This window comes from Clytia hemisphaerica, unplaced genomic scaffold, assembly GCF_902728285.1.
Source record: "Clytia hemisphaerica strain Z4C2 unplaced genomic scaffold, Clytia hemisphaerica genome assembly, whole genome shotgun sequence".
In the NCBI taxonomy this organism is placed as follows: Eukaryota; Metazoa; Cnidaria; class Hydrozoa; order Leptothecata; family Clytiidae; genus Clytia; species Clytia hemisphaerica.
In genome coordinates this window covers 1-48,657 of record NW_027104613.1, presented here as the reverse complement: position 1 = coordinate 48,657, position 48,657 = coordinate 1, and the positions used below count along the sequence as shown (strand labels likewise).

Below are 48,657 nucleotides of genomic sequence, written 5' to 3'. Positions count from 1 at the left end.
TGGCACTGATTATAGATTCCTCACATTAGGACCAAAGTCAACAAAATTAGATTCGAAGTTTTTAAAACCCTTATTGTGTAATTACAAAGGTCCAAAAGATTCCGGCCGTTTCTGAAAAACTATAAATTGTTAAGTTGTCTTTTTCAGGAGAAAGCTTATGAGTTTCACATCATTTCTGTTATCTTTTTTATAGCATCTCCTTGTATGGCATTGACAGGTCCTGCAGGTCAGAAAAAATGTATGTCTATTACAGGTTACAATGGAATGCAATGGGCTACTTGTTTAACATCGACTTTTGTGGAACGAAAATCTTCAGGTATGGAAAACTTTGTCAATGAAATTGAACCAGCAATTTTATTTTATTTTAAACAATATATTTCGAATACTTGTGATTCATCTTCAGGTTCTAAAATATAAAAATAGTAAAACAGTTAAACTCATTTAATAAAAAATATATATTTTTCATAACTACACGCATACATACCGTGATATCGGGTAATTTGCATCAGTGGAGGCAAACATGCATAGCCCTCAAATGAATGACCTGTCTGGTCATTAAAATGCAACTACGCAGCTCCGCTTGTGGCGAGTTTGTATTTTGGAAAAAATAAATAATTTTTCTTGTCTTTTATACCCCTTTTTTGTTTTTGCTTTTGTTTTGCTGTATTCAAAAATAATTTAAACTCTAAGTCGAAATCAAACCACTTAAAGTTGACTTTGAGACATCGCGAAAAGTTAACTTTGGGATGTCGCAAAAAATGAATTTGAGATGTCGCGAAATGTTGACTTTGGGATATCGAGAAAAAAATGACTTTGAGACTTCGCGAAAAAAATGACTGTCCCCGGGCTAAATTCATTTCAACTTGACAACTTTTACTTTCATTCCTCGCAGGTCGGCACAAATGTAAATATTACTATTACAAATTTTGTTGGTACCAATGTGAGATGGACGTCAACAACCGTGGAAGCGGCGCCATCTCAACACCGTGTCAATGCCAGACATTGAATGAAGTGATGATGCCAGATTTACCAGGTACACGCTTTTTTTATATAATAATGGTGTTCATTTCATCATGAATATTCTTATTATTTTTTTGTGAAAATCATCCTGGGTATTTTCTTAGGTTAGGGTCACAATTCAACCAAAATTTAACAAGAAATACACACCTGAAGCAAAACATGGCATTTTTATGAAAATTTTGAGCCTTACTGGGGGAAACTGGCAATTTACCGTTAAAATTGCTCTTCAAATTGCATTCTTAGATTTTGTTGCCTAATTCCATGATGGTGATATTCTAACGATATTCTCTTTTGTCAATTTTCATCATGGACATTCTTGTAAAGTGTATTCTTATAAAAAAAGCGTGTAGATTTGATTTGTGTTATAACAAAATATGGGCCATTTTCATTGAATTGAAGGATGTGACATGATAAGTAAATATTTGTGATTTTTGTATTTTCGTAATATTTTTGCAACGATGTGGCAGGGATTTTAAAACAAGAGACATTTTCAAAACATATTCCAACACCCCTGTCCGACAGCCCTGGTTGAATCTCTCCTGACTATAGGAAAGAGAATTTTAATTGAGACCCCAATGGTGGATAGAAATTCTACTGTTCTCAGTTAAAAAATCTAGTGGGGATATTTTAGGAGTAATTTTTACCATTAAATTTCAAATGGGTATGAAAACAAGGTCAATTTTCAGTAGTGCTGAAATATGAAGATTAATTTTCCCCTGGGTACGAAATTTTAGCCAAATTGTCTCTTTAGACTTTCTTCCCATCGGGTCTATGATATTTAAACATTTAATTTTAACCAGCCCTTCCACATAGAGAAAGTGTCTACTTTGCATCTATTGTATTTTTTCGAAACAAAGTTAGAACGCATGCGTATATCTTTATTATATAAACTGTTAGTCGTTATTATACGCCAAACACAATAAGAGGTAGGGGTGATCAGTCACGTTCCTCTTATTGTGTTTGGCGTATAATAACGACTAACAGTTTATAAAATAAAAATATACGCGTGTGTTTTAAGTTTGTTTCGAAAATGATTTCCTTTTTGATTATCACTTTCGGTCGGGGTTGTGGATGGTGAAATTTGTCGTTTATTTTAGGTGATTGTTACAGCCCTTCCGGCGATAATTGCAATTGGTATACCACCTGTCTCCTACCATCAACACAATGTTCTAGTGAGCGATTCAAATACACTGTCACTTTTCTACAAGAGTTGTGCAGGATGGCGTCGAACACTTCTTTTTCTTCTGCTGCAAGAAATTGGTTTAAAGAAGCTCAAGGATGTATTCAAATTGAATTGACCTTGCTTTTAAAAGTATGTAAATTGTTTTCTGTAGATGTTGAGTGGGAGGGGGAGGTTAGTTAGGTAAAAAGAGTTGCTGGATTTGTGAGTACGATAGTTAAAAGTATTTCCCATTGAGTTTCAAAGCCGAAGAGGCAAGATAAATTGAAGCTACTTATTTCCCATGCAAAGCACGCATAGAACGCGCCGTAATCATGACGACTGATTGTATCTAGCGGTTCCTTTGTTTTTGAGGACTAAATATTTTGAAATCCAGCGGTAGATTTCAGTTTCAATCCGGCGTTTGTGTAAAATCCACGTGCGATGGATGGGAAATAAGTGGTTTCATTTCCCATCAAGGAGTCTCTCCTCTAGCCCTTCGGGCTTGAAACTCAACGGGATTTCCCCTTCTTGGATCTCTCTAAGGGCTGTTTTCAGAGGTTCATGTGGTTTGTAATGTTCTTTGTGGATAGATGTAGAAACTTTTTGCTGAAAGATCACAGAGGTATATTCCCCGGGGGTTATAAGTTTACGAGGTAGTCTAATATGTCCGAGCCAAAGCTAAAAAAATACCTTCAGTAATGATACGCCAACTTTTCCGCCATCCCGCCACAAACAAGACGCAGTGTTTACAATGGGTAAACAACAAAACTGTTGAACCATCCAGGAGAAATTAAAATTCTACGTTTCAATTTTAGAAGAAATATTTTTGATCAAAACTATTTTCTCCTAACATAATGTCATAATTAACCCGGAATGATATGGCTTTTCGTGAAATTAGAATTTCCCTCAATGTCATATTATTCGGCTATTCCAGAAATAGTCTAAACCCCCGATGTTTAGGAAGTGTGACGTCCAGGGTGGTTTGGAAAATAAAAAGTCCAGGGTGGTCTGGTTTCATGAATGATAAAATCCAGGGTGGTCAGTAAAATCAGGTTGAAAATTAAAGGTGATCAGTATAATGAGGTAGAAAATCCGGGGTGTCCAAAAAAATGGGAGAACAAATTCGAAGGGGGTCCTGAAAAATTGGAAAAAAAAATCCAGGGAGTCACTTAAAAAAAACGATCTCCTCAACATAAGGGGTACAAATTTTCTCTGGAATAGCCCATGGACTATTACTAAAATTTTTACTTTTAGCAATCATCAAGCATTGGTTGTAATCAATTCCAATCAAAATATGAATCTGTCTTCGATTGTTGTCTACTACGAAAATCACAATGTGCATATTACAATAGAAATCCATTCAATTATTGTTTGTTGGATCAAAATGATTTTCCACAGTTTGTTAACTCGATCGGTTCAAAGTTACACAAAAACACGCTAGAGTCTATCAAGGCTATATCACAAATATGGGGTCTTGGTTATAGAGAATGTTCTTGGAATCAGGATATACCGGCACAAAGCCATTATCAGTTTCTGGAAATTACTCTCCAAGAAGTAAATGGAACAGAAAATACTGCTAACAGACTTGTTAACGAGACTCAGAAACTTGACATGGCTTTGAAGATGCGTTGTTTGTTAGATGATCTCGGAAGTATTAAAGACAGTTCTTATCATATCTTCAATCAGAATCTAATTGCAGAGAGACTTGATGAAATAAAGATGTACCTTCTACTTGATATCTCTAGAGTTCAAGACACTGACATCGTGAACTCCTTACTGCAGAAGGCATTGACTGGAGAATTGAGTTCCATTTTTAAGACATCACGTTTGGACACTTTATTCCGAATTGACAAGATTTCACATTGTAGAAATCGCAAATGCTCTATCAAAGAGATAACAGTGCCTCTTCCAAAGTCTTTAGAAGAGGAGCTTAAACAATGTTCTCAGTTAAATAATAAGAACGTTACTTCAGATGCAGCGATGAAGACGAACAATTTTACATTTTTATTTTTTTTGCGCATTTTTGTTTCTAAGTTCTACATTTAACTAATTTTTTGTTGTGCAAAATCAATGTCTAAATTACCCTCGTCAAAAAGAAGTCCTAAACAAAAGAACTGAACTGGTTTCCAAATGCCGTCATCGAAATAAACTTTTATTAGCAAATTGTTGGAGCTAATTTATTAGCTTAGGTTAATTATCGGTCCCGCATCTCCCGCACTAGGCCTTTCAGGGGTCACTCATCCCGCCTCTACAGGATATCTATACCGTCGGCTCTTTGCTGCCATTTTATCTATTTCAGTATCGGCTACCGGCAATTTATCTTCAGCTAGTCCCGCCTGCTAGATCTCCTTAAATTGATCTCACTCCTATTTCCTACCTTTTGTACTGCCTGATCAGATCGAGAATGAATTTATTGACACTCAAAATGATCCTACAAAATATCTTTAAAATTATTATAATCCTTCATTTGGCCACAACTGTGTTGTGTGGACCGAAAAACAAGAAAGCAAAGATCGAGGCACCCTTGATTGATGATGAACAAGAACGTCAATCCCACTCCAATGATGGATCCTCCGACCCAGGCAGTTTTTCTCGAGAGCAATGGAACACTGTTCAGAGAGAGGAACTATCAATGTATGCTCAAAGTCATGGTCTCAACCCAACCTTTTTCTCCGACAACACCCTCAGGTCCGTGCTGTACGACGTGTACCACCCCCGTTCAACTACAACCAACCAAAATGACTTACCTAATTCATCCTCTGTGTCACCAGAACGCACCCAACAAGATAATGGTCCACCAAATACCTCGTCTACAAGCACCTTGCCAGCAGCTACTGCAACAGCCACAGGAGGTCATCAACCAAATATTCCAGCTACCGCAATTGTGAGAGGAAACAACTCCTCGAACTTAACTCAACAAGAAGAACTATTGAACTTAATTGAAGATAGACTTGTATCAACCATGTCTCGGTTCCTTACCAACAACATTCGTTCTTCCCCAGCACTTCCAACTTCAACCAATTTCGCTCAACCCACACAACTTAACCTGCCATCTTTATCTCGGCCAGTCCAAAACAACGTATCGGTACCGGCAAATATTTCACCTTTTCAACAACAACAAGACGTTCAAGATGGCCGCACACAGGATCTTTCGAACCTTCAACTTCCCCCAGTCCCAGCGAACGTTATCAACAGAATCAGACGCGGTGAGTTCGTTAACTTTGATTCTCTACTTCCTCAGAACGTTGGGCGATCCACTAACACCCATATTTCTTTAAACATCGACGGGGATAGTATTTCTTTGGCAAGTAATAACGACTCATCCTCTACCACTAAAGATAATTCAAAATACAAAGCCAAAGTCACCGATTTCCTTACCTGGTCTCTTGCATGGACATTTTTTTTCCAAATCATGGTACAGTTTAACTCCCACTTGACGGAACAACTTTTACAATACCAACTTTATATTACCAACATGGCTAACCAGTACATTTTTTCTGCTTGGTACAATTATGACAAAGCCTTCAGACAATCTCTTGCGAACAACCCACATAAGGTTAACTGGAGCTCCTCAGACGGCTTATATTTTAATCTTTATGTTAGGGATAGAAATTTAAAATCTAAATGTTTTACCTGCGGTTCTAGTAACCACCTCTCCCCCTCTTGCCCTTTCGCGACAGGTAAGGGTCCTGGTTCTAGCAGTGGTAAGTTGCAACCGTTTGGCAGTGTTCAGCAGAGTTTTCCTAGGCTACGGGCCCCTGGGCTCCCACCCACCCCCCACCAGGCTCTTTCGGATCAAATTCCCCCAGCGTCTCTGCTAATTTTCAGGCTCCCTCCCACTATGGTTCCAGACCACCCTTTCCTGCCCCCCAGCGTACCCAGACTGCCAGCCAGAGCGGCCAGGTATGTCGAAGATGGAACCAGGGACAGTGTACCAGATACAATAACTGCAAATTTCTCCATGTCTGTATCTTCTGTGGGGCCAGTAACCACCCAGGATACCAGTGCCACTGATTCTTTCTTACTCGATTCTCTTCCTTTGCAGTTCTCTTTACCTTCTTCAGTTGCTTCACCCATTAGGGTCTCTAATCTTGAGTTTCTTCTTTCGGGATACCCCCCTGAAATTGTTGAGTTTCTGATCCAGGGTTTTTCTCATGGGTTTCGTTTGGGTTTTGGTAATAGTCCTCTATCTCACACTGGGAGGAACAATTCCTCCGCCACGTTGGTTAGCGACAAGGTTTCAGCATCCATTTTGAAAGAACTAGAACGTAGTCACACAGCAGGTCCGTTTTCCAATCCACCTCTTCCCAACCTTCACTGTTCTCCGCTTGGTTCTGCCCTTAAAAATGATGGTTCTTCTCGTATTATTCTTGATTTATCTCAACCTGATGGTAGTTCTGTGAATGATGGGATCCCTATTGACTCGTGCCATGTTAAGTACTCTTCTTTCGATGATGCTGTTGATTTAGTACGTCTTGTGGGTAGGGGTTGTTTCATGGGAAAGATTGACATCAGACACGCTTTTAGACTTTGCCCTGTTCATCCCGACGATTGGCATTTACTTGGTTACTACTGGAGATCTCGCTGGTATGTAGACTTGAGGTTACCTTTCGGACTTAGATCTTCTCCCTTCATCTTCACCACTTTCTCTGATGCACTGCAATGGATTCTGGTTGTTAAGTATCACGTCACTGCCCTTGTACATTACCTTGATGATTTCTTTGTTGTTGGTAGAACTAAGGAAGAATGTCAGTACCGCATGGATCTCATAGTTCAGGTCTTTGAGTTTCTTGGTGTTCCTATTGCAACGGACAAGTTTGAAGGCCCATCTCAGAAGATTGTTTTCCTAGGGATTGAAATTGATTCTGTCGACCTTACTATTCGTTTACCTGATGACAAGAAGAATCGTCTTTCTAGTACTATTGAATCGTGGTTAGTCCGGAAGAAGTGTACAAAACGCGACCTCTTATCTCTTATTGGTTCTCTCTCCTTTGCATGTAAGGTTATCAAGCCTGGTAGGATTTTCCTTCGTCGCCTAATTGATCTTTCTACAACGGTCTCAAAGCCCCACTATCATGTTTTTCCATCCCTAAATCAGTTCGAGACGACCTTAACCTTTAGACACCGCTGTTTTTAAAAACAGCGCGCGCTGCTGCCGCTGTTTTTTTCATGAAAATTGAGGTTTCGCGGAAAATGTCATAAAATCTGAACCGCTAAAGCTTAAGTAAAAAGTAAACCCATTTTGAAAAGCTAAGAATCTATTTTTTCAGATAATACCAAAAAGACGCCTCATCACCCTTTTAAACCTGACTACACAGCCTCAAATCAAAACAGTAAAAATTCCATGTTTACGATTTTTTCACTTTTTTTCTTTTTTTTGACAAATTGAATGAAAAAAGTGGGTACAAAGTAAAGATTGGTCCCAGAAAAATTATTTTGTTTTAGTTTATGTTATAAGCCACCATTGTGTGAAATTTCAGGGCTGAAGAAGAAGCTCATTTCCTCTCAGAATCTAAGTTTCGGTGAAGCACACTTTTCCACCAAAATCGACACTCTGGCCACAACAGGTAAAATAAGTGGTCCCGTTGCTCTAAAATGGCCCTGCACTTACCCTAAGCCTGTAAAATTACTACAATAATCATAACAGACTCTCTATCATGTAAATTCAAGCAATAAAACACCAGAATAGTGGAAAAACTGAGGCAAAACAGCCCTGAGTTGTTGGAGCTAGAGATAGGCATGTATGTCAGGAAATACCCCCTAAAACCCCTTCAAACCACATAGAAACTGCCAATAAAGGTTCTCTATCTCATATAATGATATTTATATGCTGAAACCAAGAAAAAAACCAGACATACACATGACTTTTCAGTCCAAAAATCCATCAAACACCCTCTGTCCACCACTAAAACGATGTTTTGTTGACATTTGAAAAATACACCGACATTGAGTTCCGATATCTCGAGATGTATAAAAGCAGGACCCGTAAAATTTTTAAGAAATGAACCTTCACCCCTATCCTGTCTGCTAAATTTTACAGAATAGAAAAATTCAAACTGGTCTTTATTTTATTAAACTTTGAAAGGACCCCAGTATCAAAACGTACGTGGTACGTCTCTCGGCCTGTATATATGACGTACGTGGTACGTCTCTCGGCGGCTAAAGGTTAATATGTGGTTCACTTTTCTTAAATCTTGGAATGGGAAGTCCTTCATGTTGAGCCCTATAGTTACCTCCCGATCCCTTTCGCTGTCCACAGATGCGTCCTTCTTGGGTTATGGCTCCTTTTTTCAGGGACACTGGTTTTCTCTTCCTTGGCCCTCTTCCACGGCTCAACACAAGGGACAACCCATCCATATCGCTGTCCGTGAGTTATTCGCCATATATGCTGCTCTTACATGCTGGAAACGCTTCTTTTTCAACCAACAAATCTTGATATTCACAGACAATGAGTCCCAGTTTGGGCTTCAGGTACTTCTAAGGATCCCAGGATCATGTGCCTTGTCCGAGCTCTATTCTTTTTATCCGTAGACATTAATGCCTCCTTTACTTTCCAACATGTCGCAGGCAAAGACAACACCTTCTCTGACCTTCTATCTCGTCTTCAGGTAGAGAAGTTCAGATCAATCTGCCCAGCTTCAGATCAACATCCATCAGCCATTCCCACCTCTACAATGGACCTTTGGGACGAGATTTCCTAAGAATGTCTATTGCTCCCTCAACAAAGAATACTTATCGATCAGGAATTCGCTCCTACACCACGTTCTGTTTTTCAAACCAACTTATTCCTTTTCCAGTCACTGAAGCTACATTGTATTTTTATGCTGTTTCCCTAGCCAATCGCAAACTATCATATAAAACTATCAAAGTATATATATTTGGAGTTATTTATCAAAACAATATGCTCGGTCGATTCTCTCGTCTGTCGGATTTCAACATTTTATTCCAAACTCTTCGTGGGATTAGGCGATCTCAAGGCAACTCAGCTTCGCGACCTCCAAGACGCCCAATTACGATTGAACACCTGCATGCTATTTTGGATTAGCTCTCCTGCTCAGGATTTCAACCCACAGACAAGGCTTTGTTCAGAGCTGCTTCTCTTCTCGCCTTCTTTGGATTACTGCGAGTATCAGAGTACACGTGTCCATCCCCAAACAGATTTGATCCGAACTCCCACCTCTTAGCATCCAATGTTTCCTTCAACGCTAATTTTACTATGATGTTTGTCAGAATAAAGGCAAGTAAAACAGACCCATTTCGACAAGGAACTACGATTAGACTATCAGCCCTATCCCACCGATTATGTCCTGTAGCAGCTATGATGAATTACCTACAACTCAGTCCAACACGTTCAGGTCCCCTATTTACTAGATCCGGTGGTCAATTCCTTACAAGACGTCAGGTAGTCGTCCTTTTGAGCTTAGCCCTCCCTAACACCAACAATATCAACACTCACAGTTTTAGAATTGGTGGAGCCTCAGCCGCACTGTCATCGGGCGCTTCAGACTCTATGATTCGTTCACTAGGGCGCTGGACCAGTGACTGCTATTTACGCTACCTTAGATTATCAGACAACGACATACACAATTTTCAATCCCGCATAGCATCATTAAAACTTACTTCTTCCTTTTGGGACCCAGACAAATGGTAACCGTGTCACAACTGTAGTTGTGTTTTGTTTAGATTTATAATCCTACTAATCTGCATTTGTTCCCTAGTTGTGTTATCTTGCTTTGGGTGACTTTGGGGGTGTTGGCTTACCTTCGGTAACCTTAGGGCCTCCTACATTTCTAGTGCCTTGTCCTGGCTGCTCAGCCCGACAGTGGACAGGCTTATCATCTCTTTAGAAGAAGGTACGCAGCACATCCCCAATGTTACCCCAATGCAATTACCTCGCGTTTTATTCTACCTTGATTACATTTACTTGCTTACATTTACTTGATTACATTTACTTGATTACATTTACTTGATTAATAAACATTTCGACTCTATACATACTTTGTCTCTATTATTCTCTGATCCACTTCTTAGGCAAAACAGGATCGACATTTCGGACAAGAGACTAAGTGATTGTAGCCTTGTCTTCAAATTCATTTCTAGGTTAGCTATTTCGGACAACATACACAAAACTCTCTGCTATTGCTTTACATATATCACATACTTCTCCACAGATCAGATAATTAATAAGTCTAAAGATTAACCTTCACGCATATAGAACGTCTGTAGAGAATTTGTATTTGTATATTTTATGACCTTAGGGATTCATTTCAATTAAACATTTTTTTACTATCAATTTTTCAACATCATCATAGCATTTGTTATTTTTCATTTGATAGCTGACGATTCGTAAAAGATGCAACTTTAAGTTCTATAATTTAAATTTTGTTTTTTCTTGTACGCTGTATGTATAAATTAGTCGTCTAACTTGCTAGACTATGTACTTGGTGGACTTCACATAAGGGATTCCGAAGTGTAGTGGTTATCACGTGTGCCTAACACGCACAAGGTCCCCGGTTCGACCGGGCGGGATCATTTGAGGCATGTTTACTCTTGCAGAGAGAAAGCCCATCTACAGGATGTAAAATGTGCCAGGTTCTACCGAGAATTGAACTCGGATCGCTGGATTTAAAGTCCAGAGTGCTAACCATTGCACCATAGAACCTCATCTACGTAGGCGCGACGAAGATGGGATTCGAACCCACGCGGGCAGAGCCCAATGGATTAGCAGTCCATCGCCTTAACCACTCGGCCACCTCGTCACTGTTGCCTTTATCAAAATTAGAAATCAATGTACCTCAAAGTATGGACACTGACGTGTGATTTGTTTTGTTTATTGTACTTGGTGGACATCGCCTCAGCGATTCCGTAGTGTAGTGGTTATCACTTGTGCCTAAGACGCACAAGGTCCCCGGTTCGAGCCCGGGCAGAATCATTCTAGGCATGTTTACTCTTGCAGAGAGCAAGCCCATCTTCAGAATGTAAAATGTGCCAGGTTCTACCGAGATTTGAACTCAAATCGCTGGATTCAAAGTCCAGAGTGCTAACCATTACACGAAAGAACCTCATCTACGTAGGCGCAACGAAGATGGGATTCGGACCCACGCAGGCAGAGCACAATGGATTAGCAGTCCATCGCCTTAACCACTCGGCCACCTCATCGCTGTTGCCTCTATCAAAATTAGAAATGAATGTACTTCAAAGTATGGACACTGACGTGTGAATTGTTTTGTTTATTGTACTTGGTGGACTTCGCATCAGCGATTCCGTAGTGTAGTGGTTATCACGTGTGCCTAATACGCACAAGGTCCCCGGTTCGAGCCCGGGCGGAATCATTTGAGGCATGTTTACTCTTGCAGAGAGCAAGCCCATCTTCAGGATGTAAAATGTGCGAGATTCTACCGAGATTTGAACTCGGATCGCTGGATTCAAAGTCCAGAGTGCTAACCATTACACCATAGAACCTCATCTATGTGGGCGCGACGAAGATGGGATTCGAACCCACGCGGACAGAATCCAATGGATTAGCAGTCCATCGCCTTAACCACTCGGCCACCTCGTCGCTGTTGCCTCTATCAAAATTAGAAATCAATGTACCTCAAAGTATGGAAACTGACGTGTGATTTGTTTTGTTTATTGTACTTGGTGGACAATGCATCAGCGATTCCGTAATGCAGTGGTTATCACGTGTGCCTAACACGCACAAGGTCCCTGGTTCGAGCCCGGGCAGAATCATTTGAGGCCTGTTCACTCTTGCAGAGAGCAAGCCCATTTTCAGGGTGTAAAATGTGCCAGGTTCTACCGAGATTTGAACTGGGATCGCTGGATTCAAAGTCCAGAGTGCTAACCATTACACCATAGAACCTCATCTATGTGGGCGCGACGAAGATGGGATTCGAACCCACGCAGACAGAATCCAATGGATTAGCAGTCATTCGCCTTAACCACTCGGGCACCTCGTCGCTGTTGCCTCTATCAAAATTAAAAATCAATGTACCTCAAAGTATGGACACTGACGTGTGATTTTCTTTGTTTATTGTACTTGGTGGAAATCGCATCAGCGATTCCGTAGTGTAGTGGTTATCACGTGTGCCTAACACGCACAATGTCCCCGGTTCAAGCCCGGGTGGAATCATTTGAGGCATGTTTACTAATGCAGAAAGCAAGCCCATCTTCAGAATGTAAAATGTGCCAGGTTTTACCAAGATTTGAACTCCAGAGTCCAGAGTCCTAACCATTACACCATAGAACCTCATCTACGTGGGCGCGACGAAGATGGGATTCGAACCCACGAGGGCAGAGCCCAATGGATTAGCAGTCCATCGACTTAACCACTCGGCCCCCTCGTCGCTGTGGCCTCCATCAAAATTAAAAATCAATGTACCTCAAAGTATGGACACTGACGTGTGATTTCTTTTGTTTATTGTACTTGGTGGACATCGCATCAGTGATTCCGTAGTGTAGTGGTTATCACGTGTGCATAACACGCACAAGGTCCCCGGTTCAAGCCCGGGTGGAATCATTTGAGGCATGTTTACTAATGCAGAGAGCAAGCCCATCTTCAGAATGTAAAATGTGCCGGGTTTTACCGAGATTTGAACTCGGATCGCTGAATTGAAAGTCCAAAGTCCTAACCATAACACCATAGAACCTCATCTACGTGGGCGCGACGAAGATGGGATTTGAACCCACGCGTGGCAGAGCCCAATAGATTAGCAGTTCATCGCATTAACCACTCGGCCACCTCGTCGCTGTTGCCTCTATCAAAATTAGAAATCAATGTACCTCAAAGTATGGACACTGACGTGTGATTTGTTTTGTTTATTGTACTTGGTGGACATTGCATCATCGATTCCGTAGTGTAGTGGTTATCACGTGTGCTTAACACGCACAAGGTCCCCTGTTCGGCCTGGGCGGAATTAATTGAGGCATGTTTACTCTTGCAGAGAGCAAGTCTAACTTCAGGATGTAAAATGTGCCAGGTTCTACCGAGATTTGAACACGGATCGCTGGATTCAAAGTCCAGAGTGCTAACCATTACACCATAGAACCTCATCTTCGTGGGCGCGACGAAGATGGGATTCGAACCAACGCGGGCAGAGCTAAATGGATTAGCAGTCCATCGACTTAACCACTCGGCCACCTCGTCGCTGTTACCTATATCAAAATTAAAAATCAATGTACGTCAAAGCATGGACACTGACGTGTGATTTGTTTGGTTTATTGTACTTGGTGGACATCGCATCAGCGATTCCGTAGTGTAGTGGTTATCACGTGTGCCTTACACGCACAAGGGCCCCGGTTCGAGCCCGGGTGGAATTATTTGAGGCATGTTTACTCTTGCAGAGAGCAAGCCCATCTTCAGGATGTAAAATGTGCCAGGTTCTACCGAGATTTGAACACGGATCGCTGGATTCAAAGTCCAGAGTGCTAAATATTACACCATAGAACCTCATCTACGTGGGCGCGACGAAGATGGGATTCGAACCCACGCGGGCAGATCCCAATGGATTAGCAGTCCATCGCCTTAACCACTCGGCCACCTCGTCGCTGTTGCCTCTATCAAAATTAAAAATCAATGTACCTCAAAGTATGGACACTGACGTTTGATTTGTTTTGTTTATTGTACTTGGTGGACAACGCATCAGCGATTCCGTAGTGTAGTGGTTATCACGTGTGCTTAACACGCACAAGGTCCCCTGTTCGGCCCCGGGTGGAATTAATTGAGGCATGTTTTCTCTTGCAAAGAGCAAGTCTATCTTCAGGATGTAAAATGTGCCAGGTTCTACCGAGATTCGAACATGGATCCTTGGATTCAAAGTCCAGAGTGCTAACCATTTCACCATAGAACCTCATCTACGTGGGCGCGACGAAGATGGGATTCGAACCCATGCGGGCAGAGCCCAATGGATTAGCAGTCCATCGACTTAACCACTCGGCCACCTCGTCGCTGTTACCTATATAAAAATTAAAAATCAATGTACGTCAAAGCATGGACACTGACGTGTGAATTGTTTTGTTTATTGTACTTGGTGGACTTCGCATCAGCGATTCCGTACAAGGGCCCCGGTTCGAGCCCGGGTGGAATCATTTGAGGCATGTTTACTCTTGCAGAGAGCAAGCCCACCTTCAGGATGTAAAATGTGCCAGGTTCTACCGAGATTTGAACTCGGATCGCTGGATTCAAAGTCCAGAGTGCTAACCATTACACCATAGAACCTCATCTACGTGGGCGCGACGAAGATGGGATTCGAACCCACGCGGGCAGAGCCCAATGGATTAGCAGTCCATCGCCTTAACCACTCGGCCACCTCGTCGCTGTTGCCTCTATCAAAATTAGAAATCAATGTACCTCAAAGTATGGACACTGACGTGTGATTTGTTTTGTTATTGTACTTGGTGGACATCGCATCAGCGATTCCGTAGTGTAGTGGTTATCACGTGTGCTTAACACGCACAAGGTCCCCTGTTCGGCCCGGGCGGAATTAATTGAGGCATGTTTTCTCTTGCAGAGAGCAAGCCCATCTTCAGGATGTAAAATGTGCCAGGTTCTACCGAGATTTGAACTCGGATCGCTGGATTCAAAGTCCAGAGTGCTAACCATTACACCATAGAACCTCATCTACGTGGGCGCGACGAAGATGGGATTCGAACCCATGCGGGCAGAGCCCAATGGATTAGCAGTCCATCGACTTAACCACTCGGCCACCTCGTCGCTGTTACCTATATCAAAATTAAAAATCAATGTACGTCAAAGCATGGACACTGACGTGTGATTTGTTTGGTTTATTGTACTTGGTGGACATCACATCAGCGATTCCTTAGTGTAGTGGTTATCACGTGTGCCTTACACGCACAAGGGCCCCGGTTCGAGCCCGGGCGGAATTATTTGAGGCATGTTTACTCTTGCAGAGAGCAAGCCCATCTTCAGGATGTAAAATGTGCCAGGTTCTACCGAGATTTGAACACGGATCGCTGGATTCAAAGTCCAGAGTGCTAACCATTACACCATAGAACCTCATCTTCGTGGGCGCGACGAAGATGGGATTCGAACCAACGCGGGCAGAGCCCAATGGATTAGCAGTCCATCGCCTTAACCACTCGGCCACCTCGTCGCTGTTGCCTCTATCAAAATTAGAAATGAATGTACTTCAAAGTATGGACACTGACGTGTGAATTGTTTTGTTTATTGTACTTGGTGGACTTCGCATCAGCGATTCCGTAGTGTAGTGGTTATCACGTGTGCCTTACACGCACAAGGGCCCCGGTTCGAGCCCGGGTGGAATCATTTGAGGCATGTTTACTCTTGCAGAGAGCAAGCCCACCTTCAGGATGTAAAATGTGCCAGGTTCTACCGAGATTTGAACACGGATCGCTGGATTCAAAGTCCAGAGTGCTAAATATTACACCATAGAACCTCATCTACGTGGGCGCGACGAAGATGGGATTCGAACCCACGCGGGCAGATCCCAATGGATTAGCAGTCCATCGCCTTAACCACTCGGCCACCTCGTCGCTGTTGCCTCTATCAAAATTAGAAATCAATGTACCTCAAAGTATGGACACTGACGTTTGATTTGTTTTGTTTATTGTACTTGGTGGACAACGCATCAGCGATTCCGTAGTGTAGTGGTTATCACGTGTGCCTAACACGCACAAGGTCCCCGGTTCGAGCCCCGGCGGAATTAATTGAGGCATGTTTACTCTTGCAGAGAGCAAGTCTATCTTCAGGATGTAAAATGTGCCAGGTTCTACCGAGATTCGAACACGGATCTTTGGATTCAAAGTCCAGAGTGCTAACCATTTCACCATAGAACCTCATCTACGTGGGCGCGACGAAGATGGGATTCGAACCCATGCGGGCAGAGCCCAATGGATTAGCAGTCCATCGACTTAACCACTCGGCCACCTCGTCGCTGTTACCTATATAAAAATTAAAAATCAATGTACGTCAAAGCATGGACACTGACGTGTGATTTGTTTTGTTTATTGTACTTGGTGGACATCGCATCAGCGATTCCGTAGTGTAGTGGTTATCACGTGTGCCTTACACGCACAAGGGCCCCAGTTCGAGCCCGGGTGGAATTATTTGAGGCATGTTTACTCTTGCAGAGAGCAAGCCCATCTTCAGGATGTAAAATGTGCCAGGTTCTACCGAGATTTGAACTCGGATCGCTGGATTCAAAGTCCAGAGTGCTAACCATTACACCATAGAACCTCATCTACGTGGGCGCGACGAAGATGGGATTCGAACCCACGCGGGCAGAGCCCAATGGATTAGCAGTCCATCGCCTTAACCACTCGGCCACCTCGTCGCTGTTGCCTCTATCAAAATTAGAAATCAATGTACCTCAAAGTATGGACACTGACGTGTGATTTGTTTTGTTTATTGTACTTGGTGGACATTGCATCAGCGATTCCGTAGTGTAGTGGTTATCACGTGTGCTTAACACGCACAAGGTCCCCTGTTCGGCCCCGGGCGGAATTAATTGAGGCATGTTTTCTCTTGCAAAGAGCAAGTCTATCTTCAGGATGTAAAATGTGCCAGGTTCTACCGAGATTCGAACACGGATCCTTGGATTCAAAGTCCAGAGTGCTAACCATTTCACCATAGAACCTCATCTACGTGGGCGCGACGAAGATGGGATTCGAACCCACGCGGGCAGAGCCCAATGGATTAGCAGTCCATCGCCTTAACCACTCGGCCACCTCGTCGCTGTTGCCTCTTTCAAAATTAGAAATCAATGTACCTCAAAGTATGGACACTGACGTGTGAATTGTTTTGTTAATTGTACTTGGTGGACATCGCATCAGCGATTCCGTAGTGTAGTGGTTATCACGTGTGCCTAACACGCACAAGGTCCCCGGTTCGAGCCCGGGCGGAATCATTTGAGGCATGTTTAATCTTGCAGAGAGCAAGCCCATCTTCAGGATGTAAAATGTGCCAGGTTCTACCGAGATTTGAACTCGGATCGCTGGATTCAAAGTCCAGAGTGCTAACCATTACACCATAGAACCTCATCTACGTGGGCGCGACGAAGATGGGATTCGAACCCACGCGGGCAGAGCCCAATGGATTAGCAGTCCATCGCCTTAACCACTCGGCCACCTCGTCGCTGTTGCCTCTTTCAAAATTAGAAATCAATGTACCTCAAAGTATGGACACTGACGTGTGAATTGTTTTGTTAATTGTACTTGGTGGACATCGCATCAGCGATTCCGTAGTGTAGTGGTTATCACGTGTGCCTAACACGCACAAGGTCCCCGGTTCGAGCCCGGGCGGAATCATTTGAGGCATGTTTAATCTTGCAGAGAGCAAGCCCATCTTCAGGATGTAAAATGTGCCAGGTTCTACCGAGATTTGAACTCGGATCGCTGGATTCAAAGTCCAGAGTGCTAACCATTACACCATAGAACCTCATCTACGTGGGCGCGACGAAGATGGGATTCGAACCCACGCGGGCAGAGCCCAATGGATTAGCAGTCCATCGCCTTAACCACTCGGCCACCTCGTCGCTGTTGCCTCTTTCAAAATTAGAAATCAATGTACCTCAAAGTATGGACACTGACGTGTGAATTGTTTTGTTAATTGTACTTGGTGGACATCGCATCAGCGATTCCGTAGTGTAGTGGTTATCACGTGTGCCTAACACGCACAAGGTCCCCGGTTCGAGCCCGGGCGGAATCATTTGAGGCATGTTTAATCTTGCAGAGAGCAAGCCCATCTTCAGGATGTAAAATGTGCCAGGTTCTACCGAGATTTGAACTCGGATCGCTGGATTCAAAGTCCAGAGTGCTAACCATTACACCATAGAACCTCATCTACGTGGGCGCGACGAAGATGGGATTCGAACCCACGCGGGCAGAGCCCAATGGATTAGCAGTCCATCGCCTTAACCACTCGGCCACCTCGTCGCTGTTGCCTCTATCAAAATTAGAAATCAATGTACCTCAAAGTATGGACACTGACGTGTGAATTGTTTTGTTAATTGTACTTGGTGGACATCATTTGAGCACATGTTTAATCTTGCAGAGAGCAAGCCCATCTTCAGGATGTAAAATGTGCCAGGTTCTACCGAGATTTGAACTCGGATCGCTGGATTCAAAGTCCAGAGTGCTAACCATTACACCATAGAACCTCATCTACGTGGGCGCGACGAAGATGGGATTCGAACCCACGCGGGCAGAGCCCAATGGATTAGCAGTCCATCGCCTTAACCACTCGGCCACCTCGTCGCTGTTGCCTCTTTCAAAATTAGAAATCAATGTACCTCAAAGTATGGACACTGACGTGTGAATTGTTTTGTTAATTGTACTTGGTGGACATCGCATCAGCGATTCCGTAGTGTAGTGGTTATCACGTGTGCCTAACACGCACAAGGTCCCCGGTTCGAGCCCGGGCGGAATCATTTGAGGCATGTTTAATCTTGCAGAGAGCAAGCCCATCTTCAGGATGTAAAATGTGCCAGGTTCTACCGAGATTTGAACTCGGATCGCTGGATTCAAAGTCCAGAGTGCTAACCATTACACCATAGAACCTCATCTACGTGGGCGCGACGAAGATGGGATTCGAACCCACGCGGGCAGAGCCCAATGGATTAGCAGTCCATCGCCTTAACCACTCGGCCACCTCGTCGCTGTTGCCTCTTTCAAAATTAGAAATCAATGTACCTCAAAGTATGGACACTGACGTGTGAATTGTTTTGTTAATTGTACTTGGTGGACATCGCATCAGCGATTCCGTAGTGTAGTGGTTATCACGTGTGCCTAACACGCACAAGGTCCCCGGTTCGAGCCCGGGCGGAATCATTTGAGGCATGTTTAATCTTGCAGAGAGCAAGCCCATCTTCAGGATGTAAAATGTGCCAGGTTCTACCGAGATTTGAACTCGGATCGCTGGATTCAAAGTCCAGAGTGCTAACCATTACACCATAGAACCTCATCTACGTGGGCGCGACGAAGATGGGATTCGAACCCACGCGGGCAGAGCCCAATGGATTAGCAGTCCATCGCCTTAACCACTCGGCCACCTCGTCGCTGTTGCCTCTTTCAAAATTAGAAATCAATGTACCTCAAAGTATGGACACTGACGTGTGAATTGTTTTGTTAATTGTACTTGGTGGACATCGCATCAGCGATTCCGTAGTGTAGTGGTTATCACGTGTGCCTAACACGCACAAGGTCCCCGGTTCGAGCCCGGGCGGAATCATTTGAGGCATGTTTAATCTTGCAGAGAGCAAGCCCATCTTCAGGATGTAAAATGTGCCAGGTTCTACCGAGATTTGAACTCGGATCGCTGGATTCAAAGTCCAGAGTGCTAACCATTACACCATAGAACCTCATCTACGTGGGCGCGACGAAGATGGGATTCGAACCCACGCGGGCAGAGCCCAATGGATTAGCAGTCCATCGCCTTAACCACTCGGCCACCTCGTCGCTGTTGCCTCTTTCAAAATTAGAAATCAATGTACCTCAAAGTATGGACACTGACGTGTGAATTGTTTTGTTAATTGTACTTGGTGGACATCGCATCAGCGATTCCGTAGTGTAGTGGTTATCACGTGTGCCTAACACGCACAAGGTCCCCGGTTCGAGCCCGGGCGGAATCATTTGAGGCATGTTTAATCTTGCAGAGAGCAAGCCCATCTTCAGGATGTAAAATGTGCCAGGTTCTACCGAGATTTGAACTCGGATCGCTGGATTCAAAGTCCAGAGTGCTAACCATTACACCATAGAACCTCATCTACGTGGGCGCGACGAAGATGGGATTCGAACCCACGCGGGCAGAGCCCAATGGATTAGCAGTCCATCGCCTTAACCACTCGGCCACCTCGTCGCTGTTGCCTCTTTCAAAATTAGAAATCAATGTACCTCAAAGTATGGACACTGACGTGTGAATTGTTTTTTGTTAATTGTACTTGGTGGACATCGCATCAGCGATTCCGTAGTGTAGTGGTTATCACGTGTGCCTAACACGCACAAGGTCCCCGGTTCGAGCCCGGGCGGAATCATTTGAGGCATGTTTAATCTTGCAGAGAGCAAGCCCATCTTCAGGATGTAAAATGTGCCAGGTTCTACCGAGATTTGAACTCGGATCGCTGGATTCAAAGTCCAGAGTGCTAACCATTACACCATAGAACCTCATCTACGTGGGCGCGACGAAGATGGGATTCGAACCCACGCGGGCAGAGCCCAATGGATTAGCAGTCCATCGCCTTAACCACTCGGCCACCTCGTCGCTGTTGCCTCTTTCAAAATTAGAAATCAATGTACCTCAAAGTATGGACACTGACGTGTGAATTGTTTTGTTAATTGTACTTGGTGGACATCGCATCAGCGATTCCGTAGTGTAGTGGTTATCACGTGTGCCTAACACGCACAAGGTCCCCGGTTCGAGCCCGGGCGGAATCATTTGAGGCATGTTTAATCTTGCAGAGAGCAAGCCCATCTTCAGGATGTAAAATGTGCCAGGTTCTACCGAGATTTGAACTCGGATCGCTGGATTCAAAGTCCAGAGTGCTAACCATTACACCATAGAACCTCATCTACGTGGGCGCGACGAAGATGGGATTCGAACCCACGCGGGCAGAGCCCAATGGATTAGCAGTCCATCGCCTTAACCACTCGGCCACCTCGTCGCTGTTGCCTCTTTCAAAATTAGAAATCAATGTACCTCAAAGTATGGACACTGACGTGTGAATTGTTTTGTTAATTGTACTTGGTGGACATCGCATCAGCGATTCCGTAGTGTAGTGGTTATCACGTGTGCCTAACACGCACAAGGTCCCCGGTTCGAGCCCGGGCGGAATCATTTGAGGCATGTTTAATCTTGCAGAGAGCAAGCCCATCTTCAGGATGTAAAATGTGCCAGGTTCTACCGAGATTTGAACTCGGATCGCTGGATTCAAAGTCCAGAGTGCTAACCATTACACCATAGAACCTCATCTACGTGGGCGCGACGAAGATGGGATTCGAACCCACGCGGGCAGAGCCCAATGGATTAGCAGTCCATCGCCTTAACCACTCGGCCACCTCGTCGCTGTTGCCTCTATCAAAATTAGAAATCAATGTACCTCAAAGTATGGACACTGACGTGTGAATTGTTTTGTTAATTGTACTTGGTGGACATCGCATCAGCGATTCCGTAGTGTAGTGGTTATCACGTGTGCCTAACACGCACAAGGTCCCCGGTTCGAGCCCGGGCGGAATCATTTGAGGCATGTTTAATCTTGCAGAGAGCAAGCCCATCTTCAGGATGTAAAATGTGCCAGGTTCTACCGAGATTTGAACTCGGATCGCTGGATTCAAAGTCCAGAGTGCTAACCATTACACCATAGAACCTCATCTACGTGGGCGCGACGAAGATGGGATTCGAACCCACGCGGGCAGAGCCCAATGGATTAGCAGTCCATCGCCTTAACCACTCGGCCACCTCGTCGCTGTTGCCTCTTTCAAAATTAGAAATCAATGTACCTCAAAGTATGGACACTGACGTGTGAATTGTTTTGTTAATTGTACTTGGTGGACATCGCATCAGCGATTCCGTAGTGTAGTGGTTATCACGTGTGCCTAACACGCACAAGGTCCCCGGTTCGAGCCCGGGCGGAATCATTTGAGGCATGTTTAATCTTGCAGAGAGCAAGCCCATCTTCAGGATGTAAAATGTGCCAGGTTCTACCGAGATTTGAACTCGGATCGCTGGATTCAAAGTCCAGAGTGCTAACCATTACACCATAGAACCTCATCTACGTGGGCGCGACGAAGATGGGATTCGAACCCACGCGGGCAGAGCCCAATGGATTAGCAGTCCATCGCCTTAACCACTCGGCCACCTCGTCGCTGTTGCCTCTTTCAAAATTAGAAATCAATGTACCTCAAAGTATGGACACTGACGTGTGAATTGTTTTTTTGTTAATTGTACTTGGTGGACATCGCATCAGCGATTCCGTAGTGTAGTGGTTATCACGTGTGCCTAACACGCACAAGGTCCCCGGTTCGAGCCCGGGCGGAATCATTTGAGGCATGTTTAATCTTGCAGAGAGCAAGCCCATCTTCAGGATGTAAAATGTGCCAGGTTCTACCGAGATTTGAACTCGGATCGCTGGATTCAAAGTCCAGAGTGCTAACCATTACACCATAGAACCTCATCTACGTGGGCGCGACGAAGATGGGATTCGAACCCACGCGGGCAGAGCCCAATGGATTAGCAGTCCATCGCCTTAACCACTCGGCCACCTCGTCGCTGTTGCCTCTTTCAAAATTAGAAATCAATGTACCTCAAAGTATGGACACTGACGTGTGAATTGTTTTGTTAATTGTACTTGGTGGACATCGCATCAGCGATTCCGTAGTGTAGTGGTTATCACGTGTGCCTAACACGCACAAGGTCCCCGGTTCGAGCCCGGGCGGAATCATTTGAGGCATGTTTAATCTTGCAGAGAGCAAGCCCATCTTCAGGATGTAAAATGTGCCAGGTTCTACCGAGATTTGAACTCGGATCGCTGGATTCAAAGTCCAGAGTGCTAACCATTACACCATAGAACCTCATCTACGTGGGCGCGACGAAGATGGGATTCGAACCCACGCGGGCAGAGCCCAATGGATTAGCAGTCCATCGCCTTAACCACTCGGCCACCTCGTCGCTGTTGCCTCTATTCAAAATTAGAAATCAATGTACCTCAAAGTATGGACACTGACGTGTGAATTGTTTTGTTAATTGTACTTGGTGGACATCGCATCAGCGATTCCGTAGTGTAGTGGTTATCACGTGTGCCTAACACGCACAAGGTCCCCGGTTCGAGCCCGGGCGGAATCATTTGAGGCATGTTTAATCTTGCAGAGAGCAAGCCCATCTTCAGGATGTAAAATGTGCCAGGTTCTACCGAGATTTGAACTCGGATCGCTGGATTCAAAGTCCAGAGTGCTAACCATTACACCATAGAACCTCATCTACGTGGGCGCGACGAAGATGGGATTCGAACCCACGCGGGCAGAGCCCAATGGATTAGCAGTCCATCGCCTTAACCACTCGGCCACCTCGTCGCTGTTGCCTCTTTCAAAATTAGAAATCAATGTACCTCAAAGTATGGACACTGACGTGTGAATTGTTTTGTTAATTGTACTTGGTGGACATCGCATCAGCGATTCCGTAGTGTAGTGGTTATCACGTGTGCCTAACACGCACAAGGTCCCCGGTTCGAGCCCGGGCGGAATCATTTGAGGCATGTTTAATCTTGCAGAGAGCAAGCCCATCTTCAGGATGTAAAATGTGCCAGGTTCTACCGAGATTTGAACTCGGATCGCTGGATTCAAAGTCCAGAGTGCTAACCATTACACCATAGAACCTCATCTACGTGGGCGCGACGAAGATGGGATTCGAACCCACGCGGGCAGAGCCCAATGGATTAGCAGTCCATCGCCTTAACCACTCGGCCACCTCGTCGCTGTTGCCTCTTTCAAAATTAGAAATCAATGTACCTCAAAGTATGGACACTGACGTGTGAATTGTTTCTGTTAATTGTACTTGGTGGACATCGCATCAGCGATTCCGTAGTGTAGTGGTTATCACGTGTGCCTAACACGCACAAGGTCCCCGGTTCGAGCCCGGGCGGAATCATTTGAGGCATGTTTAATCTTGCAGAGAGCAAGCCCATCTTCAGGATGTAAAATGTGCCAGGTTCTACCGAGATTTGAACTCGGATCGCTGGATTCAAAGTCCAGAGTGCTAACCATTACACCATAGAACCTCATCTACGTGGGCGCGACGAAGATGGGATTCGAACCCACGCGGGCAGAGCCCAATGGATTAGCAGTCCATCGCCTTAACCACTCGGCCACCTCGTCGCTGTTGCCTCTTTCAAAATTAGAAATCAATGTACCTCAAAGTATGGACACTGACGTGTGAATTGTTTTGTTAATTGTACTTGGTGGACATCGCATCAGCGATTCCGTAGTGTAGTGGTTATCACGTGTGCCTAACACGCACAAGGTCCCCGGTTCGAGCCCGGGCGGAATCATTTGAGGCATGTTTAATCTTGCAGAGAGCAAGCCCATCTTCAGGATGTAAAATGTGCCAGGTTCTACCGAGATTTGAACTCGGATCGCTGGATTCAAAGTCCAGAGTGCTAACCATTACACCATAGAACCTCATCTACGTGGGCGCGACGAAGATGGGATTCGAACCCACGCGGGCAGAGCCCAATGGATTAGCAGTCCATCGCCTTAACCACTCGGCCACCTCGTCGCTGTTGCCTCTTTCAAAATTAGAAATCAATGTACCTCAAAGTATGGACACTGACGTGTGAATTGTTTTGTTAATTGTACTTGGTGGACATCGCATCAGCGATTCCGTAGTGTAGTGGTTATCACGTGTGCCTAACACGCACAAGGTCCCCGGTTCGAGCCCGGGCGGAATCATTTGAGGCATGTTTAATCTTGCAGAGAGCAAGCCCATCTTCAGGATGTAAAATGTGCCAGGTTCTACCGAGATTTGAACTCGGATCGCTGGATTCAAAGTCCAGAGTGCTAACCATTACACCATAGAACCTCATCTACGTGGGCGCGACGAAGATGGGATTCGAACCCACGCGGGCAGAGCCCAATGGATTAGCAGTCCATCGCCTTAACCACTCGGCCACCTCGTCGCTGTTGCCTCTTTCAAAATTAGAAATCAATGTACCTCAAAGTATGGACACTGACGTGTGAATTGTTTCTGTTAATTGTACTTGGTGGACATCGCATCAGCGATTCCGTAGTGTAGTGGTTATCACGTGTGCCTAACACGCACAAGGTCCCCGGTTCGAGCCCGGGCGGAATCATTTGAGGCATGTTTAATCTTGCAGAGAGCAAGCCCATCTTCAGGATGTAAAATGTGCCAGGTTCTACCGAGATTTGAACTCGGATCGCTGGATTCAAAGTCCAGAGTGCTAACCATTACACCATAGAACCTCATCTACGTGGGCGCGACGAAGATGGGATTCGAACCCACGCGGGCAGAGCCCAATGGATTAGCAGTCCATCGCCTTAACCACTCGGCCACCTCGTCGCTGTTGCCTCTTTCAAAATTAGAAATCAATGTACCTCAAAGTATGGACACTGACGTGTGAATTGTTTTGTTAATTGTACTTGGTGGACATCGCATCAGCGATTCCGTAGTGTAGTGGTTATCACGTGTGCCTAACACGCACAAGGTCCCCGGTTCGAGCCCGGGCGGAATCATTTGAGGCATGTTTAATCTTGCAGAGAGCAAGCCCATCTTCAGGATGTAAAATGTGCCAGGTTCTACCGAGATTTGAACTCGGATCGCTGGATTCAAAGTCCAGAGTGCTAACCATTACACCATAGAACCTCATCTACGTGGGCGCGACGAAGATGGGATTCGAACCCACGCGGGCAGAGCCCAATGGATTAGCAGTCCATCGCCTTAACCACTCGGCCACCTCGTCGCTGTTGCCTCTATCAAAATTAGAAATCAATGTACCTCAAAGTATGGACACTGACGTGTGAATTGTTTTGTTAATTGTACTTGGTGGACATCGCATCAGCGATTCCGTAGTGTAGTGGTTATCACGTGTGCCTAACACGCACAAGGTCCCCGGTTCGAGCCCGGGCGGAATCATTTGAGGCATGTTTAATCTTGCAGAGAGCAAGCCCATCTTCAGGATGTAAAATGTGCCAGGTTCTACCGAGATTTGAACTCGGATCGCTGGATTCAAAGTCCAGAGTGCTAACCATTACACCATAGAACCTCATCTACGTGGGCGCGACGAAGATGGGATTCGAACCCACGCGGGCAGAGCCCAATGGATTAGCAGTCCATCGCCTTAACCACTCGGCCACCTCGTCGCTGTTGCCTCTTTCAAAATTAGAAATCAATGTACCTCAAAGTATGGACACTGACGTGTGAATTGTTTTGTTAATTGTACTTGGTGGACATCGCATCAGCGATTCCGTAGTGTAGTGGTTATCACGTGTGCCTAACACGCACAAGGTCCCCGGTTCGAGCCCGGGCGGAATCATTTGAGGCATGTTTAATCTTGCAGAGAGCAAGCCCATCTTCAGGATGTAAAATGTGCCAGGTTCTACCGAGATTTGAACTCGGATCGCTGGATTCAAAGTCCAGAGTGCTAACCATTACACCATAGAACCTCATCTACGTGGGCGCGACGAAGATGGGATTCGAACCCACGCGGGCAGAGCCCAATGGATTAGCAGTCCATCGCCTTAACCACTCGGCCACCTCGTCGCTGTTGCTTTTTCAAAATTAGAAATCAATGTACCTCAAAGTATGGACACTGACGTGTGAATTGTTTTGTTAATTGTACTTGGTGGACATCGCATCAGCGATTCCGTAGTGTAGTGGTTATCACGTGTGCCTAACACGCACAAGGTCCCCGGTTCGAGCCCGGGCGGAATCATTTGAGGCATGTTTAATCTTGCAGAGAGCAAGCCCATCTTCAGGATGTAAAATGTGCCAGGTTCTACCGAGATTTGAACTCGGATCGCTGGATTCAAAGTCCAGAGTGCTAACCATTACACCATAGAACCTCATCTACGTGGGCGCGACGAAGATGGGATTCGAACCCACGCGGGCAGAGCCCAATGGATTAGCAGTCCATCGCCTTAACCACTCGGCCACCTCGTCGCTGTTGCCTCTTTCAAAATTAGAAATCAATGTACCTCAAAGTATGGACACTGACGTGTGAATTGTTTCTGTTAATTGTACTTGGTGGACATCGCATCAGCGATTCCGTAGTGTAGTGGTTATCACGTGTGCCTAACACGCACAAGGTCCCCGGTTCGAGCCCGGGCGGAATCATTTGAGGCATGTTTAATCTTGCAGAGAGCAAGCCCATCTTCAGGATGTAAAATGTGCCAGGTTCTACCGAGATTTGAACTCGGATCGCTGGATTCAAAGTCCAGAGTGCTAACCATTACACCATAGAACCTCATCTACGTGGGCGCGACGAAGATGGGATTCGAACCCACGCGGGCAGAGCCCAATGGATTAGCAGTCCATCGCCTTAACCACTCGGCCACCTCGTCGCTGTTGCCTCTATCAAAATTAGAAATCAATGTACCTCAAAGTATGGACACTGACGTGTGAATTGTTTTGTTAATTGTACTTGGTGGACATCGCATCAGCGATTCCGTAGTGTAGTGGTTATCACGTGTGCCTAACACGCACAAGGTCCCCGGTTCGAGCCCGGGCGGAATCATTTGAGGCATGTTTAATCTTGCAGAGAGCAAGCCCATCTTCAGGATGTAAAATGTGCCAGGTTCTACCGAGATTTGAACTCGGATCGCTGGATTCAAAGTCCAGAGTGCTAACCATTACACCATAGAACCTCATCTACGTGGGCGCGACGAAGATGGGATTCGAACCCACGCGGGCAGAGCCCAATGGATTAGCAGTCCATCGCCTTAACCACTCGGCCACCTCGTCGCTGTTGCCTCTATCAAAATTAGAAATCAATGTACCTCAAAGTATGGACACTGACGTGTGAATTGTTTTGTTAATTGTACTTGGTGGACATCGCATCAGCGATTCCGTAGTGTAGTGGTTATCACGTGTGCCTAACACGCACAAGGTCCCCGGTTCGAGCCCGGGCGGAATCATTTGAGGCATGTTTAATCTTGCAGAGAGCAAGCCCATCTTCAGGATGTAAAATGTGCCAGGTTCTACCGAGATTTGAACTCGGATCGCTGGATTCAAAGTCCAGAGTGCTAACCATTACACCATAGAACCTCATCTACGTGGGCGCGACGAAGATGGGATTCGAACCCACGCGGGCAGAGCCCAATGGATTAGCAGTCCATCGCCTTAACCACTCGGCCACCTCGTCGCTGTTGCCTCTATCAAAATTAGAAATCAATGTACCTCAAAGTATGGACACTGACGTGTGAATTGTTTTGTTAATTGTACTTGGTGGACATCGCATCAGCGATTCCGTAGTGTAGTGGTTATCACGTGTGCCTAACACGCACAAGGTCCCCGGTTCGAGCCCGGGCGGAATCATTTGAGGCATGTTTAATCTTGCAGAGAGCAAGCCCATCTTCAGGATGTAAAATGTGCCAGGTTCTACCGAGATTTGAACTCGGATCGCTGGATTCAAAGTCCAGAGTGCTAACCATTACACCATAGAACCTCATCTACGTGGGCGCGACGAAGATGGGATTCGAACCCACGCGGGCAGAGCCCAATGGATTAGCAGTCCATCGCCTTAACCACTCGGCCACCTCGTCGCTGTTGCCTCTATCAAAATTAGAAATCAATGTACCTCAAAGTATGGACACTGACGTGTGAATTGTTTTGTTAATTGTACTTGGTGGACATCGCATCAGCGATTCCGTAGTGTAGTGGTTATCACGTGTGCCTAACACGCACAAGGTCCCCGGTTCGAGCCCGGGCGGAATCATTTGAGGCATGTTTAATCTTGCAGAGAGCAAGCCCATCTTCAGGATGTAAAATGTGCCAGGTTCTACCGAGATTTGAACTCGGATCGCTGGATTCAAAGTCCAGAGTGCTAACCATTACACCATAGAACCTCATCTACGTGGGCGCGACGAAGATGGGATTCGAACCCACGCGGGCAGAGCCCAATGGATTAGCAGTCCATCGCCTTAACCACTCGGCCACCTCGTCGCTGTTGCCTCTATCAAAATTAGAAATCAATGTACCTCAAAGTATGGACACTGACGTGTGAATTGTTTTGTTAATTGTACTTGGTGGACATCGCATCAGCGATTCCGTAGTGTAGTGGTTATCACGTGTGCCTAACACGCACAAGGTCCCCGGTTCGAGCCCGGGCGGAATCATTTGAGGCATGTTTAATCTTGCAGAGAGCAAGCCCATCTTCAGGATGTAAAATGTGCCAGGTTCTACCGAGATTTGAACTCGGATCGCTGGATTCAAAGTCCAGAGTGCTAACCATTACACCATAGAACCTCATCTACGTGGGCGCGACGAAGATGGGATTCGAACCCACGCGGGCAGAGCCCAATGGATTAGCAGTCCATCGCCTTAACCACTCGGCCACCTCGTCGCTGTTGCCTCTATCAAAATTAGAAATCAATCAATGTACCTCAAAGTATGGACACTGACGTGTGAATTGTTTTGTTAATTGTACTTGGTGGACATCGCATCAGCGATTCCGTAGTGTAGTGGTTATCACGTGTGCCTAACACGCACAAGGTCCCCGGTTCGAGCCCGGGCGGAATCATTTGAGGCATGTTTAATCTTGCAGAGAGCAAGCCCATCTTCAGGATGTAAAATGTGCCAGGTTCTACCGAGATTTGAACTCGGATCGCTGGATTCAAAGTCCAGAGTGCTAACCATTACACCATAGAACCTCATCTACGTGGGCGCGACGAAGATGGGATTCGAACCCACGCGGGCAGAGCCCAATGGATTAGCAGTCCATCGCCTTAACCACTCGGCCACCTCGTCGCTGTTGCCTCTATCAAAATTAGAAATCAATGTACCTCAAAGTATGGACACTGACGTGTGAATTGTTTTGTTAATTGTACTTGGTGGACATCGCATCAGCGATTCCGTAGTGTAGTGGTTATCACGTGTGCCTAACACGCACAAGGTCCCCGGTTCGAGCCCGGGCGGAATCATTTGAGGCATGTTTAATCTTGCAGAGAGCAAGCCCATCTTCAGGATGTAAAATGTGCCAGGTTCTACCGAGATTTGAACTCGGATCGCTGGATTCAAAGTCCAGAGTGCTAACCATTACACCATAGAACCTCATCTACGTGGGCGCGACGAAGATGGGATTCGAACCCACGCGGGCAGAGCCCAATGGATTAGCAGTCCATCGCCTTAACCACTCGGCCACCTCGTCGCTGTTGCCTCTATCAAAATTAGAAATCAATGTACCTCAAAGTATGGACACTGACGTGTGAATTGTTTTTGTTAATTGTACTTGGTGGACATCGCATCAGCGATTCCGTAGTGTAGTGGTTATCACGTGTGCCTAACACGCACAAGGTCCCCGGTTCGAGCCCGGGCGGAATCATTTGAGGCATGTTTAATCTTGCAGAGAGCAAGCCCATCTTCAGGATGTAAAATGTGCCAGGTTCTACCGAGATTTGAACTCGGATCGCTGGATTCAAAGTCCAGAGTGCTAACCATTACACCATAGAACCTCATCTACGTGGGCGCGACGAAGATGGGATTCGAACCCACGCGGGCAGAGCCCAATGGATTAGCAGTCCATCGCCTTAACCACTCGGCCACCTCGTCGCTGTTGCCTCTATCAAAATTAGAAATCAATGTACCTCAAAGTATGGACACTGACGTGTGAATTGTTTTGTTAATTGTACTTGGTGGACATCGCATCAGCGATTCCGTAGTGTAGTGGTTATCACGTGTGCCTAACACGCACAAGGTCCCCGGTTCGAGCCCGGGCGGAATCATTTGAGGCATGTTTAATCTTGCAGAGAGCAAGCCCATCTTCAGGATGTAAAATGTGCCAGGTTCTACCGAGATTTGAACTCGGATCGCTGGATTCAAAGTCCAGAGTGCTAACCATTACACCATAGAACCTCATCTACGTGGGCGCGACGAAGATGGGATTCGAACCCACGCGGGCAGAGCCCAATGGATTAGCAGTCCATCGCCTTAACCACTCGGCCACCTCGTCGCTGTTGCCTCTATCAAAATTAGAAATCAATGTACCTCAAAGTATGGACACTGACGTGTGAATTGTTTTTTTAATTGTACTTGGTGGACATCGCATCAGCGATTCCGTAGTGTAGTGGTTATCACGTGTGCCTAACACGCACAAGGTCCCCGGTTCGAGCCCGGGCGGAATCATTTGAGGCATGTTTAATCTTGCAGAGAGCAAGCCCATCTTCAGGATGTAAAATGTGCCAGGTTCTACCGAGATTTGAACTCGGATCGCTGGATTCAAAGTCCAGAGTGCTAACCATTACACCATAGAACCTCATCTACGTGGGCGCGACGAAGATGGGATTCGAACCCACGCGGGCAGAGCCCAATGGATTAGCAGTCCATCGCCTTAACCACTCGGCCACCTCGTCGCTGTTGCCTCTTTATCAAAATTAGAAATCAATGTACCTCAAAGTATGGACACTGACGTGTGAATTGTTTTGTTAATTGTACTTGGTGGACATCGCATCAGCGATTCCGTAGTGTAGTGGTTATCACGTGTGCCTAACACGCACAAGGTCCCCGGTTCGAGCCCGGGCGGAATCATTTGAGGCATGTTTAATCTTGCAGAGAGCAAGCCCATCTTCAGGATGTAAAATGTGCCAGGTTCTACCGAGATTTGAACTCGGATCGCTGGATTCAAAGTCCAGAGTGCTAACCATTACACCATAGAACCTCATCTACGTGGGCGCGACGAAGATGGGATTCGAACCCACGCGGGCAGAGCCCAATGGATTAGCAGTCCATCGCCTTAACCACTCGGCCACCTCGTCGCTGTTGCCTCTTTCAAAATTAGAAATCAATGTACCTCAAAGTATGGACACTGACGTGTGAATTGTTTTGTTAATTGTACTTGGTGGACATCGCATCAGCGATTCCGTAGTGTAGTGGTTATCACGTGTGCCTAACACGCACAAGGTCCCCGGTTCGAGCCCGGGCGGAATCATTTGAGGCATGTTTAATCTTGCAGAGAGCAAGCCCATCTTCAGGATGTAAAATGTGCCAGGTTCTACCGAGATTTGAACTCGGATCGCTGGATTCAAAGTCCAGAGTGCTAACCATTACACCATAGAACCTCATCTACGACGTGGGCGCGACGAAGATGGGATTCGAACCCACGCGGGCAGAGCCCAATGGATTAGCAGTCCATCGCCTTAACCACTCGGCCACCTCGTCGCTGTTGCCTCTATTCAAAATTAGAAATCAATGTACCTCAAAGTATGGACACTGACGTGTGAATTGTTTTGTTAATTGTACTTGGTGGACATCGCATCAGCGATTCCGTAGTGTAGTGGTTATCACGTGTGCCTAACACGCACAAGGTCCCCGGTTCGAGCCCGGGCGGAATCATTTGAGGCATGTTTAATCTTGCAGAGAGCAAGCCCATCTTCAGGATGTAAAATGTGCCAGGTTCTACCGAGATTTGAACTCGGATCGCTGGATTCAAAGTCCAGAGTGCTAACCATTACACCATAGAACCTCATCTACGTGGGCGCGACGAAGATGGGATTCGAACCCACGCGGGCAGAGCCCAATGGATTAGCAGTCCATCGCCTTAACCACTCGGCCACCTCGTCGCTGTTGCCTCTTTCAAAATTAGAAATCAATGTACCTCAAAGTATGGACACTGACGTGTGAATTGTTTTGTTAATTGTACTTGGTGGACATCGCATCAGCGATTCCGTAGTGTAGTGGTTATCACGTGTGCCTAACACGCACAAGGTCCCCGGTTCGAGCCCGGGCGGAATCATTTGAGGCATGTTTAATCTTGCAGAGAGCAAGCCCATCTTCAGGATGTAAAATGTGCCAGGTTCTACCGAGATTTGAACTCGGATCGCTGGATTCAAAGTCCAGAGTGCTAACCATTACACCATAGAACCTCATCTACGTGGGCGCGACGAAGATGGGATTCGAACCCACGCGGGCAGAGCCCAATGGATTAGCAGTCCATCGCCTTAACCACTCGGCCACCTCGTCGCTGTTGCCTCTATTCAAAATTAGAAATCAATGTACCTCAAAGTATGGACACTGACGTGTGAATTGTTTTGTTAATTGTACTTGGTGGACATCGCATCAGCGATTCCGTAGTGTAGTGGTTATCACGTGTGCCTAACACGCACAAGGTCCCCGGTTCGAGCCCGGGCGGAATCATTTGAGGCATGTTTAATCTTGCAGAGAGCAAGCCCATCTTCAGGATGTAAAATGTGCCAGGTTCTACCGAGATTTGAACTCGGATCGCTGGATTCAAAGTCCAGAGTGCTAACCATTACACCATAGAACCTCATCTACGTGGGCGCGACGAAGATGGGATTCGAACCCACGCGGGCAGAGCCCAATGGATTAGCAGTCCATCGCCTTAACCACTCGGCCACCTCGTCGCTGTTGCCTCTATCAAAATTAGAAATCAATGTACCTCAAAGTATGGACACTGACGTGTGAATTGTTTTGTTAATTGTACTTGGTGGACATCGCATCAGCGATTCCGTAGTGTAGTGGTTATCACGTGTGCCTAACACGCACAAGGTCCCCGGTTCGAGCCCGGGCGGAATCATTTGAGGCATGTTTAATCTTGCAGAGAGCAAGCCCATCTTCAGGATGTAAAATGTGCCAGGTTCTACCGAGATTTGAACTCGGATCGCTGGATTCAAAGTCCAGAGTGCTAACCATTACACCATAGAACCTCATCTACGTGGGCGCGACGAAGATGGGATTCGAACCCACGCGGGCAGAGCCCAATGGATTAGCAGTCCATCGCCTTAACCACTCGGCCACCTCGTCGCTGTTGCCTCTATCAAAATTAGAAATCAATGTACCTCAAAGTATGGACACTGACGTGTGAATTGTTTTGTTAATTGTACTTGGTGGACATCGCATCAGCGATTCCGTAGTGTAGTGGTTATCACGTGTGCCTAACACGCACAAGGTCCCCGGTTCGAGCCCGGGCGGAATCATTTGAGGCATGTTTAATCTTGCAGAGAGCAAGCCCATCTTCAGGATGTAAAATGTGCCAGGTTCTACCGAGATTTGAACTCGGATCGCTGGATTCAAAGTCCAGAGTGCTAACCATTACACCATAGAACCTCATCTACGTGGGCGCGACGAAGATGGGATTCGAACCCACGCGGGCAGAGCCCAATGGATTAGCAGTCCATCGCCTTAACCACTCGGCCACCTCGTCGCTGTTGCCTCTATTCAAAATTAGAAATCAATGTACCTCAAAGTATGGACACTGACGTGTGAATTGTTTTGTTAATTGTACTTGGTGGACATCGCATCAGCGATTCCGTAGTGTAGTGGTTATCACGTGTGCCTAACACGCACAAGGTCCCCGGTTCGAGCCCGGGCGGAATCATTTGAGGCATGTTTAATCTTGCAGAGAGCAAGCCCATCTTCAGGATGTAAAATGTGCCAGGTTCTACCGAGATTTGAACTCGGATCGCTGGATTCAAAGTCCAGAGTGCTAACCATTACACCATAGAACCTCATCTACGTGGGCGCGACGAAGATGGGATTCGAACCCACGCGGGCAGAGCCCAATGGATTAGCAGTCCATCGCCTTAACCACTCGGCCACCTCGTCGCTGTTGCCTCTTTCAAAATTAGAAATCAATGTACCTCAAAGTATGGACACTGACGTGTGAATTGTTTCTGTTAATTGTACTTGGTGGACATCGCATCAGCGATTCCGTAGTGTAGTGGTTATCACGTGTGCCTAACACGCACAAGGTCCCCGGTTCGAGCCCGGGCGGAATCATTTGAGGCATGTTTAATCTTGCAGAGAGCAAGCCCATCTTCAGGATGTAAAATGTGCCAGGTTCTACCGAGATTTGAACTCGGATCGCTGGATTCAAAGTCCAGAGTGCTAACCATTACACCATAGAACCTCATCTACGTGGGCGCGACGAAGATGGGATTCGAACCCACGCGGGCAGAGCCCAATGGATTAGCAGTCCATCGCCTTAACCACTCGGCCACCTCGTCGCTGTTGCCTCTTCAAAATTAGAAATCAATGTACCTCAAAGTATGGACACTGACGTGTGAATTGTTTTGTTAATTGTACTTGGTGGACATCGCATCAGCGATTCCGTAGTGTAGTGGTTATCACGTGTGCCTAACACGCACAAGGTCCCCGGTTCGAGCCCGGGCGGAATCATTTGAGGCATGTTTAATCTTGCAGAGAGCAAGCCCATCTTCAGGATGTAAAATGTGCCAGGTTCTACCGAGATTTGAACTCGGATCGCTGGATTCAAAGTCCAGAGTGCTAACCATTACACCATAGAACCTCATCTACGTGGGCGCGACGAAGATGGGATTCGAACCCACGCGGGCAGAGCCCAATGGATTAGCAGTCCATCGCCTTAACCACTCGGCCACCTCGTCGCTGTTGCCTCTATCAAAATTAGAAATCAATGTACCTCAAAGTATGGACACTGACGTGTGAATTGTTTTGTTAATTGTACTTGGTGGACATCGCATCAGCGATTCCGTAGTGTAGTGGTTATCACGTGTGCCTAACACGCACAAGGTCCCCGGTTCGAGCCCGGGCGGAATCATTTGAGGCATGTTTAATCTTGCAGAGAGCAAGCCCATCTTCAGGATGTAAAATGTGCCAGGTTCTACCGAGATTTGAACTCGGATCGCTGGATTCAAAGTCCAGAGTGCTAACCATTACACCATAGAACCTCATCTACGTGGGCGCGACGAAGATGGGATTCGAACCCACGCGGGCAGAGCCCAATGGATTAGCAGTCCATCGCCTTAACCACTCGGCCACCTCGTCGCTGTTGCCTCTATCAAAATTAGAAATCAATGTACCTCAAAGTATGGACACTGACGTGTGAATTGTTTTGTTAATTGTACTTGGTGGACATCGCATCAGCGATTCCGTAGTGTAGTGGTTATCACGTGTGCCTAACACGCACAAGGTCCCCGGTTCGAGCCCGGGCGGAATCATTTGAGGCATGTTTAATCTTGCAGAGAGCAAGCCCATCTTCAGGATGTAAAATGTGCCAGGTTCTACCGAGATTTGAACTCGGATCGCTGGATTCAAAGTCCAGAGTGCTAACCATTACACCATAGAACCTCATCTACGTGGGCGCGACGAAGATGGGATTCGAACCCACGCGGGCAGAGCCCAATGGATTAGCAGTCCATCGCCTTAACCACTCGGCCACCTCGTCGCTGTTGCCTCTTTCAAAATTAGAAATCAATGTACCTCAAAGTATGGACACTGACGTGTGAATTGTTTTGTTAATTGTACTTGGTGGACATCGCATCAGCGATTCCGTAGTGTAGTGGTTATCACGTGTGCCTAACACGCACAAGGTCCCCGGTTCGAGCCCGGGCGGAATCATTTGAGGCATGTTTAATCCTGCAGAGAGCAAGCCCATCTTCAGGATGTAAAATGTGCCAGATTCTACCGAGATTTGAACTCGGATCGCTGGATTCAAAGTCCAGAGTGCTAACCATAGAACCTCATCTACGTGGGCGCGACGAAGATGGGATTCGAACCCACGCGGGCAGAGCCCAATGGATTAGCAGTCCATCGCCTTAACCACTCGGCCACCTCGTCGCTGTTGCCTCTTTCAAAATTAGAAATCAATGTACCTCAAAGTATGGACACTGACGTGTGAATTGTTTTGTTAATTGTACTTGGTGGACATCGCATCAGCGATTCCGTAGTGTAGTGGTTATCACGTGTGCCTAACACGCACAAGGTCCCCGGTTCGAGCCCGGGCGGAATCATTTGAGGCATGTTTAATCCTGCAGAGAGCAAGCCCATCTTCAGGATGTAAAATGTGCCAGATTCTACCGAGATTTGAACTCGGATCGCTGGATTCAAAGTCCAGAGTGCTAACCATAGAACCTCATCTACGTGGGCGCGACGAAGATGGGATTCGAACCCACGCGGGCAGAGCCCAATGGATTAGCAGTCCATCGCCTTAACCACTCGGCCACCTCGTCGCTGTTGCCTCTTTCAAAATTAGAAATCAATGTACCTCAAAGTATGGACACTGACGTGTGAATTGTTTTGTTAATTGTACTTGGTGGACATCGCATCAGCGATTCCGTAGTGTAGTGGTTATCACGTGTGCCTAACACGCACAAGGTCCCCGGTTCGAGCCCGGGCGGAATCATTTGAGGCATGTTTAATCTTGCAGAGAGCAAGCCCATCTTCAGGATGTAAAATGTGCCAGATTCTACCGAGATTTGAACTCGGATCGCTGGATTCAAAGTCCAGAGTGCTAACCATAGAACCTCATCTACGTGGGCGCGACGAAGATGGGATTCGAACCCACGCGGGCAGAGCCCAATGGATTAGCAGTCCATCGCCTTAACCACTCGGCCACCTCGTCGCTGTTGCCTCTTTCAAAATTAGAAATCAATGTACCTCAAAGTATGGACACTGACGTGTGAATTGTTTTGTTAATTGTACTTGGTGGACATCGCATCAGCGATTCCGTAGTGTAGTGGTTATCACGTGTGCCTAACACGCACAAGGTCCCCGGTTCGAGCCCGGGCGGAATCATTTGAGGCATGTTTAATCTTGCAGAGAGCAAGCCCATCTTCAGGATGTAAAATGTGCCAGGTTCTACCGAGATTTGAACTCGGATCGCTGGATTCAAAGTCCAGAGTGCTAACCATTACACCATAGAACCTCATCTACGTGGGCGCGACGAAGATGGGATTCGAACCCACGCGGGCAGAGCCCAATGGATTAGCAGTCCATCGCCTTAACCACTCGGCCACCTCGTCGCTGTTGCCTCTTTCAAAATTAGAAATCAATGTACCTCAAAGTATGGACACTGACGTGTGAATTGTTTTGTTAATTGTACTTGGTGGACATCGCATCAGCGATTCCGTAGTGTAGTGGTTATCAAGTGTGCCTAACACGCACAAGGTCCCCGGTTCGAGCCCGGGCGGAATCATTTGAGGCATGTTTAATCTTGCAGAGAGCAAGTCCATCTTCAGGATGTAAAATGTGCCAGGTTCTACCGAGATTTGAACTCGGATCGCTGGATTCAAAGTCCAGAGTGCTAACCATTACACCATAGAACCTCATCTACGTGCGCGCGACGAAGATGGGATTCGAACCCACGCGGGCAGAGCCCAATGGATTAGCAGTCCATCGCCTTAACCACTCGGCCACCTCGTCGCTGTTGCCTCTTTCAAAATTAGAAATCAATGTACCTCAAAGTATGGACACTGACGTGTGAATTGTTTTGTTAATTGTACTTGGTGGACATCGCATCAGCGATTCCGTAGTGTAGTGGTTATCACGTGTGCCTAACACGCACAAGGTCCCCGGTTCGAGCCCGGGCGGAATCATTTGAGGCATGTTTAATCCTGCAGAGAGCAAGCCCATCTTCAGGATGTAAAATGTGCCAGATTCTACCGAGATTTGAACTCGGATCGCTGGATTCAAAGTCCAGAGTGCTAACCATAGAACCTCATCTACGTGGGCGCGACGAAGATGGGATTCGAACCCACGCGGGCAGAGCCCAATGGATTAGCAGTCCATCGCCTTAACCACTCGGCCACCTCGTCGCTGTTGCCTCTTTCAAAATTAGAAATCAATGTACCTCAAAGTATGGACACTGACGTGTGAATTGTTTTGTTAATTGTACTTGGTGGACATCGCATCAGCGATTCCGTAGTGTAGTGGTTATCACGTGTGCCTAACACGCACAAGGTCCCCGGTTCGAGCCCGGGCGGAATCATTTGAGGCATGTTTAATCCTGCAGAGAGCAAGCCCATCTTCAGGATGCATCTCATCTCATCTCATCTCATCTCATCTCATCTCATCTCATCTCATCTCATCTCATCTCATCTCATCTCATCTCATCTGGTCAAAATTCCATAAAGCTTTGAGTATTGGTTCTTGAGATATTCAACTTTTTAAAATTATGACGTCATAAATAATGACGTCATAATCACGTTTTCTTAAAAAAACTCAAATTCTGCTGAGATAGAATTTAAGTTACACCGAATACGGTATTCTACATCCAAATACGCTTCCAAAAATGTATAATTTGTTATGGTTTAGGGACTGGAACTGGGGCGGAAAAATTAATGCATTTTTGGGACATGCATTAAGTTACCCGAGTCATCTCATCTCATCTCATCTCATCTCATCTCATCTCATCTCATATCTTTGGTGAAAGTTTGAAGACAATTAGATAAACCATTCTTGAGAAATTCAATTTTTAGTTTTGATGACGTCATCGATTATTACGTAATAATCAGTTTTTGCGATTTTTCGCTAAAATCAGCAAAAAAACAATTAGGTTACACATCAGGTTAGAAACTACATGATAGTACCCTCTATGTTCAGTCATTTGTTTGGTCATTTTCTGTCGACTAATGCGATCTAAAAATTATGGTAATTTTAAGACATGCCATAACTTACCCGAGTAAAATGTTCCCTGTGTTTTACTGAAAAGTTCGAATTGCAACATTCAACTAGCCTGACAAGCTGTTGAACTCCAGAAACGAACTGATTTCGAAATGTCACCACGTGAACAAGTTCACGCTAAAACAACATGATTCGAAAGACTGACGTCAATTATTGTTGTCAAAAGAAGCCAGTACATTGTTCTTCGTAAACATTTAAAACGAACTCCTAGTGTTTTAAAATTTTATTTTCAACTGATGATCGTCTCCACGGCGTGAAACTATTAGTATTGAAAAAAAAACACATCAATTTAATTCGACAATTACATATATATATATACACTTTATATGCTTCCAATTCCGGTTGGTCCAGCACTCTTCTGATTAGGAGAGGGACTGTGAGAAAAATTTTTTGATTTTAATTAGTGAACCATGTAAAAAAGCTGCTAAATATCCTAAAAACAGGTAAGAAAGTGAAATTTTTGAAGTTTTATTCAAGTAACATTTTGTTAAATAGTACTGTATTGTTTTTTAGTTATAACTTAATTAGGAATAATAAAGTTTAAACTAATAAATAAGTATTATGTACTATTGTGTTTTGGCCAGTAAAATGCCAAAAAGCATGACAATGCAAATTTTGAAAAAGGAAATGGTAGCTTCAAAACAAAGTAAGGAAAAAGAAGCAGAGAAGAGCATGTTGAGTTTATGCTTTCCAGTTTTGAGTGTAAATTGAATCTTTTTTGTTTATAGATAGTAATACAAAACAGAAAACAAAATTGAGAATGAATGATACAGGATTTAATGAAGTAGAGGTGTTAAAGACAAGAGCAAGGGAGTATAAAACCAAAGCTGAAAAGAACATCAAGAAATAAGAACTATTTTCTTTGCAAAGAACATCACATATTACCTCAGGTGTGGAAAGAGGAGTGCAATAAATGCGAAAATTGTTTGAAAATTGATATTCTTGAGTGTCCTCCTCTGGGTGTTTTGCCAAATGGGCTTGAAGTTTTGGAATATTTGCTTACTGTCAAAATGTCAAACCCTGGCGCAAGAGATAACTTTGAACGTAAAGTTGCAAAAGATGTTGTCCTGCAATGGATTTTCTGCAATGTATACCCCAAAGACGTAAGATCAGTGGAAAAAGATATTATTTTGTTATTTGATGACTTTACAACATTGAAGAAAAGAAACACATCAAGTAAATCGAGCGAATATTGGAAAAGATATGAGCGATTTGTCAATAAACAAAGGCATTTGTTCGACATTATTGGTGGGTTTTTCATCTTTGTTACAATAGCATAACATGTGTATAATCGTTAAATCTTATTATAACTGTTTCTGCACTAACCTTTTTTGGGTGATTAAACTAATTTTTGGTAATTTTTAGGTTCAAGAGAAAGAATAAAGGAGCAAGAAAGCCTATGTGATGTCAGGATTTTTTACAGTAATCAGAACCAAACCCATCCAATTCTATTATCTTGTACAAAACTTTTTGAACGTAAAATATTTCAATTTTAAAAACCTTATAAATCTATAAAGTTCATTTCCAAAACACTCCACTGTCTAGTTTGTGTTATGGAAAAGAGCTTTATAAATGTAAAATAATTTATTCTTTTCACTGTTTATTTTATAAACAGTTTTTAAACTTTAAGTTATAGGCAGAAGAACCATATATTTATTTTATGGAAGCCGATTTTATGATTAAAAAAAATAAAATAAATAAAACCCCGGAAAGTCGTCTGTTCAACTTACACTGATAGAAAGTGGGAAATAAGGTAGGTTTATATCCCAAGGATATCACTTTGTAAAACGAGTCATTTCCAAGAAGGGCTCAAAAGTGTAAAACAACAGGCTTTCATACTTCTTATTCTGAATGAGGTTCTATGATATGAGTCCAATACTTTATTCATTTTAGCCACAACCGGAAACTTGAAAGACTAAATCGATCAACGAACCAATCCTACTCTGAAGAGTTCTTTCAAAACAACTCCCATCAGGAAATATCTGAATCCGAAGGAGGAGGACATCATGGATGATGATTTTCAACCTGAAGAGCCTCTGAAGAAGAGACCAAAATTTCAATATGTACCAGTCTTCAGCAATATCAGCAATGATCCACTCCCATTAGAATACAGGCATATTCGTTCCGGTCTTCAAAGCGTTCGTCCAGAATACTATGTTCTGATTGAAAAATTCATTTCTGTCTACCACATGTAGTATGAGCAAGCAGAAGCTGCTGTGAGAGAAACTGCAAATGACTTATTTGGAAGAAATAAGTTTGGGAAATGGAAGTCATACAGTCGTGATGTAGAAATAGATGACAACACTCTACCAGAGTGAGATGAGAAAAAATTCAAGAGTAAATTCAAAACTATTTGAGGCTATGGCTTTGGGTCTTCTTGTTGAGGACATTTATGGAGGATAAAACAAACAGTACATGTATTGTCTACCCAAATGATGGTTTTGGGATGAATCAAGTTGGAAGCTTTGTTGTGCAGTCACTGTCCATAAATGGAGTCAGAAGATCACTTCCAACTTTTTGGTGTTTTTTCTGAAACAAAAGAGACATCTGCAAATAACAACATTTGATATTCTGTCTGCATCAAGCAATAGGTAGGAAGTTCAGCAACAAAGAAATATTGAAGAAAATTTCCTTTGTGATGTCAGATAGCACTGCACATAACATTGGTGTTATTGAGTCTGTTTTTGACGAACTGGCTATCGATGATTTTCCAAAAACCTTGCTTTGCAATGTCCACCCGCTAATGATGTTTGGTAGGAAGATAAGAGAGCTTTGTCAGGAGATTCACAATCATCTTGGCGGGAAGAAACTGGCAGATTGTTTCTATGTTGATGTTGACTTTCGGAGAGAATCTTTTCCCATAGAGGCAGTGAAATGCCTCTCAAATTTTATTTGCAAAGATTTTTCAGCAAAGCCTTGGAACTACAGCACTCACTTTGGGAAATTTATCCAACCAAAGGAGAATGTCTCACTTTCGTTGAAAGATTCCAGATTCCACAGACTGCCTGCAACAGCAGCCACCAGCTAGGAAGTATGCGATATCTGTTCTTGAGGTCCCTTTCTCCTGGAAAAAACTATGTGTTCTGTATCCTGGGCTCTCCTTGATTATATCATCTGTTCTGGGAAAAAATAGGACTCCTGGAAAATGTATATATGTTCTCTAGAAATATTATGCTCCTGGAAAAATATAACAGCTATTCTCTAAGAAATTAAATGCTCCTAGAAAATGAGACCTTTTAAGAAAATTATGAAGCTCCCTGTAAAAAAAAATCTGGCATCTGGTTGTGTTTTTCACAATTTAGCTTCTGGATTTTTTGAACAGATTGTCCGCTGGAAAATTGTATGTGTTTTTCCTTAAAATGTGCTCCTGGGTGTTTTGAGGAAAGTCTCTCCTAGATTTTTCCATAAAATTTACTCTCCGGGAAAAAAAGAACAGATATTTCAAGAAATCTGCCGGTGGCTGCTCTTGTGCCTGTGTGCTGCATCAGCTTGAGCTGCATCAGCTTGATCTATCTGATTGATGACATTGCTGCCTACCTTGAAAAGTATTCTGGCATCCTAAACAACATTGCCATCATCGATAGAAGTTTTGTACAGATGGAAATCCTAAAACCAATTTTTGCTTTGCTGCCATCTCTTTACTTGGTTAGTACTATTGGTAGTTTTAATCAAGTTTAACCATTGGAAGCTCATTTTATAATGATGTGTTTTAACAATTGTATTTGCCTTACTAGGGCACTGGTTGTTAGTCTTTTAGGCAGTATATCATAACTTTCACTATTCATTTCTAGGTATCCATGTGACAATACCGTATCATGCATTGTTGATAAACACAGGGACAAATTATTCACTGATCTTGAAAAGCTTTTCTCAACTTTACAAAGAGCTGACAGAGATACAAGCTTCCCGCCTCCTCATATTGGACCGAGTCTTTACCTATGTTTCTGAAGACACATTCCAAAATTCCCTTCCAAAGAAGAAATTTCTATTACAATCGCTGCAGGAAAACATCAACAAATATCCCAAAGAGATCGAGAGGATCATTCGCATTGCACTGGAAAAGTTTGCAGAAGGATTTCGTCATCAGAAAGGAGCAATATTTGGGTTTGGTAAGAATGCAGATGACGAAACAAATGTATTCAAAATCTCGACAGCAACCTCTGATGAATTGGAGAAGCTTGTTGATGTGCACAATATAGGAGAAGAAAAAAATGTTGGTAGCTTCAACTATGCTTGCACTGTTAGAGTTGGATCCAGAAATTTAGAGTCAGCATCACGTAAGGCAGTCATAAAGTCTTCAGCAGATGTTTTGACAAAAGTTTCACCAGGAAAATTTAGGAAATACAAGGCACAATCTAAAGCAATTGAGTGCATCAAAGTAAATTGGAATGAGAAGATAAGAAAGCTCCAGGAAAAAGGTTACAAAGAAAAGGATTTACTGAATGCAAAGGATGAAGAGAAAAGGTTGAAAGATTTGCAGTTTTTAAAAAGTCAAGATATTTCTGGACCATTCACATGCAAAGAAGATGTCATCAAATTCATGGAATCGTTTGAAGAATGTAAAGAGAAGGTTGATCGTATGTATAGAGAAGTTAGATATGCCAAGGCTTGTTCAGGATTTGGTGATAACAAGGCAATGTTCAGATTAAAGCAAAATGGAAAGAAGCTCAGCTCAGATGATTATCAGGATGGCTTAGAAAGATACTTTGAAGGAGCGAAGGCAGCAAAAAGCATATCCATGGCTGATATTAAAAACCTTTTGTGTGCCCTAGAAGGTAAGAGGAAGAATATCTATCTATTCTGAAAATCACAATTATCATATCAGTTTCAAAGAAAAAAATAATAAGTAAGAAAGTCAGGAGTGCACTGGACTAAGTTTGTTTACTCTGCCATGGGGAATCAAAATAACTCGTTCATAATTTCCGAGACAGCATTTGGTTCAATACAGATCGATCAACCTGAAGATCAGGCAGTCACTATTGAAGAACAATCTAAAGATACTGAACGTGAGTCCTATTCTGAGAAAAACGAATACACTCCTGGAATGCATGTAACAGCTGCATGGCTACAGGAGGATAGCACAGAATATACATGGTATTTAGGTGAGTTGGGTTGCAATGGAACATTTTTCCATCCTTTTTCCAGTTTAGTTTAGAATCATGCTAACTGTTCTCTTTTCATTCATAGGTGTGATAGATTCAGTTGACAATTGTTCAGTTGACAATTGTTCAGTTGATGATTGCTTGAAAGTTTCATATTTCTCAAGAAAGGACAAAGCTGGCAGCCAATGGACATTCCCAGAGGAAGCAGATATTCAAAATACAAAATTTGTTTTATTATTTTTATTTATTTATTAATTGTCTTTCAGGCTCTTCCATATTTTACAATGGCCAGCGGCGGATCCGAGGGGGTTCAAATGGTTCAGCTGAACCACCCCAACCCTTTTAGTAAATAAAAAATACAAAGACCCTTTCTTCAAGTGAAATCTAGTTTTCTGATCGGAACTGATTTTTCTTCTTGGTCATATCTCGATATTATTTTACCAGGGGCTGTATGCATGTGGCGTGCGTTTCCGTGGTGCGCGCGACAAACTTAGCTTTTTCCGCGCTAAAAAATCTTTAGGTTATGTGTACGGCGTAGCTAGCTTTCCCGCGCTGTAAAAAATCTTTGTTATGATTTATTTTTGCGGGATTACATTTCTAGCTGCTTCTGTGCTAGGAAATCTTTAATTTTGAACCTGGTTCAGAAAATGCATCCAGTGAAATGGCAAATTTGAGGTGGTTCAAGGAAATTTCTCGAAAATACGAGACCGAACCTGACCGACCGTTTTGAGCGTAAAAGATTTTCCTACAAAAATAACATTCAGTCGCATGTCGTCGCCGGCAAAATATTGAAATGATTTGAAGGGTAGCCATTCGTACGGCAAACGACCTCACTTCTTTGCAAGCGTTCAATGCAGTGTTTTAAAGAATTGGAATTGAAGTCCTAAAAAGTGTTAATAATCAGGCAATTACTTATCTTTTTGAGGACATTTTTGGTTCAATTTAATCAGTAAATTTGAGAGAAACACACAACAATATCAATCAATGTATGATGATTTTGACAAAGACTGATGTGGTGAAGAGTAACAAAAGAAAAAGAAAAGACGACTTTCATTCTGAGGAAACATTTTTGTTTTGGTTTATCTTTAGAGGAGAAGCATTCATACCAACAAAAACAAAACTTAAATAAATTTTGCTTGATAAATGAAGTTTGGAATTTTTTATGGGAAAAGGACTTAATAATTGTAAATATTTGGTGGAAGTTTATCGTGTCTTGAATATAATCACGAGATTTACGTTTGGCTCTTCTCCTATCATCGGACATCGGAAATATCACGGGGAAAAAATCTACCTAGCTATATATGGATCACGAAATTTGCGATTGGCTACGTTTCGAGAGATTCTTCTCCCATCATTGGACATTGATGAATTTTACATGGAAAAAAAAGCTAGCTAGCTTTATTTTTGAAAACTATTATAGAAATCAAAACAAAATTTGTTTTATAACCGAGACTGGAAGAAAGGTTCGGTTAGGGAACAACATTTTAGCAATTTGGTTGAAGAATGAAATTTCTGGAAAGGTGAACCTTCATGCATGCTTCAAGATAATGTGATGCGAGGAAATATTTTTGGTTTCGTCATGTCATAAGAAGAGAGAGTTCATACCACTTTATACTTGCAAAACAAAACTAAGATTACTTTTACGTGATCTTATGAAAATATGGTACTTTTATAAAAAAAGAGACATTGGTGACCTCTGAAAAAATTATCCTCTTGTGCTTCATTGTAGGTGGTAGTTTTGCAATTTTTTGGAAAAAATCACCCAATTAGCATTTTGTAATGATCTCCAATATATGTAATTTTCCTGATAAAGTGCCAAAACCTTCATTTTCCTTGTTTTTTTTGGGAAAATCACCCCAAAATTAGTTAATAATGACCCCCCATTTTATGAATTTTCTCTGAGAGTACTGCCCCTGCATCTTCCACCCCCTACAAGTAAGCATAAATGAGTACGATTTAATGCAGAATTTATCAAATGATATATAACAACAATCTCTACCAATAGAATTATAAACAACACTCCATACAATTGAAAAAGTTGAAAAAGTGCTTTCCTACAGATTGTTGATGATTACTGTTAGTACCTTTAATAATTCTTAAAAATATCAAACTTTTTACTTTGTATATAAAAAGTACTTTTTTATGAGATTATTCATCTAATTTCTGAATGAGAGCTAGAATTTATTGAGTCTATTTGCACATAAAACACATTATATCAGTACTCATGGTGTACTCCACTTTTTGGCAATCTTTTATTTTTCCATCTTATTGTATTCCCTTGTATTATATGTTATTATATAAATAATCTACTTTATTTTTTAACTTGATCACTGTTTTCAAAATATTATCCATTTCTAGTTTTATAATGTGAACATACTCAACATGAAAAGTTTTTGCTTGATTGTCAGCCAATTAATTCGCTACAAAGAAATTCCATAGAAAATGGTTATAAGAATAAATTATCGAACCTTTTTACTATGTTTTAAATATTCACGAAATGAAACTGAAGTGTGTAAAGTATTTAATATTATAAATTGTCTTATTTTTTCTTCAAACTTTTCTTCAAAACCATTTATTTGCTCTTTTATCCATGGCTTTCTCAAAAACATTTTCTGCAAGAACCATGAATATATAAAAGAATATACACCAAACAAGCAGTTTTGAGCATGATCTGGGTGTCTGTTTTATCAAAATAAAAGGTCCAACCAAAGAAATATAAGAAATATAATTTTAATTTTTATAATATTTCTTTGCTCAAACTATATCTCCGTTTTATGAACGTTTTGTGGGATAAGATTGAAAAGAAGAAACTAGATGTGCGCAATTGCAGTTAGGGAATTTCCCAATGTATATATGAATATCACCACAAACGATTATTACACGTTCAGCCTCTGGCTGTTCAAGCCGGGTCAAAAAAAAATTAGCCTGTCGCCCTCCTTTCAGCGCATGTTAGCCCCCAGTGGCCTATGTTTGGAGTTCATAGGTAAAGGGAACTGCAGACGTGCAGGCGCTCATTAACTTCCCCCATGTTGAATGGAAAAAAGGTGACACTGCCCAAACAGGGCGGGTGCAAAATTTACGCCCAAAACGTTTGTTCTGGAAAAAAATTTTTGAAAAGAGATTTTTGAACCCCCTCAGAAAAATCCCATATCCGCCTCTGATGGCTATTCGTCCTATGTAAAAATAATCATATTTAAATAAAAAGATAATTGACAGACTACGATCTAATAAATACTTTTTTAAAATATTGCGAAATTTTTTGTGATCAGGTTCTTCCCTGATCGCTTTTGGAATATCATTCAAAAGGCGACTTGCCTTGCCAACAAATAATTTTTCCGATACATTAGTCTCGTATTTAGATTCAACTTCCTCAACATTACGAGTATTACGTCCAGCGACTCTTAATTTAAAACCTTTTAAGGTATGTGTACACCTTTTTTCCGATTTTTTGTCAAAAAGTTTTTTTTCAGTGAAAGTGGAAGAAAAGTTACTGGATTTCATTTTCGTAAAATCGCGATCTTAAAATCTTTTTTTGATCCAGAGTTATAACCATTTAAATTTCAAAACAAAGTTCGTCTTATGATGGATTATTTACTCAAATAATTGTCTCTTTCGGAAACAACAAAGACAAAAGAGAGAATTCAGCTGATGTTTATTCTCACCTCTATTGAATAGTAATATTTTTGACACATTTCACTGATTACTCAAATAAAAAGCAATCATCTCGTTAAAAATTTCAAATTGATGTAGAAAAAAACGAAATTTTACCACACCATACTACTTTTAACGAGGTTAAAGTCACCCATAGCATTTAGATATCGACTTCATTCTTTTTTTATGAGATTCCCAAAAGATCAAACTTAAAAAGTGTCTTAGGATTTTATTTCTAACCGAGTTATTTTTCCTCAATTTACAGATAACTGAAAAAATCACATTTAAATTAATTAAATTAACTTTTTCAACGATATTTTTACAGAATTTAGGATTTAAAGAGTTAAAGTCAATTCCAAAAAAAATTCCAAGATACTTTTTTAGTTCAATCTATTGGGAACATCGTATCGAAATTATTTTTTCTAAATTCAAAAGCTATGGGTGACTTTAACTTCTTTGAAGTAGGTAAGGTTAAAACTCTTAAGATTTTAATTATATCCTGCCTAATTTTTTAAATTCAGCTGAAACTTTTACCATTAGAAAGAGAATATTATTGGCTTTCAGAAAATATATACTTTTGATATATAAAAATTTGTTGTTCTAAAGATATGATAAATTAAAGAGAATGTGTC

At 43.6% G+C, this 48,657-nt stretch overlaps 2 protein-coding genes and 179 non-coding genes across 181 annotated transcripts in view; 66 read left to right on the top strand and 115 right to left on the bottom strand.

Annotated features, from left to right (window-relative positions):
- Positions 1–4,296, top strand: part of LOC136824321 (uncharacterized) — a 5,653-nt gene extending 1,357 nt beyond the window's left edge. Inside the window, exons 2-5 of the mRNA XM_067080478.1 lie at positions 194–316; positions 893–1,033; positions 2,118–2,332; positions 3,437–4,296. Of these exons, the coding sequence (XP_066936579.1) occupies positions 194–316; positions 893–1,033; positions 2,118–2,332; positions 3,437–4,228 (1,271 nt within the window). The 3' untranslated portion in view covers positions 4,229–4,296. The remainder of the gene's footprint in view (positions 1–193; positions 317–892; positions 1,034–2,117; positions 2,333–3,436) is intronic.
- Positions 4,297–5,773: 1,477 nt separating this feature from the next.
- On the top strand, positions 5,774–7,319 carry LOC136824353 (uncharacterized). Its single transcript, XM_067080508.1, has one exon. The coding sequence runs from the start codon at positions 6,024–6,026 to the stop codon at positions 7,317–7,319; it is 1,296 nt and encodes a 431-aa protein (XP_066936609.1). The 5' UTR covers positions 5,774–6,023.
- Positions 7,320–10,859: 3,540 nt separating this feature from the next.
- On the bottom strand, positions 10,860–10,941 carry Trnas-gcu (transfer RNA serine (anticodon GCU)). Its single transcript has one exon. It is a non-coding gene; the product is annotated as a tRNA-Ser (tRNA).
- A 100-nt stretch (positions 10,942–11,041) lies between these two features.
- On the top strand, positions 11,042–11,114 carry Trnal-aag (transfer RNA leucine (anticodon AAG)). Its single transcript has one exon. It is a non-coding gene; the product is annotated as a tRNA-Leu (tRNA).
- A 327-nt stretch (positions 11,115–11,441) lies between these two features.
- Positions 11,442–11,514, top strand: Trnai-aau (transfer RNA isoleucine (anticodon AAU)). Its single transcript has one exon. It is a non-coding gene; the product is annotated as a tRNA-Ile (tRNA).
- A 58-nt stretch (positions 11,515–11,572) lies between these two features.
- Trnaq-uug (transfer RNA glutamine (anticodon UUG)) lies at positions 11,573–11,644 on the bottom strand. The gene has a single exon. It is a non-coding gene; the product is annotated as a tRNA-Gln (tRNA).
- A 197-nt stretch (positions 11,645–11,841) lies between these two features.
- Positions 11,842–11,914, top strand: Trnav-aac (transfer RNA valine (anticodon AAC)). The gene has a single exon. It is a non-coding gene; the product is annotated as a tRNA-Val (tRNA).
- A 58-nt stretch (positions 11,915–11,972) lies between these two features.
- On the bottom strand, positions 11,973–12,044 carry Trnaq-uug (transfer RNA glutamine (anticodon UUG)). The gene has a single exon. It is a non-coding gene; the product is annotated as a tRNA-Gln (tRNA).
- A 197-nt stretch (positions 12,045–12,241) lies between these two features.
- Positions 12,242–12,314, top strand: Trnav-aac (transfer RNA valine (anticodon AAC)). The gene has a single exon. It is a non-coding gene; the product is annotated as a tRNA-Val (tRNA).
- Positions 12,315–12,628: 314 nt separating this feature from the next.
- Positions 12,629–12,701, top strand: Trnav-aac (transfer RNA valine (anticodon AAC)). The gene has a single exon. It is a non-coding gene; the product is annotated as a tRNA-Val (tRNA).
- Positions 12,702–13,159: 458 nt separating this feature from the next.
- Trnaq-uug (transfer RNA glutamine (anticodon UUG)) lies at positions 13,160–13,231 on the bottom strand. The gene has a single exon. It is a non-coding gene; the product is annotated as a tRNA-Gln (tRNA).
- Positions 13,232–13,428: 197 nt separating this feature from the next.
- Positions 13,429–13,501, top strand: Trnav-uac (transfer RNA valine (anticodon UAC)). The gene has a single exon. It is a non-coding gene; the product is annotated as a tRNA-Val (tRNA).
- Positions 13,502–14,327: 826 nt separating this feature from the next.
- Positions 14,328–14,399, bottom strand: Trnaq-uug (transfer RNA glutamine (anticodon UUG)). Its single transcript has one exon. It is a non-coding gene; the product is annotated as a tRNA-Gln (tRNA).
- A 15-nt stretch (positions 14,400–14,414) lies between these two features.
- Trnas-gcu (transfer RNA serine (anticodon GCU)) lies at positions 14,415–14,496 on the bottom strand. Its single transcript has one exon. It is a non-coding gene; the product is annotated as a tRNA-Ser (tRNA).
- A 229-nt stretch (positions 14,497–14,725) lies between these two features.
- On the bottom strand, positions 14,726–14,797 carry Trnaq-uug (transfer RNA glutamine (anticodon UUG)). Its single transcript has one exon. It is a non-coding gene; the product is annotated as a tRNA-Gln (tRNA).
- A 197-nt stretch (positions 14,798–14,994) lies between these two features.
- On the top strand, positions 14,995–15,067 carry Trnav-uac (transfer RNA valine (anticodon UAC)). Its single transcript has one exon. It is a non-coding gene; the product is annotated as a tRNA-Val (tRNA).
- Positions 15,068–15,125: 58 nt separating this feature from the next.
- Positions 15,126–15,197, bottom strand: Trnaq-uug (transfer RNA glutamine (anticodon UUG)). The gene has a single exon. It is a non-coding gene; the product is annotated as a tRNA-Gln (tRNA).
- A 197-nt stretch (positions 15,198–15,394) lies between these two features.
- Trnav-uac (transfer RNA valine (anticodon UAC)) lies at positions 15,395–15,467 on the top strand. The gene has a single exon. It is a non-coding gene; the product is annotated as a tRNA-Val (tRNA).
- Positions 15,468–15,794: 327 nt separating this feature from the next.
- Positions 15,795–15,867, top strand: Trnav-aac (transfer RNA valine (anticodon AAC)). Its single transcript has one exon. It is a non-coding gene; the product is annotated as a tRNA-Val (tRNA).
- Positions 15,868–16,194: 327 nt separating this feature from the next.
- On the top strand, positions 16,195–16,267 carry Trnav-uac (transfer RNA valine (anticodon UAC)). The gene has a single exon. It is a non-coding gene; the product is annotated as a tRNA-Val (tRNA).
- Positions 16,268–16,325: 58 nt separating this feature from the next.
- Positions 16,326–16,397, bottom strand: Trnaq-uug (transfer RNA glutamine (anticodon UUG)). Its single transcript has one exon. It is a non-coding gene; the product is annotated as a tRNA-Gln (tRNA).
- Positions 16,398–16,412: 15 nt separating this feature from the next.
- On the bottom strand, positions 16,413–16,494 carry Trnas-gcu (transfer RNA serine (anticodon GCU)). Its single transcript has one exon. It is a non-coding gene; the product is annotated as a tRNA-Ser (tRNA).
- A 318-nt stretch (positions 16,495–16,812) lies between these two features.
- Positions 16,813–16,894, bottom strand: Trnas-gcu (transfer RNA serine (anticodon GCU)). The gene has a single exon. It is a non-coding gene; the product is annotated as a tRNA-Ser (tRNA).
- Positions 16,895–16,994: 100 nt separating this feature from the next.
- Positions 16,995–17,067, top strand: Trnav-aac (transfer RNA valine (anticodon AAC)). Its single transcript has one exon. It is a non-coding gene; the product is annotated as a tRNA-Val (tRNA).
- Positions 17,068–17,125: 58 nt separating this feature from the next.
- On the bottom strand, positions 17,126–17,197 carry Trnaq-uug (transfer RNA glutamine (anticodon UUG)). Its single transcript has one exon. It is a non-coding gene; the product is annotated as a tRNA-Gln (tRNA).
- Positions 17,198–17,212: 15 nt separating this feature from the next.
- On the bottom strand, positions 17,213–17,294 carry Trnas-gcu (transfer RNA serine (anticodon GCU)). Its single transcript has one exon. It is a non-coding gene; the product is annotated as a tRNA-Ser (tRNA).
- Positions 17,295–17,394: 100 nt separating this feature from the next.
- On the top strand, positions 17,395–17,467 carry Trnav-aac (transfer RNA valine (anticodon AAC)). The gene has a single exon. It is a non-coding gene; the product is annotated as a tRNA-Val (tRNA).
- Positions 17,468–17,525: 58 nt separating this feature from the next.
- Trnaq-uug (transfer RNA glutamine (anticodon UUG)) lies at positions 17,526–17,597 on the bottom strand. The gene has a single exon. It is a non-coding gene; the product is annotated as a tRNA-Gln (tRNA).
- A 15-nt stretch (positions 17,598–17,612) lies between these two features.
- Positions 17,613–17,694, bottom strand: Trnas-gcu (transfer RNA serine (anticodon GCU)). Its single transcript has one exon. It is a non-coding gene; the product is annotated as a tRNA-Ser (tRNA).
- A 100-nt stretch (positions 17,695–17,794) lies between these two features.
- On the top strand, positions 17,795–17,867 carry Trnav-aac (transfer RNA valine (anticodon AAC)). The gene has a single exon. It is a non-coding gene; the product is annotated as a tRNA-Val (tRNA).
- Positions 17,868–17,925: 58 nt separating this feature from the next.
- Trnaq-uug (transfer RNA glutamine (anticodon UUG)) lies at positions 17,926–17,997 on the bottom strand. The gene has a single exon. It is a non-coding gene; the product is annotated as a tRNA-Gln (tRNA).
- A 15-nt stretch (positions 17,998–18,012) lies between these two features.
- On the bottom strand, positions 18,013–18,094 carry Trnas-gcu (transfer RNA serine (anticodon GCU)). The gene has a single exon. It is a non-coding gene; the product is annotated as a tRNA-Ser (tRNA).
- Positions 18,095–18,246: 152 nt separating this feature from the next.
- Positions 18,247–18,318, bottom strand: Trnaq-uug (transfer RNA glutamine (anticodon UUG)). The gene has a single exon. It is a non-coding gene; the product is annotated as a tRNA-Gln (tRNA).
- Positions 18,319–18,333: 15 nt separating this feature from the next.
- Positions 18,334–18,415, bottom strand: Trnas-gcu (transfer RNA serine (anticodon GCU)). Its single transcript has one exon. It is a non-coding gene; the product is annotated as a tRNA-Ser (tRNA).
- A 100-nt stretch (positions 18,416–18,515) lies between these two features.
- Positions 18,516–18,588, top strand: Trnav-aac (transfer RNA valine (anticodon AAC)). The gene has a single exon. It is a non-coding gene; the product is annotated as a tRNA-Val (tRNA).
- Positions 18,589–18,646: 58 nt separating this feature from the next.
- On the bottom strand, positions 18,647–18,718 carry Trnaq-uug (transfer RNA glutamine (anticodon UUG)). The gene has a single exon. It is a non-coding gene; the product is annotated as a tRNA-Gln (tRNA).
- A 15-nt stretch (positions 18,719–18,733) lies between these two features.
- Positions 18,734–18,815, bottom strand: Trnas-gcu (transfer RNA serine (anticodon GCU)). The gene has a single exon. It is a non-coding gene; the product is annotated as a tRNA-Ser (tRNA).
- Positions 18,816–18,915: 100 nt separating this feature from the next.
- Positions 18,916–18,988, top strand: Trnav-aac (transfer RNA valine (anticodon AAC)). Its single transcript has one exon. It is a non-coding gene; the product is annotated as a tRNA-Val (tRNA).
- Positions 18,989–19,046: 58 nt separating this feature from the next.
- Positions 19,047–19,118, bottom strand: Trnaq-uug (transfer RNA glutamine (anticodon UUG)). The gene has a single exon. It is a non-coding gene; the product is annotated as a tRNA-Gln (tRNA).
- A 15-nt stretch (positions 19,119–19,133) lies between these two features.
- Trnas-gcu (transfer RNA serine (anticodon GCU)) lies at positions 19,134–19,215 on the bottom strand. Its single transcript has one exon. It is a non-coding gene; the product is annotated as a tRNA-Ser (tRNA).
- Positions 19,216–19,315: 100 nt separating this feature from the next.
- Positions 19,316–19,388, top strand: Trnav-aac (transfer RNA valine (anticodon AAC)). Its single transcript has one exon. It is a non-coding gene; the product is annotated as a tRNA-Val (tRNA).
- Positions 19,389–19,446: 58 nt separating this feature from the next.
- Positions 19,447–19,518, bottom strand: Trnaq-uug (transfer RNA glutamine (anticodon UUG)). The gene has a single exon. It is a non-coding gene; the product is annotated as a tRNA-Gln (tRNA).
- A 15-nt stretch (positions 19,519–19,533) lies between these two features.
- Trnas-gcu (transfer RNA serine (anticodon GCU)) lies at positions 19,534–19,615 on the bottom strand. The gene has a single exon. It is a non-coding gene; the product is annotated as a tRNA-Ser (tRNA).
- Positions 19,616–19,715: 100 nt separating this feature from the next.
- Trnav-aac (transfer RNA valine (anticodon AAC)) lies at positions 19,716–19,788 on the top strand. Its single transcript has one exon. It is a non-coding gene; the product is annotated as a tRNA-Val (tRNA).
- Positions 19,789–19,846: 58 nt separating this feature from the next.
- Positions 19,847–19,918, bottom strand: Trnaq-uug (transfer RNA glutamine (anticodon UUG)). Its single transcript has one exon. It is a non-coding gene; the product is annotated as a tRNA-Gln (tRNA).
- A 15-nt stretch (positions 19,919–19,933) lies between these two features.
- Trnas-gcu (transfer RNA serine (anticodon GCU)) lies at positions 19,934–20,015 on the bottom strand. Its single transcript has one exon. It is a non-coding gene; the product is annotated as a tRNA-Ser (tRNA).
- Positions 20,016–20,117: 102 nt separating this feature from the next.
- Positions 20,118–20,190, top strand: Trnav-aac (transfer RNA valine (anticodon AAC)). Its single transcript has one exon. It is a non-coding gene; the product is annotated as a tRNA-Val (tRNA).
- A 58-nt stretch (positions 20,191–20,248) lies between these two features.
- On the bottom strand, positions 20,249–20,320 carry Trnaq-uug (transfer RNA glutamine (anticodon UUG)). The gene has a single exon. It is a non-coding gene; the product is annotated as a tRNA-Gln (tRNA).
- A 15-nt stretch (positions 20,321–20,335) lies between these two features.
- Trnas-gcu (transfer RNA serine (anticodon GCU)) lies at positions 20,336–20,417 on the bottom strand. The gene has a single exon. It is a non-coding gene; the product is annotated as a tRNA-Ser (tRNA).
- A 100-nt stretch (positions 20,418–20,517) lies between these two features.
- On the top strand, positions 20,518–20,590 carry Trnav-aac (transfer RNA valine (anticodon AAC)). Its single transcript has one exon. It is a non-coding gene; the product is annotated as a tRNA-Val (tRNA).
- A 58-nt stretch (positions 20,591–20,648) lies between these two features.
- On the bottom strand, positions 20,649–20,720 carry Trnaq-uug (transfer RNA glutamine (anticodon UUG)). The gene has a single exon. It is a non-coding gene; the product is annotated as a tRNA-Gln (tRNA).
- Positions 20,721–20,735: 15 nt separating this feature from the next.
- Trnas-gcu (transfer RNA serine (anticodon GCU)) lies at positions 20,736–20,817 on the bottom strand. The gene has a single exon. It is a non-coding gene; the product is annotated as a tRNA-Ser (tRNA).
- Positions 20,818–20,917: 100 nt separating this feature from the next.
- Trnav-aac (transfer RNA valine (anticodon AAC)) lies at positions 20,918–20,990 on the top strand. Its single transcript has one exon. It is a non-coding gene; the product is annotated as a tRNA-Val (tRNA).
- A 58-nt stretch (positions 20,991–21,048) lies between these two features.
- Trnaq-uug (transfer RNA glutamine (anticodon UUG)) lies at positions 21,049–21,120 on the bottom strand. Its single transcript has one exon. It is a non-coding gene; the product is annotated as a tRNA-Gln (tRNA).
- A 15-nt stretch (positions 21,121–21,135) lies between these two features.
- Positions 21,136–21,217, bottom strand: Trnas-gcu (transfer RNA serine (anticodon GCU)). Its single transcript has one exon. It is a non-coding gene; the product is annotated as a tRNA-Ser (tRNA).
- Positions 21,218–21,317: 100 nt separating this feature from the next.
- Trnav-aac (transfer RNA valine (anticodon AAC)) lies at positions 21,318–21,390 on the top strand. Its single transcript has one exon. It is a non-coding gene; the product is annotated as a tRNA-Val (tRNA).
- A 58-nt stretch (positions 21,391–21,448) lies between these two features.
- On the bottom strand, positions 21,449–21,520 carry Trnaq-uug (transfer RNA glutamine (anticodon UUG)). Its single transcript has one exon. It is a non-coding gene; the product is annotated as a tRNA-Gln (tRNA).
- A 15-nt stretch (positions 21,521–21,535) lies between these two features.
- Positions 21,536–21,617, bottom strand: Trnas-gcu (transfer RNA serine (anticodon GCU)). The gene has a single exon. It is a non-coding gene; the product is annotated as a tRNA-Ser (tRNA).
- A 100-nt stretch (positions 21,618–21,717) lies between these two features.
- Positions 21,718–21,790, top strand: Trnav-aac (transfer RNA valine (anticodon AAC)). The gene has a single exon. It is a non-coding gene; the product is annotated as a tRNA-Val (tRNA).
- Positions 21,791–21,848: 58 nt separating this feature from the next.
- Positions 21,849–21,920, bottom strand: Trnaq-uug (transfer RNA glutamine (anticodon UUG)). Its single transcript has one exon. It is a non-coding gene; the product is annotated as a tRNA-Gln (tRNA).
- A 15-nt stretch (positions 21,921–21,935) lies between these two features.
- Trnas-gcu (transfer RNA serine (anticodon GCU)) lies at positions 21,936–22,017 on the bottom strand. Its single transcript has one exon. It is a non-coding gene; the product is annotated as a tRNA-Ser (tRNA).
- Positions 22,018–22,120: 103 nt separating this feature from the next.
- Positions 22,121–22,193, top strand: Trnav-aac (transfer RNA valine (anticodon AAC)). The gene has a single exon. It is a non-coding gene; the product is annotated as a tRNA-Val (tRNA).
- A 58-nt stretch (positions 22,194–22,251) lies between these two features.
- Positions 22,252–22,323, bottom strand: Trnaq-uug (transfer RNA glutamine (anticodon UUG)). Its single transcript has one exon. It is a non-coding gene; the product is annotated as a tRNA-Gln (tRNA).
- A 15-nt stretch (positions 22,324–22,338) lies between these two features.
- Trnas-gcu (transfer RNA serine (anticodon GCU)) lies at positions 22,339–22,420 on the bottom strand. Its single transcript has one exon. It is a non-coding gene; the product is annotated as a tRNA-Ser (tRNA).
- Positions 22,421–22,520: 100 nt separating this feature from the next.
- Trnav-aac (transfer RNA valine (anticodon AAC)) lies at positions 22,521–22,593 on the top strand. Its single transcript has one exon. It is a non-coding gene; the product is annotated as a tRNA-Val (tRNA).
- A 58-nt stretch (positions 22,594–22,651) lies between these two features.
- On the bottom strand, positions 22,652–22,723 carry Trnaq-uug (transfer RNA glutamine (anticodon UUG)). Its single transcript has one exon. It is a non-coding gene; the product is annotated as a tRNA-Gln (tRNA).
- Positions 22,724–22,738: 15 nt separating this feature from the next.
- Trnas-gcu (transfer RNA serine (anticodon GCU)) lies at positions 22,739–22,820 on the bottom strand. Its single transcript has one exon. It is a non-coding gene; the product is annotated as a tRNA-Ser (tRNA).
- A 101-nt stretch (positions 22,821–22,921) lies between these two features.
- Positions 22,922–22,994, top strand: Trnav-aac (transfer RNA valine (anticodon AAC)). Its single transcript has one exon. It is a non-coding gene; the product is annotated as a tRNA-Val (tRNA).
- A 58-nt stretch (positions 22,995–23,052) lies between these two features.
- Positions 23,053–23,124, bottom strand: Trnaq-uug (transfer RNA glutamine (anticodon UUG)). The gene has a single exon. It is a non-coding gene; the product is annotated as a tRNA-Gln (tRNA).
- A 15-nt stretch (positions 23,125–23,139) lies between these two features.
- Trnas-gcu (transfer RNA serine (anticodon GCU)) lies at positions 23,140–23,221 on the bottom strand. The gene has a single exon. It is a non-coding gene; the product is annotated as a tRNA-Ser (tRNA).
- A 100-nt stretch (positions 23,222–23,321) lies between these two features.
- Trnav-aac (transfer RNA valine (anticodon AAC)) lies at positions 23,322–23,394 on the top strand. Its single transcript has one exon. It is a non-coding gene; the product is annotated as a tRNA-Val (tRNA).
- Positions 23,395–23,452: 58 nt separating this feature from the next.
- On the bottom strand, positions 23,453–23,524 carry Trnaq-uug (transfer RNA glutamine (anticodon UUG)). The gene has a single exon. It is a non-coding gene; the product is annotated as a tRNA-Gln (tRNA).
- A 15-nt stretch (positions 23,525–23,539) lies between these two features.
- On the bottom strand, positions 23,540–23,621 carry Trnas-gcu (transfer RNA serine (anticodon GCU)). Its single transcript has one exon. It is a non-coding gene; the product is annotated as a tRNA-Ser (tRNA).
- Positions 23,622–23,722: 101 nt separating this feature from the next.
- On the top strand, positions 23,723–23,795 carry Trnav-aac (transfer RNA valine (anticodon AAC)). Its single transcript has one exon. It is a non-coding gene; the product is annotated as a tRNA-Val (tRNA).
- Positions 23,796–23,853: 58 nt separating this feature from the next.
- Trnaq-uug (transfer RNA glutamine (anticodon UUG)) lies at positions 23,854–23,925 on the bottom strand. Its single transcript has one exon. It is a non-coding gene; the product is annotated as a tRNA-Gln (tRNA).
- A 15-nt stretch (positions 23,926–23,940) lies between these two features.
- On the bottom strand, positions 23,941–24,022 carry Trnas-gcu (transfer RNA serine (anticodon GCU)). The gene has a single exon. It is a non-coding gene; the product is annotated as a tRNA-Ser (tRNA).
- A 100-nt stretch (positions 24,023–24,122) lies between these two features.
- Positions 24,123–24,195, top strand: Trnav-aac (transfer RNA valine (anticodon AAC)). Its single transcript has one exon. It is a non-coding gene; the product is annotated as a tRNA-Val (tRNA).
- Positions 24,196–24,253: 58 nt separating this feature from the next.
- On the bottom strand, positions 24,254–24,325 carry Trnaq-uug (transfer RNA glutamine (anticodon UUG)). The gene has a single exon. It is a non-coding gene; the product is annotated as a tRNA-Gln (tRNA).
- Positions 24,326–24,340: 15 nt separating this feature from the next.
- On the bottom strand, positions 24,341–24,422 carry Trnas-gcu (transfer RNA serine (anticodon GCU)). The gene has a single exon. It is a non-coding gene; the product is annotated as a tRNA-Ser (tRNA).
- Positions 24,423–24,522: 100 nt separating this feature from the next.
- Positions 24,523–24,595, top strand: Trnav-aac (transfer RNA valine (anticodon AAC)). Its single transcript has one exon. It is a non-coding gene; the product is annotated as a tRNA-Val (tRNA).
- Positions 24,596–24,653: 58 nt separating this feature from the next.
- Positions 24,654–24,725, bottom strand: Trnaq-uug (transfer RNA glutamine (anticodon UUG)). The gene has a single exon. It is a non-coding gene; the product is annotated as a tRNA-Gln (tRNA).
- A 15-nt stretch (positions 24,726–24,740) lies between these two features.
- Positions 24,741–24,822, bottom strand: Trnas-gcu (transfer RNA serine (anticodon GCU)). The gene has a single exon. It is a non-coding gene; the product is annotated as a tRNA-Ser (tRNA).
- Positions 24,823–24,923: 101 nt separating this feature from the next.
- Trnav-aac (transfer RNA valine (anticodon AAC)) lies at positions 24,924–24,996 on the top strand. Its single transcript has one exon. It is a non-coding gene; the product is annotated as a tRNA-Val (tRNA).
- A 58-nt stretch (positions 24,997–25,054) lies between these two features.
- Positions 25,055–25,126, bottom strand: Trnaq-uug (transfer RNA glutamine (anticodon UUG)). The gene has a single exon. It is a non-coding gene; the product is annotated as a tRNA-Gln (tRNA).
- Positions 25,127–25,141: 15 nt separating this feature from the next.
- Trnas-gcu (transfer RNA serine (anticodon GCU)) lies at positions 25,142–25,223 on the bottom strand. Its single transcript has one exon. It is a non-coding gene; the product is annotated as a tRNA-Ser (tRNA).
- A 100-nt stretch (positions 25,224–25,323) lies between these two features.
- Trnav-aac (transfer RNA valine (anticodon AAC)) lies at positions 25,324–25,396 on the top strand. Its single transcript has one exon. It is a non-coding gene; the product is annotated as a tRNA-Val (tRNA).
- A 58-nt stretch (positions 25,397–25,454) lies between these two features.
- Trnaq-uug (transfer RNA glutamine (anticodon UUG)) lies at positions 25,455–25,526 on the bottom strand. The gene has a single exon. It is a non-coding gene; the product is annotated as a tRNA-Gln (tRNA).
- A 15-nt stretch (positions 25,527–25,541) lies between these two features.
- Trnas-gcu (transfer RNA serine (anticodon GCU)) lies at positions 25,542–25,623 on the bottom strand. The gene has a single exon. It is a non-coding gene; the product is annotated as a tRNA-Ser (tRNA).
- A 100-nt stretch (positions 25,624–25,723) lies between these two features.
- Trnav-aac (transfer RNA valine (anticodon AAC)) lies at positions 25,724–25,796 on the top strand. Its single transcript has one exon. It is a non-coding gene; the product is annotated as a tRNA-Val (tRNA).
- Positions 25,797–25,854: 58 nt separating this feature from the next.
- On the bottom strand, positions 25,855–25,926 carry Trnaq-uug (transfer RNA glutamine (anticodon UUG)). The gene has a single exon. It is a non-coding gene; the product is annotated as a tRNA-Gln (tRNA).
- A 15-nt stretch (positions 25,927–25,941) lies between these two features.
- On the bottom strand, positions 25,942–26,023 carry Trnas-gcu (transfer RNA serine (anticodon GCU)). Its single transcript has one exon. It is a non-coding gene; the product is annotated as a tRNA-Ser (tRNA).
- A 100-nt stretch (positions 26,024–26,123) lies between these two features.
- Positions 26,124–26,196, top strand: Trnav-aac (transfer RNA valine (anticodon AAC)). The gene has a single exon. It is a non-coding gene; the product is annotated as a tRNA-Val (tRNA).
- A 58-nt stretch (positions 26,197–26,254) lies between these two features.
- On the bottom strand, positions 26,255–26,326 carry Trnaq-uug (transfer RNA glutamine (anticodon UUG)). The gene has a single exon. It is a non-coding gene; the product is annotated as a tRNA-Gln (tRNA).
- Positions 26,327–26,341: 15 nt separating this feature from the next.
- On the bottom strand, positions 26,342–26,423 carry Trnas-gcu (transfer RNA serine (anticodon GCU)). Its single transcript has one exon. It is a non-coding gene; the product is annotated as a tRNA-Ser (tRNA).
- A 99-nt stretch (positions 26,424–26,522) lies between these two features.
- Trnav-aac (transfer RNA valine (anticodon AAC)) lies at positions 26,523–26,595 on the top strand. Its single transcript has one exon. It is a non-coding gene; the product is annotated as a tRNA-Val (tRNA).
- A 58-nt stretch (positions 26,596–26,653) lies between these two features.
- On the bottom strand, positions 26,654–26,725 carry Trnaq-uug (transfer RNA glutamine (anticodon UUG)). Its single transcript has one exon. It is a non-coding gene; the product is annotated as a tRNA-Gln (tRNA).
- A 15-nt stretch (positions 26,726–26,740) lies between these two features.
- On the bottom strand, positions 26,741–26,822 carry Trnas-gcu (transfer RNA serine (anticodon GCU)). Its single transcript has one exon. It is a non-coding gene; the product is annotated as a tRNA-Ser (tRNA).
- A 101-nt stretch (positions 26,823–26,923) lies between these two features.
- Trnav-aac (transfer RNA valine (anticodon AAC)) lies at positions 26,924–26,996 on the top strand. Its single transcript has one exon. It is a non-coding gene; the product is annotated as a tRNA-Val (tRNA).
- Positions 26,997–27,054: 58 nt separating this feature from the next.
- Positions 27,055–27,126, bottom strand: Trnaq-uug (transfer RNA glutamine (anticodon UUG)). The gene has a single exon. It is a non-coding gene; the product is annotated as a tRNA-Gln (tRNA).
- A 15-nt stretch (positions 27,127–27,141) lies between these two features.
- On the bottom strand, positions 27,142–27,223 carry Trnas-gcu (transfer RNA serine (anticodon GCU)). Its single transcript has one exon. It is a non-coding gene; the product is annotated as a tRNA-Ser (tRNA).
- Positions 27,224–27,323: 100 nt separating this feature from the next.
- Positions 27,324–27,396, top strand: Trnav-aac (transfer RNA valine (anticodon AAC)). Its single transcript has one exon. It is a non-coding gene; the product is annotated as a tRNA-Val (tRNA).
- Positions 27,397–27,454: 58 nt separating this feature from the next.
- On the bottom strand, positions 27,455–27,526 carry Trnaq-uug (transfer RNA glutamine (anticodon UUG)). Its single transcript has one exon. It is a non-coding gene; the product is annotated as a tRNA-Gln (tRNA).
- A 15-nt stretch (positions 27,527–27,541) lies between these two features.
- Positions 27,542–27,623, bottom strand: Trnas-gcu (transfer RNA serine (anticodon GCU)). Its single transcript has one exon. It is a non-coding gene; the product is annotated as a tRNA-Ser (tRNA).
- A 100-nt stretch (positions 27,624–27,723) lies between these two features.
- On the top strand, positions 27,724–27,796 carry Trnav-aac (transfer RNA valine (anticodon AAC)). Its single transcript has one exon. It is a non-coding gene; the product is annotated as a tRNA-Val (tRNA).
- Positions 27,797–27,854: 58 nt separating this feature from the next.
- Trnaq-uug (transfer RNA glutamine (anticodon UUG)) lies at positions 27,855–27,926 on the bottom strand. The gene has a single exon. It is a non-coding gene; the product is annotated as a tRNA-Gln (tRNA).
- A 15-nt stretch (positions 27,927–27,941) lies between these two features.
- Positions 27,942–28,023, bottom strand: Trnas-gcu (transfer RNA serine (anticodon GCU)). Its single transcript has one exon. It is a non-coding gene; the product is annotated as a tRNA-Ser (tRNA).
- Positions 28,024–28,123: 100 nt separating this feature from the next.
- On the top strand, positions 28,124–28,196 carry Trnav-aac (transfer RNA valine (anticodon AAC)). The gene has a single exon. It is a non-coding gene; the product is annotated as a tRNA-Val (tRNA).
- A 58-nt stretch (positions 28,197–28,254) lies between these two features.
- Trnaq-uug (transfer RNA glutamine (anticodon UUG)) lies at positions 28,255–28,326 on the bottom strand. Its single transcript has one exon. It is a non-coding gene; the product is annotated as a tRNA-Gln (tRNA).
- Positions 28,327–28,341: 15 nt separating this feature from the next.
- Positions 28,342–28,423, bottom strand: Trnas-gcu (transfer RNA serine (anticodon GCU)). The gene has a single exon. It is a non-coding gene; the product is annotated as a tRNA-Ser (tRNA).
- A 100-nt stretch (positions 28,424–28,523) lies between these two features.
- Positions 28,524–28,596, top strand: Trnav-aac (transfer RNA valine (anticodon AAC)). Its single transcript has one exon. It is a non-coding gene; the product is annotated as a tRNA-Val (tRNA).
- Positions 28,597–28,654: 58 nt separating this feature from the next.
- On the bottom strand, positions 28,655–28,726 carry Trnaq-uug (transfer RNA glutamine (anticodon UUG)). The gene has a single exon. It is a non-coding gene; the product is annotated as a tRNA-Gln (tRNA).
- A 15-nt stretch (positions 28,727–28,741) lies between these two features.
- Trnas-gcu (transfer RNA serine (anticodon GCU)) lies at positions 28,742–28,823 on the bottom strand. The gene has a single exon. It is a non-coding gene; the product is annotated as a tRNA-Ser (tRNA).
- A 100-nt stretch (positions 28,824–28,923) lies between these two features.
- Positions 28,924–28,996, top strand: Trnav-aac (transfer RNA valine (anticodon AAC)). The gene has a single exon. It is a non-coding gene; the product is annotated as a tRNA-Val (tRNA).
- Positions 28,997–29,054: 58 nt separating this feature from the next.
- On the bottom strand, positions 29,055–29,126 carry Trnaq-uug (transfer RNA glutamine (anticodon UUG)). Its single transcript has one exon. It is a non-coding gene; the product is annotated as a tRNA-Gln (tRNA).
- A 15-nt stretch (positions 29,127–29,141) lies between these two features.
- On the bottom strand, positions 29,142–29,223 carry Trnas-gcu (transfer RNA serine (anticodon GCU)). Its single transcript has one exon. It is a non-coding gene; the product is annotated as a tRNA-Ser (tRNA).
- Positions 29,224–29,327: 104 nt separating this feature from the next.
- Trnav-aac (transfer RNA valine (anticodon AAC)) lies at positions 29,328–29,400 on the top strand. Its single transcript has one exon. It is a non-coding gene; the product is annotated as a tRNA-Val (tRNA).
- Positions 29,401–29,458: 58 nt separating this feature from the next.
- Positions 29,459–29,530, bottom strand: Trnaq-uug (transfer RNA glutamine (anticodon UUG)). Its single transcript has one exon. It is a non-coding gene; the product is annotated as a tRNA-Gln (tRNA).
- Positions 29,531–29,545: 15 nt separating this feature from the next.
- Trnas-gcu (transfer RNA serine (anticodon GCU)) lies at positions 29,546–29,627 on the bottom strand. The gene has a single exon. It is a non-coding gene; the product is annotated as a tRNA-Ser (tRNA).
- Positions 29,628–29,727: 100 nt separating this feature from the next.
- Positions 29,728–29,800, top strand: Trnav-aac (transfer RNA valine (anticodon AAC)). Its single transcript has one exon. It is a non-coding gene; the product is annotated as a tRNA-Val (tRNA).
- Positions 29,801–29,858: 58 nt separating this feature from the next.
- On the bottom strand, positions 29,859–29,930 carry Trnaq-uug (transfer RNA glutamine (anticodon UUG)). Its single transcript has one exon. It is a non-coding gene; the product is annotated as a tRNA-Gln (tRNA).
- A 15-nt stretch (positions 29,931–29,945) lies between these two features.
- Trnas-gcu (transfer RNA serine (anticodon GCU)) lies at positions 29,946–30,027 on the bottom strand. Its single transcript has one exon. It is a non-coding gene; the product is annotated as a tRNA-Ser (tRNA).
- Positions 30,028–30,128: 101 nt separating this feature from the next.
- On the top strand, positions 30,129–30,201 carry Trnav-aac (transfer RNA valine (anticodon AAC)). The gene has a single exon. It is a non-coding gene; the product is annotated as a tRNA-Val (tRNA).
- A 58-nt stretch (positions 30,202–30,259) lies between these two features.
- Positions 30,260–30,331, bottom strand: Trnaq-uug (transfer RNA glutamine (anticodon UUG)). Its single transcript has one exon. It is a non-coding gene; the product is annotated as a tRNA-Gln (tRNA).
- Positions 30,332–30,346: 15 nt separating this feature from the next.
- On the bottom strand, positions 30,347–30,428 carry Trnas-gcu (transfer RNA serine (anticodon GCU)). The gene has a single exon. It is a non-coding gene; the product is annotated as a tRNA-Ser (tRNA).
- A 100-nt stretch (positions 30,429–30,528) lies between these two features.
- Positions 30,529–30,601, top strand: Trnav-aac (transfer RNA valine (anticodon AAC)). The gene has a single exon. It is a non-coding gene; the product is annotated as a tRNA-Val (tRNA).
- A 58-nt stretch (positions 30,602–30,659) lies between these two features.
- Trnaq-uug (transfer RNA glutamine (anticodon UUG)) lies at positions 30,660–30,731 on the bottom strand. Its single transcript has one exon. It is a non-coding gene; the product is annotated as a tRNA-Gln (tRNA).
- Positions 30,732–30,746: 15 nt separating this feature from the next.
- Positions 30,747–30,828, bottom strand: Trnas-gcu (transfer RNA serine (anticodon GCU)). Its single transcript has one exon. It is a non-coding gene; the product is annotated as a tRNA-Ser (tRNA).
- A 100-nt stretch (positions 30,829–30,928) lies between these two features.
- Positions 30,929–31,001, top strand: Trnav-aac (transfer RNA valine (anticodon AAC)). The gene has a single exon. It is a non-coding gene; the product is annotated as a tRNA-Val (tRNA).
- A 58-nt stretch (positions 31,002–31,059) lies between these two features.
- On the bottom strand, positions 31,060–31,131 carry Trnaq-uug (transfer RNA glutamine (anticodon UUG)). The gene has a single exon. It is a non-coding gene; the product is annotated as a tRNA-Gln (tRNA).
- Positions 31,132–31,146: 15 nt separating this feature from the next.
- Trnas-gcu (transfer RNA serine (anticodon GCU)) lies at positions 31,147–31,228 on the bottom strand. Its single transcript has one exon. It is a non-coding gene; the product is annotated as a tRNA-Ser (tRNA).
- A 102-nt stretch (positions 31,229–31,330) lies between these two features.
- Positions 31,331–31,403, top strand: Trnav-aac (transfer RNA valine (anticodon AAC)). The gene has a single exon. It is a non-coding gene; the product is annotated as a tRNA-Val (tRNA).
- Positions 31,404–31,461: 58 nt separating this feature from the next.
- Positions 31,462–31,533, bottom strand: Trnaq-uug (transfer RNA glutamine (anticodon UUG)). Its single transcript has one exon. It is a non-coding gene; the product is annotated as a tRNA-Gln (tRNA).
- Positions 31,534–31,548: 15 nt separating this feature from the next.
- On the bottom strand, positions 31,549–31,630 carry Trnas-gcu (transfer RNA serine (anticodon GCU)). Its single transcript has one exon. It is a non-coding gene; the product is annotated as a tRNA-Ser (tRNA).
- Positions 31,631–31,730: 100 nt separating this feature from the next.
- Positions 31,731–31,803, top strand: Trnav-aac (transfer RNA valine (anticodon AAC)). Its single transcript has one exon. It is a non-coding gene; the product is annotated as a tRNA-Val (tRNA).
- Positions 31,804–31,861: 58 nt separating this feature from the next.
- Positions 31,862–31,933, bottom strand: Trnaq-uug (transfer RNA glutamine (anticodon UUG)). Its single transcript has one exon. It is a non-coding gene; the product is annotated as a tRNA-Gln (tRNA).
- Positions 31,934–31,951: 18 nt separating this feature from the next.
- Positions 31,952–32,033, bottom strand: Trnas-gcu (transfer RNA serine (anticodon GCU)). Its single transcript has one exon. It is a non-coding gene; the product is annotated as a tRNA-Ser (tRNA).
- Positions 32,034–32,134: 101 nt separating this feature from the next.
- Positions 32,135–32,207, top strand: Trnav-aac (transfer RNA valine (anticodon AAC)). The gene has a single exon. It is a non-coding gene; the product is annotated as a tRNA-Val (tRNA).
- A 58-nt stretch (positions 32,208–32,265) lies between these two features.
- Positions 32,266–32,337, bottom strand: Trnaq-uug (transfer RNA glutamine (anticodon UUG)). Its single transcript has one exon. It is a non-coding gene; the product is annotated as a tRNA-Gln (tRNA).
- A 15-nt stretch (positions 32,338–32,352) lies between these two features.
- Positions 32,353–32,434, bottom strand: Trnas-gcu (transfer RNA serine (anticodon GCU)). The gene has a single exon. It is a non-coding gene; the product is annotated as a tRNA-Ser (tRNA).
- Positions 32,435–32,534: 100 nt separating this feature from the next.
- Positions 32,535–32,607, top strand: Trnav-aac (transfer RNA valine (anticodon AAC)). Its single transcript has one exon. It is a non-coding gene; the product is annotated as a tRNA-Val (tRNA).
- Positions 32,608–32,665: 58 nt separating this feature from the next.
- Trnaq-uug (transfer RNA glutamine (anticodon UUG)) lies at positions 32,666–32,737 on the bottom strand. The gene has a single exon. It is a non-coding gene; the product is annotated as a tRNA-Gln (tRNA).
- A 15-nt stretch (positions 32,738–32,752) lies between these two features.
- Positions 32,753–32,834, bottom strand: Trnas-gcu (transfer RNA serine (anticodon GCU)). The gene has a single exon. It is a non-coding gene; the product is annotated as a tRNA-Ser (tRNA).
- Positions 32,835–32,935: 101 nt separating this feature from the next.
- Trnav-aac (transfer RNA valine (anticodon AAC)) lies at positions 32,936–33,008 on the top strand. Its single transcript has one exon. It is a non-coding gene; the product is annotated as a tRNA-Val (tRNA).
- A 58-nt stretch (positions 33,009–33,066) lies between these two features.
- Positions 33,067–33,138, bottom strand: Trnaq-uug (transfer RNA glutamine (anticodon UUG)). The gene has a single exon. It is a non-coding gene; the product is annotated as a tRNA-Gln (tRNA).
- Positions 33,139–33,153: 15 nt separating this feature from the next.
- On the bottom strand, positions 33,154–33,235 carry Trnas-gcu (transfer RNA serine (anticodon GCU)). The gene has a single exon. It is a non-coding gene; the product is annotated as a tRNA-Ser (tRNA).
- A 100-nt stretch (positions 33,236–33,335) lies between these two features.
- Trnav-aac (transfer RNA valine (anticodon AAC)) lies at positions 33,336–33,408 on the top strand. The gene has a single exon. It is a non-coding gene; the product is annotated as a tRNA-Val (tRNA).
- Positions 33,409–33,466: 58 nt separating this feature from the next.
- Positions 33,467–33,538, bottom strand: Trnaq-uug (transfer RNA glutamine (anticodon UUG)). Its single transcript has one exon. It is a non-coding gene; the product is annotated as a tRNA-Gln (tRNA).
- A 15-nt stretch (positions 33,539–33,553) lies between these two features.
- Trnas-gcu (transfer RNA serine (anticodon GCU)) lies at positions 33,554–33,635 on the bottom strand. The gene has a single exon. It is a non-coding gene; the product is annotated as a tRNA-Ser (tRNA).
- Positions 33,636–33,735: 100 nt separating this feature from the next.
- On the top strand, positions 33,736–33,808 carry Trnav-aac (transfer RNA valine (anticodon AAC)). The gene has a single exon. It is a non-coding gene; the product is annotated as a tRNA-Val (tRNA).
- Positions 33,809–33,866: 58 nt separating this feature from the next.
- Trnaq-uug (transfer RNA glutamine (anticodon UUG)) lies at positions 33,867–33,938 on the bottom strand. The gene has a single exon. It is a non-coding gene; the product is annotated as a tRNA-Gln (tRNA).
- Positions 33,939–33,953: 15 nt separating this feature from the next.
- Positions 33,954–34,035, bottom strand: Trnas-gcu (transfer RNA serine (anticodon GCU)). Its single transcript has one exon. It is a non-coding gene; the product is annotated as a tRNA-Ser (tRNA).
- A 101-nt stretch (positions 34,036–34,136) lies between these two features.
- Positions 34,137–34,209, top strand: Trnav-aac (transfer RNA valine (anticodon AAC)). Its single transcript has one exon. It is a non-coding gene; the product is annotated as a tRNA-Val (tRNA).
- Positions 34,210–34,267: 58 nt separating this feature from the next.
- Trnaq-uug (transfer RNA glutamine (anticodon UUG)) lies at positions 34,268–34,339 on the bottom strand. Its single transcript has one exon. It is a non-coding gene; the product is annotated as a tRNA-Gln (tRNA).
- Positions 34,340–34,354: 15 nt separating this feature from the next.
- Trnas-gcu (transfer RNA serine (anticodon GCU)) lies at positions 34,355–34,436 on the bottom strand. The gene has a single exon. It is a non-coding gene; the product is annotated as a tRNA-Ser (tRNA).
- Positions 34,437–34,537: 101 nt separating this feature from the next.
- On the top strand, positions 34,538–34,610 carry Trnav-aac (transfer RNA valine (anticodon AAC)). The gene has a single exon. It is a non-coding gene; the product is annotated as a tRNA-Val (tRNA).
- A 58-nt stretch (positions 34,611–34,668) lies between these two features.
- On the bottom strand, positions 34,669–34,740 carry Trnaq-uug (transfer RNA glutamine (anticodon UUG)). The gene has a single exon. It is a non-coding gene; the product is annotated as a tRNA-Gln (tRNA).
- A 15-nt stretch (positions 34,741–34,755) lies between these two features.
- Positions 34,756–34,837, bottom strand: Trnas-gcu (transfer RNA serine (anticodon GCU)). The gene has a single exon. It is a non-coding gene; the product is annotated as a tRNA-Ser (tRNA).
- Positions 34,838–34,936: 99 nt separating this feature from the next.
- On the top strand, positions 34,937–35,009 carry Trnav-aac (transfer RNA valine (anticodon AAC)). Its single transcript has one exon. It is a non-coding gene; the product is annotated as a tRNA-Val (tRNA).
- A 58-nt stretch (positions 35,010–35,067) lies between these two features.
- Trnaq-uug (transfer RNA glutamine (anticodon UUG)) lies at positions 35,068–35,139 on the bottom strand. Its single transcript has one exon. It is a non-coding gene; the product is annotated as a tRNA-Gln (tRNA).
- A 15-nt stretch (positions 35,140–35,154) lies between these two features.
- Trnas-gcu (transfer RNA serine (anticodon GCU)) lies at positions 35,155–35,236 on the bottom strand. Its single transcript has one exon. It is a non-coding gene; the product is annotated as a tRNA-Ser (tRNA).
- A 100-nt stretch (positions 35,237–35,336) lies between these two features.
- On the top strand, positions 35,337–35,409 carry Trnav-aac (transfer RNA valine (anticodon AAC)). The gene has a single exon. It is a non-coding gene; the product is annotated as a tRNA-Val (tRNA).
- Positions 35,410–35,467: 58 nt separating this feature from the next.
- Trnaq-uug (transfer RNA glutamine (anticodon UUG)) lies at positions 35,468–35,539 on the bottom strand. Its single transcript has one exon. It is a non-coding gene; the product is annotated as a tRNA-Gln (tRNA).
- Positions 35,540–35,554: 15 nt separating this feature from the next.
- Trnas-gcu (transfer RNA serine (anticodon GCU)) lies at positions 35,555–35,636 on the bottom strand. Its single transcript has one exon. It is a non-coding gene; the product is annotated as a tRNA-Ser (tRNA).
- A 100-nt stretch (positions 35,637–35,736) lies between these two features.
- On the top strand, positions 35,737–35,809 carry Trnav-aac (transfer RNA valine (anticodon AAC)). Its single transcript has one exon. It is a non-coding gene; the product is annotated as a tRNA-Val (tRNA).
- Positions 35,810–35,867: 58 nt separating this feature from the next.
- Trnaq-uug (transfer RNA glutamine (anticodon UUG)) lies at positions 35,868–35,939 on the bottom strand. Its single transcript has one exon. It is a non-coding gene; the product is annotated as a tRNA-Gln (tRNA).
- A 15-nt stretch (positions 35,940–35,954) lies between these two features.
- Positions 35,955–36,036, bottom strand: Trnas-gcu (transfer RNA serine (anticodon GCU)). The gene has a single exon. It is a non-coding gene; the product is annotated as a tRNA-Ser (tRNA).
- Positions 36,037–36,136: 100 nt separating this feature from the next.
- On the top strand, positions 36,137–36,209 carry Trnav-aac (transfer RNA valine (anticodon AAC)). The gene has a single exon. It is a non-coding gene; the product is annotated as a tRNA-Val (tRNA).
- A 137-nt stretch (positions 36,210–36,346) lies between these two features.
- Trnas-gcu (transfer RNA serine (anticodon GCU)) lies at positions 36,347–36,428 on the bottom strand. Its single transcript has one exon. It is a non-coding gene; the product is annotated as a tRNA-Ser (tRNA).
- Positions 36,429–36,528: 100 nt separating this feature from the next.
- Trnav-aac (transfer RNA valine (anticodon AAC)) lies at positions 36,529–36,601 on the top strand. Its single transcript has one exon. It is a non-coding gene; the product is annotated as a tRNA-Val (tRNA).
- A 137-nt stretch (positions 36,602–36,738) lies between these two features.
- On the bottom strand, positions 36,739–36,820 carry Trnas-gcu (transfer RNA serine (anticodon GCU)). Its single transcript has one exon. It is a non-coding gene; the product is annotated as a tRNA-Ser (tRNA).
- Positions 36,821–36,920: 100 nt separating this feature from the next.
- On the top strand, positions 36,921–36,993 carry Trnav-aac (transfer RNA valine (anticodon AAC)). Its single transcript has one exon. It is a non-coding gene; the product is annotated as a tRNA-Val (tRNA).
- A 137-nt stretch (positions 36,994–37,130) lies between these two features.
- Trnas-gcu (transfer RNA serine (anticodon GCU)) lies at positions 37,131–37,212 on the bottom strand. Its single transcript has one exon. It is a non-coding gene; the product is annotated as a tRNA-Ser (tRNA).
- A 100-nt stretch (positions 37,213–37,312) lies between these two features.
- Trnav-aac (transfer RNA valine (anticodon AAC)) lies at positions 37,313–37,385 on the top strand. The gene has a single exon. It is a non-coding gene; the product is annotated as a tRNA-Val (tRNA).
- A 58-nt stretch (positions 37,386–37,443) lies between these two features.
- On the bottom strand, positions 37,444–37,515 carry Trnaq-uug (transfer RNA glutamine (anticodon UUG)). Its single transcript has one exon. It is a non-coding gene; the product is annotated as a tRNA-Gln (tRNA).
- A 15-nt stretch (positions 37,516–37,530) lies between these two features.
- Trnas-gcu (transfer RNA serine (anticodon GCU)) lies at positions 37,531–37,612 on the bottom strand. The gene has a single exon. It is a non-coding gene; the product is annotated as a tRNA-Ser (tRNA).
- Positions 37,613–37,712: 100 nt separating this feature from the next.
- On the top strand, positions 37,713–37,785 carry Trnav-aac (transfer RNA valine (anticodon AAC)). Its single transcript has one exon. It is a non-coding gene; the product is annotated as a tRNA-Val (tRNA).
- A 58-nt stretch (positions 37,786–37,843) lies between these two features.
- On the bottom strand, positions 37,844–37,915 carry Trnaq-uug (transfer RNA glutamine (anticodon UUG)). Its single transcript has one exon. It is a non-coding gene; the product is annotated as a tRNA-Gln (tRNA).
- Positions 37,916–37,930: 15 nt separating this feature from the next.
- On the bottom strand, positions 37,931–38,012 carry Trnas-gcu (transfer RNA serine (anticodon GCU)). Its single transcript has one exon. It is a non-coding gene; the product is annotated as a tRNA-Ser (tRNA).
- Positions 38,013–38,112: 100 nt separating this feature from the next.
- On the top strand, positions 38,113–38,185 carry Trnav-aac (transfer RNA valine (anticodon AAC)). Its single transcript has one exon. It is a non-coding gene; the product is annotated as a tRNA-Val (tRNA).
- Positions 38,186–38,322: 137 nt separating this feature from the next.
- On the bottom strand, positions 38,323–38,404 carry Trnas-gcu (transfer RNA serine (anticodon GCU)). The gene has a single exon. It is a non-coding gene; the product is annotated as a tRNA-Ser (tRNA).
- A 100-nt stretch (positions 38,405–38,504) lies between these two features.
- Trnav-aac (transfer RNA valine (anticodon AAC)) lies at positions 38,505–38,577 on the top strand. Its single transcript has one exon. It is a non-coding gene; the product is annotated as a tRNA-Val (tRNA).
- Positions 38,578–48,657: the final 10,080 nt, after the last annotated feature.

Coding starts and splice junctions, on each gene's coding strand:
- LOC136824353 (XM_067080508.1), top strand. CDS start 6,024: ATGGTTCCAGACCACCCTTTCCTGCCCCCCAGCGTACCCAGACTGCCA.